The sequence below is a fragment of the Trachypithecus francoisi genome, unplaced genomic scaffold (assembly GCF_009764315.1).
Source record: "Trachypithecus francoisi isolate TF-2019V2 unplaced genomic scaffold, Tfra_2.0 Lachesis_group10, whole genome shotgun sequence".
NCBI lineage: Eukaryota > Metazoa > Chordata > Mammalia > Primates > Cercopithecidae > Trachypithecus > Trachypithecus francoisi.
In genome coordinates this window covers 26,516,156-26,588,244 of record NW_022681455.1, presented here as the reverse complement: position 1 = coordinate 26,588,244, position 72,089 = coordinate 26,516,156, and the positions used below count along the sequence as shown (strand labels likewise).

Here is a 72,089-nt window from a genome sequence, read left to right as displayed (position 1 = left end):
AGACTTCTTAGATATTAGATACTAAGACTGGCCTAACATTTCTTTGGAGGAATGTTTATTCAAGTCTATTGCCCATTTTAAAATTAGTTGTTTTTGCTACTGAGTTGTAGGAATTCTTTATACATTTTGGATATTAATCTCTTATCAGAGATATGATTTGCAAATTTCTTCTACCATTCTGTAGGTTGTCTTTTACTTTCTATGATAGTGTACTGTGATACACAAAAGTTATTAATTTTGATGAAGTCCAATTTATTTATTTGTTACCTGTACTTTTGGTGTCCGTCATATTTATGAAATCATTGTCAAATCCAAAGTCATAAAGATTTCCCCCAACTCTTTTTCTAAAAGTTTTATAGTTTTAGCTCTTGAGTTTAATTTTTGTGTATGATACAAAGTAAGGGTCTAACCTGAATCTTTCACGTTGTGAACAAATGTGAACCTGAAAGAGCCAACCTTTAAGATGGACCTTAAGTGGCTAATTGGGCCTAGATTTAAAATAGAGCCAAGTGGCCTTTTATTGACTAGAGGTCACACCAGTACGCTGAGATTCCTTGAAAACGCTATCTGTTTAACTTAGGAACTTTCAGAGCTCATCTGAGTCAACAATCAGAGCTCACCGGTACCAACCAATCAGGGCTCAGCTATATTGATGAATCAGAACTCAGCTGCATCAACCCATGGGAACTAAAGCAAATTTCAATCTTTAATTTGCATAAAGGGACTAATTGGGAACCTCGGCGGGAACGTCTGCTATAAAACCCTCTCTTTGTCCTCTGGAACACATCTTTGTTTTTGAAGGCTTCTCCCCGTTTGCAAACTTTTCACTGGACAAAAGTCATTTTCCTGTAAATTTCTTTTCAGAGAACTTTTGTTCACAATATGTGGGTCTCTAGCATCATTTTGGAAAAGGCTCTCCTTTCCCCACTGAATTGTCTTGCCACCCTATCAAAAATGAGTCATGTATCTGAGGATTTATTTCTGGACACTATTCTATTCCATGGACCTATTATCTTCATATGCCAGTATTACCCAGTTTTAATTACTGGAGTGGCATACTAAGTTTCAGTCAGGTCAGGAAGTTTGAATCCTCTAATTTTATTCTTATTTTTCAAGCTTGGTTTGGCTATTAATGGCTCCTTGCAATTCCACATGCACTTGAGAATTTGCTTTTCCATTTAGGTGAAAAGGGCTGTTGGATATTTAGTAGAGATTGCATTAAATCTGTAGATCAGTTTGGGTAGTATTAGTAGTGGAATATTAAGTATTCCTATCCATGAATGTGGGATGTCTTTCCATTTATTTAGGTTTTTAATTTTTTTCAGCAACGTTTTGTAGTTTTCAGTATACTTGTCCTTCAGCTTCTTGGTTAGATTTATTCCTAAGCAGTTAATTATTTTAATGTTATTATAAATGGACTTGGTTGTTAATTTCTCCTTTCTGATTATTCACTGCTGTTCTGTATTAACACAACTGATTTGTGTGTGTTGATCTTGAAAACTGAAACTTTGCTAAATTAGTTTAGTAGCTTGAGTAGCCTTTTATGGAGTTTTTGAGATTTTCTTCATAGAGGATTCTGTTATCTGTGAATAGAGATAGTTTTTACCTTTTCCTTCCCAATTTGGATGCCTTTTGTTTCTTCTTCTTATAATTTCTTCTGTTATTAACATATTATATTAGTATAATCATTTGTTACAATCGATGAACTATTACATTATTAGTTATCACATTATTAACTAATATATGTAGCATTCATATTGCCTTATTTACCTAATGTCCTTTTTATGTTCCAGGATCCGATCCAAGGTACCACATTTAGTTGTCATATCTCCTTAGGCTCCTCTTGGCTATGCCAGTTTCTCATACACATATTTTTAGTTTTGATGCCCTGAATCCAGGATCCACTGGGACCTGATCATCTTCATTCCTCAGAACTGTAGGAATGAAGATGATCAGGTCCCAGTGGATCCTGGATTCAAAGTCCAGAGTACTAATCATTACACCAAGAGGTCTGGCAAATTTACCAATTGTTACTTTTATGGATTGTACTTTTGGTGTCAAGTCTAAGAACTCTTAGTTTAGCACTAGATCTCAATGTTTTTCTTCTGTTTTTTTTTTTTTCCACAAGTTTAATAATTTTACTTAAAGAATATTACACTTAATTCAAAACCCCACCAACCAAAGGCCAGCAGGGAGCACACTTACAGTTAAACAAAATTAGGTTTATTTAGCTTCCTGTGGTAAACCAGAATGCACCCCAGAGGAACCTGCAGAAATCAGTAAGGAAGAGATGGGAAGTTCTTTTTTTTTAGAAAAATAGGGTTTGGCCAGTACTGGCTGTCTTCACCTCCAGTTGAAAACATTGATTTAGCTGTTTGCTGCTTTAGCTTCTGGAAGAGGTTCAAATACCAATGAATATGTCAGTTTTGGCTTAGCTTGTTTGATAGTTTCAGCTTTTATTTTCAGGTATGAACCTTGAACAAATAAAATTAAATCAGGGTTACCCAAAGGAGTTTCCAAGAGAACTATAAGGGGAATGGGTAGTTCACAAACATAAGTTAAAATATTGTGTGGGCCTGGAGCAGTGCCTCATGTCTGTAATCCCAGCACTTTGGGAGGCTGAAGCAGGTGGATGGCTTGAGCCTAGGAGTTCGAGACCAGTCTGAGCAACATGGCGAAACCCCATCTCTACAAAAAATTTTAAAAAAAAAAATTGAGCCAGGTGTGGTGGCACATGCCTGTAGGCCCAGCTACTCAGGAGGCTGAGGATCACTTGAACCCTGGAGGCAGAGGCTATGGTGAGCCATATTCGCACCACTGCACTCCAGTCTGGGCAAAAGACAGGGACTTTGTTTAATAAAAAGGAAACGAGGAACGGAAGGAAGGAAGGAAGGAAGGAAGGAAGGAAGGAAGGCAGGCAGGCAAGGAAAGAAGGAAGGAAGGAAGAAAGGAAGGAGGGAGGGAAGGAAGGAAGGAAGGAAAGAAAAGAAGGAAGGAAGGAAGGAAAGAAAAGAAGGGGAAGGGAAGAAGGAAGGAAGGAAGGGGAAATCAGATAAGGGGAAGTGTTACTAGATTAAGGGTATTATAAAGATGAATAGTGGATATGTAAAGATGAAACAGATAGGAAAAGCATAACATCTTCAGAGCCTTTAATTTTTCTCATAGAGTATAATATGAATACCACTTAATGATGAAGGTATTTAAGGCCAGAGACAAAATCTTTTTTGCAATCAATTTGTTGACAGTTATTGTATCATTCTTTATATCTGAAAATCAGTATTTTTAAGGACACAACTGTTTCAGCAACCATTAAAATATTATACTTTGACTTCATTTTTTACATAAAATTTAAAAATGTTAATTAATAGACTTTAATTTTTCCTTTTTTTTTTTTTTTATTTGAGATGGCATTTTGCTCTTGTTGACCAGGCTGGAGTGCAATGGTGTGATCGCAGCTCACCACAACCTCCACCTCCAGGGTTCAAGCGATTCTCCTGCCTCAGCCTCCCCAGTAGCTGGGATCACAGGCATGTGCCACCACGTCCAGCTAATTTTGTATTTTCAGTAGAGACGGGGTTTCTCCATGTTGGTCAGGTTGGTCTCAAACTCCCAACCTCAGGTGATCTGCCCGCCTCAGCCTTCCAAAATGCTGGGATTACAGGAGTGAGCTACCACTCCTTGCCAATAGACTTAATTTCTTTAAAGTACTTTTAGGTTTATAGAAAACTTGTGCAGAAAGTACAGAGAGATTCTATATACCCCCACACCACCCCCACAGTTTCTTCTATTAATATATTACATTCGTGTGATACATTTACTACAACTGATAAGCCAAGATTGATACATTATTATTTAACTGAAGCCCATAGTTCCCATTAGGGTTCAGTCTTTGTGTTGTACATTATAAGGGTTTTAATAAATGTATAATGTAATATATCTACCATTACAGTATCTTAAAGATAGTTTCACTGACCTAAAAATTCCCAGTGCTCTATCTATTGGTCCCTCCCCTAGCTCACCCCCATTCTGGAAAACATTGATCTTTTTACTGTCTTCTAATAGTTTTATCCTTTTCAGAATGTCATATAGTTGAAAGTATATAGTATGTAGCCCCTTAAGATTGGCTTCATTCACTTAGAAGAGTGCTTTTAAGGTTCCTCCATTTTTTTTTGTGAATTGATAGCTCATTCCTTTTTATTGCTGAATAATATTCCATTGTACAGATGTACCACAGTTTGTTTATCCATTTGCCTAGTGAAGGACTTGTTGGTTACTTCCAAGTTTTGACAATTATCAGTAAAGCTGCTATAAACATCTGTGTGTAGGTTATTGTGTGGACATGTTTTTAACTCATTTGGGTAAATATTAAGGAACAGGATGGCTGCATCATATGTTAAGATTATGTTTAGCTTTAGAAGAAACTGCAAAAATGTCTTCCAAAGTGGCTGTATCAGATGGTTTTTTCCCATCAGCAATGAATGAGAATTTCTACTGTTGCATATCTTGGCCAGCATTTGGTGGTGTCAGTGTTTTGGATTTTTGACATTCTAATAGTGTGTAATGCTATTTCATTGTTGGTTTAATTTTCAGTTCCCGAAGGGCATACAATGTTGAGTATCTTTTCATATGGTAATTTGTCATCTGTATATCTTTTTTGCTGAGGTATCTGTTTAGATCTTTTGCCATTTTAAAAATTGGGTTGTTCTCTTAGTGAGTTTTTAAAGCCTTCTTTGTATTTTGAATACAAGTTCTTTATTGATACATGGTTTGCCAGCATTTTCTCTCAGTTGTCTTTTCATTCTTCTAACGTGATCTTTCACAGAGAAGTTTTCAGGGAGTTCAACTTACCAGTTATGTCTTTCATGGATTGTGCTTTTGGTGTTGTATCTAAAAAAATCACCATTGCCCGGGTATGGTGGTTCACACCTCTAATCCCAGCACGTTGGGAGGCTGAGGGAAGTGGATCACCTGAGGTCAGGAGTTTGAGACCAGCCTGACCAACATGGTGAAATCCCATCTCTACTAAAAATACAAAATTAGCCGTGTATGGTGGCACATGCCTGTAATCCCAGTTACTCAGGAGGCTGAGGCAGGAGAACTGCTTGAACCTGGGAGGCAGAGGTTGCAGTGAGTCGAGGTGGCACCATTCCACCAGGTGGAACCGAGGTTCCAGCCTGGGCAACAAGAGCAAAATTCCTTAAAAAAAAATCATCAAATCAAGGGTCCCTAGACTTTCTCCTACATCATGTTGTAGAAGTCTTATAGTTTTGTGTTTTACAGATTAGGCCTATAATCCATTTTGACTTAAATTTTGTGAAAGTTGTACGGTCTGTGTCTAGATTTCATTCCCCTCCAGTAACTCTCCTATCATTATTTTGGATATTTCTTTTGTACTTCTGCAGTATCAAATCTCCTTTTCCCTCTATCTCATATCTTCTTGTGGTTTGCTTTCCTCACTCAATTCAATGGATCATATCACTCAGTATTTTTCTTGGCCAGGCGCAGTGGCTCACTCCTGTAATCCCATCAAATTGGGAGGCCGAGGCGGTTGGATCACCTTAGGTCAGGAGTTCAAGACGAGCCTGGCCAAAATGGTGAAACCCCGTCTCTACTAAAAATACAAAAAATTAGCTGGGCGTGGTGGCACATGCCTGTAATCCCAGCTACTTGGGAGGCTGAGGCACGGGATTCGCTTGAACTCGGGAGGTGGAGGGTGCAGTGAACCCAGATTGTGCCATTGTACTCTAGTTTGGGCCACAAGAGAGAAACTCTGTCAGAAAAAAAAAAAGAAAAAACCATATATATGTGTGTATATATATACATTTTACTGAAATATATATATATATATTTTTTTCTCACTGAGAAAATGTGCATTTGGGATAGATTTTTTGGACCTTAAATGTATTTTTGTCACTCTCACTTTTTTTTTTTTTCTTGAGACAGGATTTCACTCTGTCATCCAGGCTGGAGTACAGTGGCGCCATCTCAGTTCACTGCAACCTCCGCCTCCCGGGTTCAAGGGATTCTCCTGCCTCAGCCTCCCAAGTAGTTGGGATTACAGGTGCGCACCACTACAATCAGCAAGTTTTTGTATTTTTAGTAGAGACAGGATTTCACCATGTTGGCCAGGCTGGTCTCAAACTCCTGATGTCAAGTGATCCGCCCGCCTTGGCCTCCTAAGGTGCTGGAGTTACAGACGTGAGTCACCGTGCCCGGCCTACCCTCACATTAAATTAAAAATATGATGGATTAAGGAATTGTAGGCCACAAAACATTTTACTTCTGTATTTTAAAGGCATAACCATTGCTTTATAGTTTTCAATGTTGCCATAAGAAGAAAATTTTCATTCCTAAGTTTTGGTATATTATCTATATCTTTCTGTGAGGAAGTAAATAAAATCTACTCTTCATCGTAGTGTTCTGAATTTCAAGATGACATGCCTGAATTTGGTCCATTTTATCCATATTTCTGGGATATTAACAGGTCTTTTTCTTTTTTGAGATAGAATCTCACTCTATCACCCAGGCTGGAGTGCATAGCTCACTGCAGCCTTGATCTCCTGGGCTCAGGTAATCTTCTCACCTCAGTCTCCCGAGTAGTTGGGACTACAGGTGTGTGCCACCATGCCCAGCTAACTATTGTATTTTTAATAGAGATGGGATTTCGCCATGTTGCCCAGGCTGGTCTGGAACTCTTGACATCAAGTGATTCACCCGCTTTAGCCTCCCAAAGTGCTAGAATTACAGACGTGAGCTATCGCACCCAGTCTATTGGCAGGTCTTTCCATTTGAAAACCTATATTCTTTAGGGTTAAGATTTCTTTTATCTAATGAACTATTTTCTCTGTTTTCAAATACTTTGGCATTGGAGATTCCTGGGCTGTTCCTCTAACATTCTTTTTTTCTCTTATTATCAAAATTCTTTTCGTCTGAAACCTCATCTTTATTTTCCAAACATTTACTGAATTTTTCATTTTTGCTATATTTTTAATATCAACATCTTTTCCTTGTTTCACTTATGCATAACTTTTATTAATTGTTGTGTGCATACTGATAACTTTCTCCTTGAATATTTTGTCATCCATGGTTCTCTCTCCAATTCATTTATTTCAGATTTTTTTTCAGATGCCTGGTGTTTCTTATCTGATCTATCCATGTTTAAAAATCATAGGCTAAAAACTGGCAGCAGGCCAGGCATGGTGGCTCATGCCTGTCCTGTAATTCTAGCACTTTGGGAGGCCGAGGCGGGTGGATCACTTGAGGTCAAGAGTTCACGACCAGCCTGGCCAATATGGGGAAACCTCGTCTCTACTAAGAATACTAAAATCAGCCAGGCATGATGGCGCATCCCTGAAATCCCAGCTACTCAGGAGGCTGACGCAGGAGAACTGCTTGAGCCCAGTAGGTGGAGGTTGCAGTGAGCAGAGATCATGCCGCTGCACTCCAGCCAGGACGACAGAGCGAGACTCCATCTCAAACAAAACAAAAACTGGCAACATTTAAAATGTAGTGGGGGCTTGTTGACAGTGATCTTCACTAGAGGATAATGTGGCAGGGCTATGTTTTCAGCATTGATGATGTCCGTTTTCTTTACATCTCTCCTCTTCACTTGGTCAGATTTACCAAGTAGAACTCTTTCAATGACATGCCTGGAAGGTAAGGACCGCCTAGCCTGAAATCTGGCAGTAGAGTTGGATAAGACTGCCAAGATTTTGTAGCTAGCATGAATAAATTTGTGTGATAATTCTATTTCAATCTTCCCACTCCATGCTACCCATCACATCATCTGTGCCTTGCGTCCTTCATTCAAGATACTGTTTCATCGTCTTTCTGCCACGGTTGGAAAAACAGAGAGCTTTTTACATTCTTCCTGATTTTAGCCCTTCACCAATTATCCCTCAGATCCAGAAGTACCTATGGTCATAAATTTCTGAATCTTTAGAAAATTCTGTGGTGTAACTTAGGTTGATTTTTAGCTTTCCCCACTGTAAACTTAAAACTCAGTTTTCTCTTTTCAATATAAAATATTTTTTAATATAAAATATTATCTGATTCATTTGTTCTTGTCTTTTATGGCAATACAGGTGACCTTTGAACCACACTGGTTTGAATTACCAAGGTCCATTGTTACGTGACTTTCTCCCTACTAAACGCAAATAGAAAATATAGTATTTGTCGGATGTGAAACCTGCCAAAAGGGAGGGCTGACTTTTAGACTCTGTGGTTCTGCGGGGCTGACTGCTGGACTTGAGTAAGTCCAGATTTCAGTATACCATAGGGTCCTGGAAACAATTTGCTGTGCATACTGAGAGATGGCTGTACTTTTTTTTTTCTTCAAAATCAATTTTTGTGTCCCATTTGTTTAGAAGCTCTATATTCCATATATATATTACTTTTTGCATTTGTCATAAAACTTTAGCATCCATAATTAAACAATCAAAATTAATGAACGTTTATAATTCTCCCAACAATAGAATGACACTAGAACACTTTTATAACTTTCCTCTCAAATTTTGTGATATTATTGTTCAATAGGCTGTTCACTGTGTGTAAATCACTTACCATTATTCTTTCATACATTGTATATTTGTTAATATACACCTACCTAGTGATATCATCTCTCCTCATCATTTTGGCATTTTTCTTTCTTAGAAACATATATATAAGTGCAAACTGAGATTGTGCAACTGTATTTTTACATCTTACCAAATATTACTTAATATTTTTATGTGCATATATATCAAATGTCTGTGGAAGGACACATGACAATGTGATAACACTGTCTTTGGAAAGGAATTAAGTGACTAGATTTAAGTAAGGATGATCAAAAGAGACGTTTTTAAATGTAATGTTTCAAAATTTTTAACTTTTATATGTTGAGATAAATGTGGATTCACATGCAGTTGTAAGAAATCATACAGAGAAATCCCAGTTTCTTCCAGTGGTAACTAGTATTTTGCAAAACTAGTACAATCATACAACCTGGATATTGACAATGATACAGCCAAGCTACAGAACATTTCTATCACATGGGTCCATCATGTACCCTTGGATAATTATACCCACTTCACTCCCCAACCCTTATACACAACAACCACTAAGCTGTTCTCTATTTCTATAATTTATCATTTTAAGAATGTTATAAATGGAATCATACAGTACATAACCTTTAGTACTGGATTTTTTCACTCAGAATAATTATTTTAATTTTCTTACCAGTAGATATTATTTTCCTGCTTGAGGAGTTACAATTCATTTTTCTAAGGACAAGACAATATGGATGATCAGGGTTTTTTTGTTTGTTTGAGATGGAGTTTCGCTCTAGTTGCCCAGGCTGGAGTGCAATGGAGTGATCTCAGCTCACCGCAACCTCTGCCTCCCAAGTTCAAGCGATTCTCCTGACTCAGCCGCCCAAGTAGCTGGGATTACAGGCATGTGCCACCACATCCGCCTACTTTTATATTCTTAGTAGAGACGGGGTTTCTCCATGTTGGTCAGGCTGGCCTCGAATTCCTGACCTCAGGTGATCCGCCCGCCCTGGGGTCTCAAAGTGCTGGGATTACAGGTTTGCACCACTGCATCTGGCCTGGATGCTCACGTTTTATTCTTTATTAGTTGAGATAATTATATTTTTAATTGAATTAATTATGATTATTAGGCTGCATTCTTTTTGGTTGTTGACTTCTCATTTTCTCAAAGCAGATGCCCAAAATCTGTGGAGGTGGTTGTCATTGCGAAGAAGTACCACAGGGCTTAACAAGGCAAAGTTCACCACTATGAACTTCTTAGTATTCAAAAACACAGGTTCAGTTTTTGAAAAATAACCTAGACTGAAGGAAACAATCATATCGAGCCCACAGGAAAAAATGAAGCACAGGGTCAAAATGATGGTCTCTTTAGTTGCTTTTATCCCAGGGCTTTTTTTTCTGGGGGAAGGAGTTTCACTCCTGTTGCCCAGGCTGGAGTGCAATGGTGCGATCTCGGCTCACTGCAATCTCTGCCTCCCGGGTTCAGGTGATTATCCTGCCTCAGCCTCCCGAGTAGCTGGGATACAGGCATGCACCACCACACTCAGCTAATTTTGTATTTTTAGTAGAGATGGGGTTTCTCTATGTTAGTCAGGTTGGTCTCGAACTCCCGACCTCAGGTGATCCGCCTGCCTCAGCCTCCCAAAGTGCTGGGATTACAGGCATGAGCCACTGTGCCCAGCCCCAGGGTTCATTTTGAATTAGGGGCCTGACCTGTGAAGGTGCTGTATTTGCTTGTGATGTGTGTAGAGGGGAAGCATCATACACCCACTCGTCCAGCACATAAAACCCAGGAGGGGAAATGTCATGAATGTGAAATGCCATGAACGTGAGAAAGAACCACCTAATAAAATTATCCGTTAGCAAAACAGAGCAAGATTTCACAATGTATCTGGATAGAGTCTCATTCTTGAGGGCTGTAATTGGGATAAAATTAAGTTAGAAAATATGAGTACATTAAGAATTCAAACAAAGTAAAAGGAGTAAAGGTCACACAATGGTTTTCTGGTTTTGAACACTGATCAATAGAGGTTATAAAGGCCAATGATGATGGCATAAAAAATGCTTAAGTGGCTTATCTAACAGATGGAAAGGTCACATGACACTGTGTAGCTATTTGTCTTAAAAATAACATAATTTATGAGAGTTCTCAAGACCAAAGCTTAAGAATTCCTTAGGGATTCCTATAATACAAGCCACTAACATGTGGACCAAGGAGAAATGGGTTATTAGTAGACATATGGGCCTCTGCTTGAGACTCACAATGAAAATATGAGCACAGCTCACAAAGAGAATGGCATTCCCCATGGCATCAAGTCTAGCTTAAAAAAGAAAAGCGGCCAGGTGCAGTGGCTTAGTACTGCAATCCCAGCACTTTGGAAGGTGGAGATGGGTGGATCACTTCAGCTTGGGCTCAGGAGTTCAAGTCCAGCTGGACAACACAGTGAAAACCCCGTCTCTACAAAAATTAGCTGGGCATGGTGACTCGTCCCTGTAGTCCCAGCTACTCAGGAGGCTGAGGTGGGAGAATGGCTGCAGCCTGGGAGATAAAAGTTGCAGTAAGCAGAGAGAGCACAGTGGTGGAGTACTGCACCACTGTACTCCAGCCTGGGCAACAGAGACACACCTTGTGTCAAAAAAAATAAATAAAATAAGTAAAACAATTCCCAGGATGCCATGTGTTGAAATCATTCCGACACTTTATAAGCTGCATAACTGCAGGATCAACTTCTATAACCTGTTTTTTAAAATTCTGCAATTTAATGGTTATTACCTGTGAGGACTAAACTCCAATTTTTTTATCCTGCCTAAATTCCTATCTAAGGAGTTTGGAGAGTCTTGCCCTGAAAATCATAAATTCTCATCAGATGGGTTTTATTTAACCCTATATATTGTGACTTACTTTCCAAACTGACTCTGCTGTATGGTTAACTTCTAGGTTTTTGTCACTTTGGAGTCTCATGCATTTGAGTTCAGTTGGAACTGAGCTAAGTGTGTATGTTGCAATGGCATCTGTATTATTTAGCAGCATTTGCAGCCCACCTCCATTTCCTAAATCCATTTGTCACACTCTTAGACTGATCTGTGTTCTTGCATCTGGGAGACAGCAGAAAGTAGCAAAATGGGTACTGTTTTTTGTTTTGTTTTGTTTTGAAGCTCTTGAGTTTCAGAAGCAGAACCTATTACAGCAATGAAGGGACCACAGCCAGTACTCTTAAGGGAAAACAATCATACAGCTCAATCTTTATGCCATTCGGCTTGAGGTTGTTTTTTTTTTTTGAGACAGGGTCTGGCTCTGTCAGCCAGGCTGGAGTGCAGCGGCACAATCTCAGCTTTCTGCAGCCTCTACCTCCTGGGCACAAGTGATCCTGCCACCTCAGCCTCCAGAGTAGCTGGGACTACAGGTGGGAACCATCATGCCTGGCTGATTTTTGTAGACAAGGTCTTGCCACGTTACCCAGCCTGGTCTCAAACTCCTGAGCTCAAGCAATCTGCCTGCCTCCACTTCCCAAAGTGCTGGCTTACAGGTGTGAATCACCGTGTTTGGCTTCATTCTGCTTGAGTCTATCTACGTGTTTGCATCAAGTGTCTTAGATACATAAATGTCCCCACTTAAAAATCTTAATTATTTTTTCCTGCTTTTCCTATTAACTGTCCTGTCTAGGGGACTATCTTTTTAATTAGCTTTTTCAAAGAATAATAAGGTGTTGGTTTTATTGATTCTCTGCATTATCTTTTTGTTATTTTCTATTAACTTTCCTGTCTAGGGGACTATCTTTTTTGGTAGCTTTTTCAAAGAATAATGTGTTGGCCAGGATGGTCTCCATCTCTTGACCTCATGATCTGCCCGCCAAGGCCTCCCAAAGTGCTGGGATTACAGGCATGAGCCATCGCACCTGGCCTACCCCAACTTTTTAAGTTTCCTTTGCCAGATGGAAAGATTCCCTCTGCAAGTGTTAACTGCTTTCAGCCTCTCTCACTCATTTAAAATCCAAATCCCTGCCTGGGTAAAGTGATGACACAAGCTGATGTTTCAGGGACAAAGAAGCTTCAATTGCACTATGAGTTTCTTTTCTCAATAAACAACGTAAAGACCATTTCAGGAAACACTTGCGGTATGTGTGCTGGATAGCACTTTTCCCTTTCTACTTCACCAGAGACATATTTCTCTTTCAGTTACTTCTGGGGGTCACGGTTATTATTTTTCCCAGAAATATTTCTCACAGCAGTCCACTTCAATGTTGGGAGTAATACCACTTTAAATTAGAAAAATAAGCATGAAGGCTGCAAGTCTTGTTCTACCTACACAACTCTATATGAATCTCAGGAGGAAAAACCAAACTTAAAGCTATACCTTTTCCCTTCCCTGTTTCATCCACATCATACCTCCTTCTTATCCTCCTCTCACAATGAAAGCCACTTAAAACTCTGAGATCTATTCTGTTGGTAGAGCAGATATAAACTAGGACGAACTTTATAATGGTGGGTAAATTAGAGCAACTATTTTTATACCATCTCCATCCCACTCTAATTCAACAAGCGATAAGACAAAGAAGGAAGAATTGGAACCAAATGTGGATCTCACTGGGAATTATAAATTTAAAATTTTCTCTAATTTTGAGGGTGTTACTCACACAAAAAAACCACAGATGGTTTTGCTGCTAATGAATTTCAGCAGGGCCCCAAACATGGTCAGTTCAAACTATTAGCTCCATTTATGGAATACAGTGCAGAGGTTCCAACAGGATCCAATGTCCACAGCACAGCATAGACAATATTCCTTCCACTCCTCTCTGCCTCAGCATCGAAAATTGCTGGAATTATGAGATGGTCCAATGGTTATCTCTACCTCCAGGTCTAAGTATCACATTATTAACCACTTATTCTAATGCAAGTGTAGAGGAAATGCTGTTTCTCTCAGTACAGTGGAGACAGAAATGGATTTTTTCAGAACAAATGTTTATTTAAGAATTAAGGGCAAACAAAAACATTAAAGCATAGGAATACATCAACTGAATACAAGTTGCCTTGTTTGGTCTGAAATCTTGAAAAAGTTAATCTAACTACTTACCTGAGGTAGATTTAGGTTGGCACTGCTTCAAGGGAACCTCCATCCATCCCAGAAGTTACCATCTAGTTTTGGTTACAGGCTCCCAAGTGGTCCTCTCCAACCTCAGGTTATGCTATATGAATAATACCAAAACCTTTTTTCTCCCATGGTTAAAAGCCCTCAGTCTTGTTTCATACCCCCAAAGTTCTCTGTTTGAGGGATGGTCCATCATTAATTTACTTAAAAACTAGAGACAACTACCAGTAAGATCAGTTGAAAGAGGGTCAAGTCATTGCCCTGTTAATGATACCAACTTTGACCCCTTCTCCATGTTCTCTCTAATGACTAACAAGTAGCCATAAGGACTACTTTTCATCACCACCATGCCTCACACCCAATACTATTTTAAGTATATTACAAATGTCAAACATATACTAGTGATAGGCATGATTTTCACCAAAGAGAAAAAAATACATCTTGTGTGCCTTATCATACTGGGCATTTTTCATGGTACAAGCGCTATTTCTAAAAATTACGAAAACATGTCAGATCAAATAAACTTCCAGGATCTTTTTCTAAAAGAAAGAAAAATACCCTAGAATCCTTATTATCACTATAAGCTATATTCACTGGTCCTAATATTATCATGATCATCAACCAGTCATTAGGATCAAAGCTTAGAGTCATACACAAGGTAGCAGTGTAGCAGTTCGCCAACTCCATGAATCCAAATGGCAATACTCTCTGAAGCTCAGGGATCTGCTAGGACAAATCAAACCAAAATCAGAGGATTTGGACTAGTAACAAAATATCTATTCACTAGTCTACAAAGTCCCAAATACTACAGGAATCTGAAGTACTGGTATTACATATCTTTGAATCTGAGGGAAGAAAAAAAACTGAGATGTGACCATTGATAGATCTCTGGATTAATTATAGTATTTCTAGAGATCATTAAAGACAATCCTAATTATACTTTTAAATTGGAAACAAGTACTTATCCTTAAGCCTCTGATGAATCCGGCAACTACTTTTCCCTTCTAGTATTTAGAATTCTGCATTCCACGCCAAATATATACCTTATAATGTGGTGATTGCAATCCTTTCCCTGGGATTAAAAGGTATTTTCTCTTTCCTTGGCAGAACTGAAATAAATGAAAGATGTATCATTATGGGTCTTGATTTGCTATAAACAGCAGGATAATGGAGTGAAAAGAACACTAGGTTTGGAGTTAGGATACTCAAAATAAAAAAAAAAGTCTTACTCTTATATTAATAATGCATCATTATGTGATTTTTTACTCTATGCCTACTGAGGCTTAAACTTTTCTTTCAGTCTTCCTGTAGCCATTTTACTAGTTGACTGTGGGTATCTATTGCTGAAAGAGATGATAAGTGAAGTCACAAAAATATGGACACTAAAACCATCATAACCATTATATGAAATTTGCACTTTGAGTTAAAAAGAAATTAATTTCTAAACTTGAAATTTCAAATACCAGCAAAAACTTGAAAGATATTTTAGGGGAAAAAACTTTTGAGAGTATGCCTCAACTGACACTAAGTAAAAAGCTGAGTATGCTCTCTCTTTATAAGATTGGTCCTGCAAAGGGAAAACTATTGGGAGAGTTTTGATCTAGGATAGCTACTCCCTAGCTTCTTAGTTCATTTCACTGCCACCAAAAGGCTGCCATGTTACTATCAACACTCTAGTCCCATCCTAGACAAGCATAAAAATATCAACCAAGGCAAAGTCAATATACTCCTTTCCCCCAACAGTAACACATGCCACACCTTCTATCATAAGGTCACAGTCCTTTCCTTTATTGGATTTCCAAAATTTTTAAAAAGTAAAAGTAAAGCAATCATTAAGTGGTTCAGATAAAAGAAAAGCATCTTTACCTGAGTTAACCATCAGGTCTACTCTGACCCGCCCTAGCTTCTCCCAGAACAAGATTCTGGGTATCTAAAAAACTATTTTCATACTGATTTCATGTAAAGTCCTCTCTATCATATGAGTCAACTAACTATGAGAACAGTTCTTCTCATACATATTATATGTACATAGATTCTCACCCACAAGTAAATCTCTCATTGCAGAACAGGTTTTTGGGGGCCCAATAAGACAGGAGCTTCTACCAAAGGTTTTTTCAGACTCAAGGTAAGTATGGGTTTTTTCACTTATGTGAGTTCCCTGATGTACCACAAGAGTTGATCACTAACAAGCACTCTTCATTCAGACACTTGTAGTCTTTCCTCAGATTGGGGTTTTTTTGGGGTTGCAAACCCAAGTAAGGCTCTCCAATGAATGTTTTTGCCATACTTAAGACAAATATACAATTTTTCACCAGTATGGCTTCTCTGATGGGTACGTCAGAGTTCTGTTAGAAGCTTTTCTCACACTTGCTGGGGCTTCTCCCCAGGGTGGGTTTTCTGAGATCCAATGAGATGTTCATACTGTCTGCAGCACGACTGACACTGAAGGCATTTAAAAAGTTGTTCTCCGGTGTGAATTCTCTTATAACGAGAAGGGTTGAGCATTGCTAGAAAGCTCTCTCACACTCAGGGCATTTGTAAGGTTTCCCACTTGTATGAATCCTCTTGTGAGTGATCAAATTTGAGCTCAGACAGAAAGTTTTCAAAAACTCTGGGCATCTGAAGTTTTCTCATTGGAGTGAGGATGAGGTGTTCTGTGAGGGCAGCTCTCTGGGCAAATAATTTCTCCTACTTCCAATTGCAGGCTCTCTGGTCCCCACTGAATTCTGAGCTCTGAGCAAAGTCTGAGATTTGTCTTCATCTTAATGCATTCTCTGATACGTAAATAATTTTTAATATTGGTATTACAGCTTCCTGCCTGGTCAAGACATCTGTGAGGCTTCTGATGCATGGGGAGGGCTAAGCTCAAGACCTTTTTCACTCACATTACAGATAAATGGTTTTTCACCAATGTGTACTGTCTGATGTTGAAGAAGGGCTGAGTTCTGGTGGAAGCTTTTATCACATACAGTGTATTTGTAGTGTAGCTCCTCTGTTTGAGTTCTCATTTTCTGTTGGGCAACAAAGTCCATACCTAGGAGGAAGCCACTCTCACACGTAGACCACTGATGTGGTTTCTCTTCCATGTGAATTCTCTGATGTACAATAAGATCTGAGCTACAATTAAAACTTTTCTCATACTCAAGGCATTTAAAAGTGTGGGTGTGAGTTGCCTGGTGCCTAATTAGGTTGGCACTCCGAGTAAAACTTCTCATACATTCCAGGCATTTATACGGCTTCTCACCTGTGTGGACTCTCTGGTGTACGATAAGGTCTGATTTCTGGCCAAAGCATTTTTCACAGGCACCACACTTATAGGGCTTCTCCCCAGTATGAACTCTTTTATGTACAATGAAGGCTGAACGGTGTCGGTAACTTTTCTCACACTTATTACATTTGTAGGGCCTTTCCCCAGTGTGAGTTCTCTGGTGGCTAATAAGATCTGATTTCCCACTGAAAGCTTTTTCACACTCGAGACACTTAAATGGTTTCTCACCTGTGTGAGTTCTTCGGTGCCTTATGAGGTTTGTACTTCTACTGAAGCATTTGTCACACTCACTACATAGATACGGTTTCTCACCAGTATGGCTTCGCTGGTGGACGAGCAGATCAGAACTCTGACCAAAATTCTTGCCACAAATGTCACATGTATAGAATTTTTTACCTGCGTGTGTTCTCTGATGTCCTGAAAGCGCTAAGTGGTGCCAAAAGCTCTTCTCACATTTGCTACATTTATAAGGTTTCTCGTAATTATGGATCCTCTGGTGTGAAATAAGATCTGAGCTTTGGACAAAGGTTTTCTCGCACATATCACATTTATAAGGTTTCTCCCCAGTATGGGTTCTCTCACACATAATAAGAGCTAAGTTTTCACAGAAGTTTTGCTTGCATTCAAGGCACTGGTATATATGACCATCTATTTGAGTAATCTCATGCACATGAATAAAAATCTTTTTACCCTTCTGAGGGCATACATTATATATTTTCCTTTTTTGAGTTCTCTGATTACATCTCTCTTCTGAAGTGTACATTTTCTATGGCTCTCTCCTAGGGAGTTTTCCACTGGTCTTCTTGACCCATCATTGCCCTCACAGTCATTTTCTTGATAAAAACTTGGAAGATACATCTGTTTCAGGCCTTTCAGTCATGAGCCTCTACAAGTTTCCAGCATCATATATGTTAATTCCTTACTTGGTATTTCCAACCCTGTGAGACAAAGTAGAAATATTATTTATATTCCTACAACTAAGAAAAGAATTCTCAAAATTAAAATCACTGCAGAAAAGACAAACTCTGTATCAGAGGCCCTAAGTCTTCTAGGTTTTATATGGCGTGAAATCAGTTATTTGCTTTTCCTCTTTGCTAATATAAAACTGATCGGCAATACATATGGGAAACTACAAGTAAGAACTCCTTCCTCTATGAATCTGGGTAATTTTAAAACAAGAGCTCTTCATCTTTCTTTGCTTCAGCTGAGAAATCAAGACAAGACTAATAATTATTATGCCTGCTCATGAAGAAAGCAAATCAAAAGGCACCGTCAATGAGTATCTCTGGAGTCCTTTCTGCAGAAAGCTTAGAAGAAAGTAGTTAATGATCATTAGAATTCCCAGTGACCAGAGAGAAAGTAAGGTTTCTATGACTCTATCTTCTTAGTGGTGATATTAGGCAAGTTTCTTAACCACTGTGTGCTTCGTTTCCTCATCTGTAAAGTGGATTAATAATAGAAACTACCTTACATGGTCCCGTGGAACATTAAATCACTACGAATCTCCTGGTAAGCCCTCTGTTTTGGCTCTTACTATCACTATTATTATGACAAAGGGGCTTGGGCTTAAGATTCTGCTTTGATATGATTATATAAGCACATAACTTGCTCAAAAAGAAAAATCCTGACTGATTATAAAGTCTAGGCTTGGAACACAGATTTATAACAGGTGTTTCTTCACATGGTGAAAAGCTGTAAAAGTTGTTTTCCTCCTCATTCTGTAGTTTAGAGGTATGCACACATACAGAAATGCCTAAAGGATCAAGTATCTTAAAAAAAGTTAGGTTGATTCAAGAGAGTTCAGAGGGAGTAATGAGTCAATGCATTTATCAACTACCAAAAATAGACTAAAGAACAGAAACAAAAGGAAAAAAAGAAGCCATTTTCCATATCCTTCACACTTAACTCTCTTCAGTGATCTTTTCATATGTTTGAACCTCTCCCTCATACATTCAGAACCCCCCATCCATCACCTAAAGAGTATGACCTGATAATCTTGCTTCCTATTTTACTAAGAAAATGGAAGCAAGCAAGCAAAACAACACTGCATACACAAAACCAAAATCCTTTCCACATGCTCCCACCACGTCAAACAACCTCTTTTAAGTGTGGTCATATACTGCATCTTTCCTTCCACTACCATAAATGGCAAACTTCCCTTGCTCAACCTAAAGATAGCCTTTCCATCTGTATACCCCCTCCTTTGTTCACAAGGACATCACTCTAGCAATTCCACCCTCCCTTTCCTGCATTATCAATTTATTCCTTCCTATTGGACCATTCCAATATTATTTCTCTTCTCAAAAACAAAAGCACAATCTACAAGAAAAGCCTCTCAACTGCTTCACACTCAGGCTGTTCTCCCATTTCTCTGTTCCTCTCCGCAGTAAAAGTCTTTGAAATAAATAAACCTGTTCATTGTCTCCAATTTTTGTATTCCAAGATTTCTGGAACATACTCCAATTAAACATTCAACCCTCATTACTCCACCAAAACCACTCCTGTTAGAAACCTACAAGCTCTTAAGAAATCTGACTCCTAGTTACTACTCCGATCCATTTCTCTGCTCTTCCTCTACTTACTCATTGCACTCCAGTCACCCTGAGTTTTTGCTGTTGTTCAAATAAGACAGACTCACTCCCATTTCAGGGTCTTTAGCCTTGGTATCTCTTCCTGGCTGAAGGGCTCTTCCTCCAGGAATCTTCAAGGCTCTCTCTCTCTCACCTCATTCAGATCTTTGCTCAACTGGCATATTCTCAGTGAAGTCATTTCCAACCGCCCTGTTCTAAACTGTACCACACCTCCATCCCAGCTGACTCACACAAACAATACTCCTCTCCTTTTTGATTTTGTTTTTCTCCATAGAATGTAAGCCCCTAAAAGACAGGGATTTTTGGCTCACTTCATTCACAGTTGTTTCCCCAGCACTTAGAACAGTGCCTGGCACACAGTAGGTACTCAAACCTAGAAGAGGAGTTCTTACTTGGCATCCACAGACTCCTAGGTAATTTTTGAAACCTTTGAAACTGACTGCAAAATGTTCAGTATATGTGTACTTTTCTGGGGAGAAGGTACACAGTTCCTTAAATTATCAAAAAGGTCCAGTATCCAAGAAACTAGATATTAGATTGGAGCCTATTTGTAAAGGAAATGATATTAAAGCTCACCGAATACAGCAAATTACTAAGCGTAATGGGACCAGAACACAAATAACACTTGCACTCAGAGAAAACAGGAAGTCAAAAGGATCTAAAAGACATGGTAGTAACATGGTTACCTGTGGGTAATGAGGTGATAGATAACATTCTGTTTCATCAATTTGTTAACCATAGTTTTCCAATTTCCATTCAGCAATCTGTATGCTTTCCTTGCGAAAGGCACAGAGGCTGCTACTTTTACTTACTTTTATTGAAGTAAAAGTTATTTATAAATATAAAAAGATATACCAAGATTTCAAATGTCAACTCAGAACTGTTCTAAAATTTAAAGGGATAGGAAAAAGAACTGAATGAGGTGGGAGTAGTGCAGTTTCTTCAGAGTCAAAACACAGATCCACAAGAAATGTAGTATTGTGACCACAGAGGGACATAATGGGAGAAAAATGCACTGCAAGGCTAACAAGAATAGGAAAGTCAAAACTGAAGCAGACAAGCTAAACAAAACAGACATGTTTATGCTAAACACAGTGATTAAAATTCTACATTTCAAATATGTGGCGGAAAGAGAGATCAGACTGTTACTGTGTCTATGTAGAAAAAGGAAGACATCAGAAACTCCACTTTGATCTGTACTAAGAAAAATTATTCTGCCTTGAGATGCTGTTAATCTGTAACTCTAGCCCCAACTCTGCTCGCAGAAACATGTGCTGTATTGACTCAAGGTTTAAGGGATTTAGGGCTGTGCAGGATGTGCCTTGGTAAAAATGTGTTTGCAGGCAGTATGCTTGGTAAAAGTCATCGCTATTCTCCATTCTCGAGTACCCAGGGACACAATGCACTGTGGAAGGCCGCAGGGACCGCTGCCCAAGAAAGCCTGGGTATTGTCCAAGGTTTCTCCCCACTGAGACAGCCTGAGATATGGCCTCGTGGGAAGGAAGAGACCTTACTGTCCCCCAACCCAACACCTGTAAAGGGTCTGTGCTGAGGAGCATTAGTGAAAGAAGAAGGCCTCTTTGCAGTTGAGGTAAGAGTAAGGCATCTGTCTCCTGCTCGTCCCTGGGAATGGAATGTCTCGGTGTAAAACCCAGTTGTACATTCTATTTAGTGAGATAGGAGAAAACCGCCTTATGGCTGGAGGTGAGACATGCTGGCAGCAATACTGTTCTTTACTGCACCGAGATGTCTGTGTAAAGTCAAACACAAATCTGGCCTATGTGCACATCCAGGCACACCAGTTCCTTAAACTTATTTATAACAGAGTCCTCTGCTCACATGTTTTCCTGCTGACCCTCTCCCTATCACTGCCCTATAGTCCTGCCACATCCCCCTCACCAAGATAGTAGAGACAGTGATCAATAAATACTGAGGGAACTCAGATACCAGTGCCTGTGCAGGTCCTCACTTGCTGAGCTCCGGTCCCCTGGGCCCACTTTTCTTCCTCTATACTTTGTCTCTGTGTCTTATCTTTTCTCAGTCTCTCGTCTCTACCTTGTGAGAAATACCCACAGGTGTGGAGGGGCAGGCCCCCTTCACAAATATTTGGGCACATCTCTATGATCTATGAATTGTCCTAGAAATTACTTTTTTTGGTCCAAATTACATCTTTCAGGTGACTTTCACAGTATCACAGAACTCCTTAGACTATAAGACCAGAGTATACTCTGTCACTGTCACAATCTCAATCCTCAAAGCCTAAAGTATCACAAGCATTACTCCTATTTTCTTGTACTAAATTGAGTTTACAGAGCTAAATGGCAAGTATCTGCTTTTGCCTTATAGTCAAAGGAAGTGAGCAAAGGACTTACACTGGGGCTGGATGCCAGATCTACTCCACCTATCGCCTGCTTCATCTCAGTTAATGGCAAATTCATCCTTTATTTCTTCAGGCTAAAACCTTGGAGTCATCCTGCACTCTTCTTTCTCATACCTCACAATCAAGCCATCAACAAATTTGTTGGCTCCATTTCAAAACACATCCAGAGTCTAACCACTTCTCAACAGCTTCTGTTGTTACATTCTGGTCCAAACCACTCTTTATTTCTTACTTTCACAATAGCCCAACAGGTCCACTTGAGCTGCCCTGCTAGCCTGTCACTGCCTCTCTGACACCCTTTTATATTATTCTTCTCTTTGCATGTTCTAATCCAGCTGTAGTGGCTTCCTAGCTGTTCCTCATCCAGACATACTCCCCTTAGGGCCTTTGCGCTTTCTTTCTTCTGCCTACAGCTTTCTTCTTCCAGATGTGTGCATGAATTTCTCTTAATTCCTTCAAAGACTATTTTTTCAGATGTCATTTCTGAGGAAGGCCTTTCCTAATCACTCTGTTTAAAGTTGTGAATAGTCTTCATGCCCCAGCATTCACTATTCCCCTTTTCTGTTTTACTTTTCTTCATGGCACTCAAAACCTTCTAACAGACTACATAATTCTCTTTATTCAGTTTATTGTCTATTGCTAAAATATGACAAGCATATCTGTTTCGTTTGATGATCTTTCTCTACCATATAAAGTAATGCCAGGTACAAAGTTGGTGCTTAACAAGCATCTGCTAAGTGCATGAATGAATTCTCATTGAAATTCTATTTCTCTCCTTGTCTGATAAAAGGATTGAATGTCACAAAGAATGGGAGGTACTCTGATGAGATGGAGACTGGGAAAGAGAAGGGACACTTCAAAATACTGAAGTAACTGTAGCTTACCTAGAATCCAGACGGAAGAAAACATACATTCCTGATCCTGAGAATTCGACTTCTCAGGGAAGATAGCATTCTGTAAAACACAAAGACAAGAAAAGGATAAAAAGCCATAAATGAGAGAATTTAGCACTAGATCATTTACACTCAAAGGACTTAACAATGGGTAAACTACAGTTAAAAAGAACAGATGGTCAAGCCTGTAATCCCAGCACTTTGGGAGGCCGAGACGGGCAGATCACGAGGTCAGGAGATCGAGACCATCCTGGCTAACACAGTGAAACCCCGTCTCTACTAAAAATACAAAAACTAGCCGGGCGAGGTGGTGGGCGCCTGTAGTCAAAGCTACTTGGGAGGCTGAGGCAGGAGAATGGCGTAAACCCGGGAGGCGGAGCTTGCAGTGAGCTGAGATCCGGCCACTGCACTCCAGTCCGGGCGACAGAGCGAGACTCCGCCTCAAAAAAAAAAAAAAAAAAAAAGAACAGATGGGTTTTATCTAATCCCTTAAATTCAATTCTGTAGAGTCTTAAATCATCCTATATGACTCCTTAGTCAGAATCTATAACCCATCTGCACAATCTATAGCTTCCTTTGTAACTATAACAACATTGCAGCAAAGGGCTCCTAACACTAAATCTCGGTGGTATGTTGAAAACACTAAGTGGCCAGGCGCCGTGGCTCAAGCCTGTAATCCCAGCACTTTGGGAGGCCGAGACAGGCGGATCACAAGGTCAGGAGATCGAGACCATCCTGGCTAACCTGGTGAAACCCCGTCTGTACTAAAAAATATAAAAAACTAGCCGGGCGAGGTGGCGGGCGCTTGTAGTCCCAGCTACTCGGGAGGCTGAGGCAGGAGAATGGCGTAAACCCGGGAGGCGGAGCTTGCAGTGAGCTGAGATCCGGCCACTGCACTCCAGCCTGGGCAACAGAGCGAGACTCTGTCTCAAAAAAAAAAAAAAAAAAAAAAAAAAAAAAAAAGAAAACACTAAGCCATTATCTTCCCCACATGAACTCAGGCTGTCCTGATCCAAAGTATGATACAGACTACAAAGTATTTTTGAGATTATAACAAAATTACCACCTTACTACCACTGGAACCCACGTAATTATCACAATTTTGGTTATTCAAAATTTGTAACACCCTAAGTTGCTTTATATTTCAACCACAAACAACCCAGGAGGTGGTCAATTAGGGGCACAAAAAGAAGTTAAAGAGTCCACAATTAGCCATTGATGTCTTTCTCTAGAAGTTTTAACCTGCCTTATCTTTAGGTTAATGGGACTTTCATTTCCCTCAACAACCTTCCTGCTACTGAGGATCAGACGCAAAAATGGAACTACGTGGACCCAGGCAGCATATAGGGCCATACAGCTGAGGGTCTCTATGACACTTAGCTCATAGCTGCTAGTATTAAAATGACATGTTTTATGGCTCTAGTTCCAGGTGAGATGGAGTAAACACATGTCACCAATGTTATCCTACTGAACCCAACTACTAAGTCTGGACAGAATGCATGGTCCAGTTATTTGACAACTCTGAAAAGCACATAGCATGCAAGTCAGGAAAGACCAGAATTTTAAATGCCATTCAACTAGCAGTGATTTTACTTTCTTTTTTTTTTTTCCCCTTTTGGTCCTCTTCAGTATCCTGGGGCCTAAACTCAACATAGCCCTAAATACAGAAGTGAGGGAAGCTGTAAAACATAATTGTCAACTGAGACTTTTCAGAAAACCTATAAGCTTCCACATCATTTATTTATTTATTCTTATTTTAAGTTCCAGGGTACCTATGCGGGATGTGCAGGTTTGCTACATACGTAAACGTGTGCCTATGCAAACGTATGCTGTACCTATCACCCCATCACCTAGCATGCACCTATTAAGCCCAGCATGCATTAGCTATTTTTCCTGATGTTCTCCCTGCCCCCGCACCTTGCTACAGTCCCAGTGTGTGTTGTTCCCCTCCCTGTGTCTATGTTCGGATTGTTCGGCTCCCACTTATAAGTGAGAACATGCAGTGTTTGCACACCAATTATTTAAAATTGGCCATGGAAGTCAATGGACAGAAAACTGACTTAAATATGAAGAAAAAAAAAAAGGAAAATATCTCTAGAAGAAATATAAAGAACGTGGTAATAAAACACAGTCAGAGGGGATAATGGTGGCTACAGAAATCCAAATCTCTCAACACATCCTTTAAAAGCAGTAACAAAAAGATGAACAAATGTACTATACAAAGTCCACACTGTCACCAAATCCCATATAGCTGTCTCTCACATTCTAGCCATAAGCTATCAATGAGAGCAAGGACAATCTGAGAATGTGGGGTAAAGAGAAGAGAGCTGGCAGTGGGCAAGATTGACCTAAAATTTATTGCCAGAAAGAAAAACCCACTCTAAGTACAAAAGACTTTATCACAAATATGTAAAACAAACAAACAAAAAACACCATTTAGGGTTCAATACTATCTGTAGTTTCAGGTATACACCAGGAGTCCTGGAATATATCCCCCACGAATAAGGTGGGATTACTATGTTGTATTAATGGCAGGTGAGAGTTAAAAGATACTATTAAACTAAAAAATCATCTGAAGCTAAAATGGCCTTTTAGAAAAGAAAAATTTTAAAAACCTTAAAAACCAAACAATTAAAGGTTAAATATATAAATTCATTTTTTCAATGGACTAAAGGCATTAAAAAAGATCTAAGTATGGACGAGTGCAGTGGCTCATGCCTGTAATCCCAGCACTTTGGGAGGCCGAGGCAGGCGGATCATCTGAGGTTGGGAGTTCGAGACCAGCCTGACCAACATGGAGAAACTGTTTCTACTAAAAATACAAAATTAGCCAGGCGTGGTGGTGCATGCCTGTAATCCCAGCTACTCGGGAGGCTGAGGCAGCAGAATCATGTGAACCCAGGAGGCAGAGGTTGCGGTGAGCCGAGATCATGCCATTGCACTATAGCCTGGGCAACAGGAGCAAAACTCCACCTCAAAAAAATAAAACAAAATAAAATAAATCTAAGTACGAAAGTAGCTAATGTAACAAAAATCAAACATTCAAAAAAGAAAGTCACGAAAGAGCTATGAAAACCTATCATGTAGAAAAACACGTAATAAAAGACAGTTATAATAAATAATATGACATTGTTAAAACCAAACATCAACTATATCAATAAATATAAGTGAGCTTAACACACCTATTAAAAGAGATTTTCATTTTGGCTCACAAGCAAGACCTAACTGTATGCTAAATACAAGAGACACCTAAACCAAAGTGATTCAGGCAGGCTAAAAGTAAGCAGGTGGGAAAAGAAACACTAGGCAAACAGAAACAATAAAAGTAGAGCTTTTGATCCTGATATCAGGCAAAGCAGAGTTCAAGCCAAAAGCATTAAACATAATAATACTTTCTAAATTACACTAAAGTCATGGTTATCTATGTATCACATTAAAGAGCAGGCACATTTACAAAGGAAAAACAGAGACACAGGTACAAAGAAACAGAGATAAAGTATTAATAATAGGAAAGCTTAATATACCACTCTCAATAAAAGACATACAAACTGGACCAAGAAGAAGTAATGATGCAGAAGGCCTAAATAACCTAATTAATAAGTAAATCTTATTTATATTAAACTGTATGCCATGATAAGTACACATTCTTTTCAACCACACATGAATCATCCACAAAAATCTGTCATATATTATGTAACAAAGAAAGCATCATTAATTCTCATAAACATTCTAAGAAACAATCTGCAGCAAAACTAGAAATTTATTAAAATATCAAATAACAAAAGGTCCTTTCAAATGGGGGGAAAAAAACCATTGAAAAACTCTTCAGTAAAAAGGGCAATGAAAAATTTAACAAAATTTCTAAGTATTCATAATTGAAAATATTATATATTACAATCTATGGGATCAATTTAAAGCAGTTTATGCCTATATTTCTTTAATCAATAAAAACAGAAGAATTAAACTGAACAAGTTAAATTCTTAGATCAAAAGCTAATAAAAAAATAAATTTCAATTGAGCCCAGGAGTTCAAGACCAGTTCAAGGGCAACATAGCAAGATCCTGTCTCTATCATTTTTTTAAATGGGAAAAAAATCAAAATAATGACAAAAATAGATAAAAGGAGAAATTAATGAACTACAGAACACAAAAACAGTAAATCTAATGATAAATCAAAATTATACTTATTTTGTAAAACTTATATAAACCACTAGGTAACTTAAAGAAGAAAAAAAGGGAGAAAGCACACATTTACAAAATTAAGAAATGACAAGGAAGAAAAACCACCAAACAGAAAACACACACATACAGGAAACCACTTTGCAAATCTCTATATAAATAAATATGATTAACTATGAAATAAGTGTTTCTTTATGAAACATAATTTATTAGAGTTGACTCCATTAAAGACATAAAGTTTTAAAACACCAATTTGCAGAGAATAAACAGAAAAAGTTATAAAGGAACCATTCCATAAAAAGCACTAGGCCCACATTGTTTCACAAAAGAATTCTACAAACCTACATAGACCAAATAAATACAATGCTTCATACATATTTTCCAGAGCACTGAAAACAAAGAACAACTTCCTAATTATTTTTGTGAAACAAAAATAGCACTGATAACTAAACTGATGAAGAGAGTATAAAAACTATTAATGTCCAATACTGCCTTTTTTTTTTTTTTTTAAAGAGTTGGGGTCTTGCTCTGATGCCCGGGCTGGAGAAGAGTGGCACAATCATAGCCCACTGTAGCCTCAAACTCCTAGGCTCAAGCAATTCTCCTGGCTCAGCCTCCTGAATAGCTGGGACTATAGACACACACCACCATGCCTGGCTAACATTTTTTATTAATGTGAGAAATACTATAAAAATCGATATCACATTAAGAAAATAATATACCATGACCAAGTGGAATTTTTTGCAAAATTGGTTCAAAATTAGACTATCTTTCAATATGAGGAAATCCACTAAATATAATACCCCATACAGACCTATGGAGAAAAATAATGTAATTATATCCATAGACGGTGAAAGAACTTGCAACAGAAATCAGCATCTATTCTGGATAAAAACACTTAAGAAAGTGGGAATTAACAGATACTTCATTTTAATATCATAAAACATACATTCTTTCATCTAATACCTTAAGTTAGAAAAACTATAAAAATTTTTACTAAGATCAGGAACAAGGCAAGGATCGCCAATACTCCTCTTTTCAGTCACTGACCTGGAAGTATTAATCAATACAATTAGAAAAATCAATTAGAGGTGTGAAAGAAGTAAAACTATCTCTATTGGAAGTGATTTAATAGTATAATTAGAAAACCCTACAAAAGACCAATGCTAAAACTAACTCAAATGATAAAGGAATTCAGTATGGTAGCAGGATATAAAATTCACCACCTAGAAACCACCAGTTTTTAAAATAAACATAAATAATAACTAATTGGAACACACAATGATAGAGAACAACCTTTGTATAACAGCAGCAATATAAGACTACTTAGAAATAAATAAAAAATAGCCATGCCAAATAAACCATAGGAAAACCTTCTCCCTCCTGAGACCCAAAAATAGACTTGAAAAAATGGAAGGACATCCTTTGTTGTTGTATAGAACAATTCAATATTATGAAGATGTTCCCTCCTAAGATTTATAAACAATGCAATCTCAATAAAAATAATAAGCTTATTTATGAAACCAGACTAAGGAGTGGCAAACTACGGCCCACAGGCCAATTCTGGCCTGCCACATGTTTTTTCAAATAAAATTTTACTGAAATAGGGTCATACTTATTCATTCATGTATTGAAAGGCAGAATTGAGTAGTTACAATAGAGACCAGATAGCCACCAAAGCCTAAATAAAATACTTTCTGGCCCTTTACCGAAAAATCTCCAATGCCTAAGCTACACAGTTGCTACTCAAGTTCACTTTGAAAAGACCAACAAGGACAGCCAGGAAGCAATGAAAAGACAGACTATGAAGGGTAACTAAACCCATGAGACATTAAACTCTAAAGCTTCTAATATTAAAACAACAGAGTTTCGAAACACAATTAGATAAAGAGACAAATAGAATAGAAAATCCAGAAATAGACACAAACACATATAGAAATTTAGTATGCAATAAAGATGACATCTCAAATCACCAGGGCAAAAATGGACTTTTCAATAAACGATGGTAAAACATCAAGGTAGCCACATGAAAATAGGTACAATTTGATTTATATCTCATACCACACACCAATATAAACTCCCAATTGGTTAGGGATCTAAATGTATACATGGAAACGATAAGATACTACAAGAAAACTAAAGTAAATTCTACTTTAATCTTAGGGTACCAAAAATTTTCTATCTGTAAGACTAATCATTTGACTAAAAATAAAAACTTTTTAAAAAGTTTTCTTTTTTCTATTTTATTTTATTTTATTTTTTTGAGACTGAGTTTCACTCTTGTTGCCCAGACTGGAGTGCAATGTGTGATCTTGGCTCACTGCACTCTCTGCCTCCTGAGTTCAAGTGATTCTCCCGCCTCAACCTCCTGAGTAGCTGGGAATGCAGGCATGAGCCACCATGCCCAGCTAATTTTGTATTTTTAGTAGAGACGGGGTTTCTCCATGTTGGTCAGGTTGATCTCGAACTTACGACCTCAGGTGATCTGCCCGCCTCAGCCTCCCAAAGTTCTGGGATTACAGAAGCGAGCCACCGTGCCGGCCAAAAACATTTTATACATATAAAAAATAAATAAAGTCAACAATCAATGGGCAAACTGAGATAAAATATTTGTAACAATATTTGAGATACAGGAACAATATACCTAATATATAAAATCTCTTAAAAATTGACGGAAAATAAAAATCTGATACAAAAATAAGCAAAAGACAATTCTCACACACAAAAAATATAAAAATGTCCCTTAAACATATGAGAAGCTGTTCAATCTCATAATTAGAGAAACGCAAATTAAAATATATGACATTATTAGGAATAGAGAGAAACTTCTTCAAGTTGATAACAACATCTACAAGAAAACCACTGCTAACATCATACTTAATGGTGAAAACTTAGAAGCTTTCAGCTAACATCAGAAACAAGGTAAGAATGTTCTCTCTCACCACTGCTTTTCAACATCATACTGGAACAGACAGATAATGCTGTAAGACAAGAAAAATAAATAAAAGGCATACAGATTAGGAAAGAAGAAATAAAACTGTCTTTGTAAGTGACATGATCACATATGTAAAAATCTGAAAAAATCATCAACAAAAATCTCCTGGAACTAAGAAGTGATTACAGTTAAGGTTGCACAATACAGGGTAAATATACAAATCAATTATTTTCCTCTATACCAGCAATAAACAAGTGAAATTTGAAATTAAAAACATAATACCATTTACATTAACACTCTAAAAAATGAAACACCTTAAGTATAAATCTAACCAAATATGTTCATAATTTATGCAAAGAAAATTTAAAAACTCTAATAAAAGAAATAAAAAAGAGAACTAAATAAATGGGGGGATATTCCACATCCATGGATAAGAAGATTCAATATTGTCAAATAGTCAGTTCTTCCCAACTTGTACTATAGATTCAACACAACCCCAGCAAATTATCTTGTAAATATTGACATATTGATACAAAGTTTATATGAAGAGGTAAAAGACCTAGATTAGCTGAATGCTGAAGGGGAAGAACAAAGTTGGAGCGCTGATGTTACCCAACTTCAACGCTTACTATACTACTTGAAGTTACAACACTAAAGATACAGTAATCAAGGAAGTGTGGTAATGGTGAAAGAACAGACAAATAGATAAATGGAACAGAAGAAAGTCCAAAAATATACCCATATATATATATAGAATCAGCTGATCTATGATAAAGGAACAAAGGCAATAGATACAACGCAGAAAAAGATAGTCTTTTCAACAAATGGCGCTGAAGTAATTAGACATTCACACGCAAAAAAAAAAAAAAGAAGAAAATCCTGTCATTTGCATCAACATAAATGAACTTGGAGGACATTAATGAAATAAGACAGACACAGAAACATGAATACCACATAATCTCACTTACATACAGAGTATAAAACAGTCTAACTTATAGAAACAGATGGTAAAATGGTGGCTACCAGAGGCTGAGAGGTAGTGGGGTTGGGAAGATATTGGTCAAAGGATACAAAATTTCAGTTAAACAGGAGTAAGTTCTAGAGTTCTACTCTAGGTAAGTTCTAGAGTTCTACATCACGGTGACTACAGCTAATAAAAATACACTGCATATTTGAAAATTGCTGAAGAGTAGATTTTATGTTCTCACCACAAGAAATGGTATGTGAGGTAATATATGTTAAATAGCTTGACTTAGCTATTCCACAATGTATACATATAAATACATATTTTACTTCTCAATTAAAAAAAATTTACAAACCCCAAATGAATCAGATACCTAAGTATAAAACACAAAACTATAAAACTTCTAGAGGATAACATAGGAGAAAATCTAGATGACCTCGGGTATAGTAATGATTTTATTTTTTGGGGATGGGGTTCTCGCTCTGTGACCCAGGCAGTGGTGCGATCTCAACTTACTGCAACCTCTGCCTCCCAGAATCAAGTGGTCCTAACACCTCAGCCTCCTGAGTAGCTGGGACCACAGGCATATGTCACTATTCCAGACTATATTTTTCTATTTTTGGTAGAGACAAGGGTTTTATTGCGTCACCCAGGTTGGTATTGAACTCCTGAGCCCAAGTGATCTGCCTACCTTGGCCTTCAATAGTGCTAGGATTACAGGCGTGAGCCACCACGCCTGTGCTGGCAATACTTCTTAGATACAACATCAAAGGCATGATCCATGGAGGAAAATTGACAAGCTGGACTTTAAAATTTAAAATGTCTGCTCTATGAAATAAACTGTCTAGAGAATGAGAAGACAAGCCACAGACTGGGAGAAAATATTTGCAGAAGACACATCTGATTAAAGACTGTTATTCCCAACATTTTAAAATCTCCCAAATATACAAAAATATACATATACCCTTAAAACTCAACAAAAAAACAAACCAGTTTAAAAAATTGGCAAGTCAAGCCAGGCGTGGTGGCTCACGCCTGCAATCCCAGCACTTTGGGAGGCTGAGGCGGGTGGATCACCTGAGGTCAGGAGTTCAAGATCAGCCTGGCCAATATAGTGATACTCCGTCTCTACTAAAAATACAAACAATTAGCTGAGCCTGGTGGCAGGAGCCTGTAATCCCAGCTACTAGGGAGGCTGAGGCAAGAGAACTGCTTGAACCTGGGAGGCAGAGGCTGCAGTGAGCAGAGATGGCACCACTGCCCTCCAGCCTGGGCAACAAGAGTGAAACTCTGTCTCAAAAAAAAAAAAAAAAAAAAAAATTATAGATACTCCATAGAATGTACAACATAAAGAGTGAACCCTAATGTAACCTATGGAGTTTGGGTGACAATGATGTATCAACTTAAGTTCATTGATTGTAAGAAATGTATCACTCTGTTGAAGATATTAACAGTGGGGGATGCTGTGTGTGCTGTGTGTGTGGTATGTGCATGTGTCAGGGTAAAGGGAGTGGTAGGGGACATACGGGTACTCTTGGTATTTTTTGCTCAATTTTCCTATGAACCTAACAGTTCTCTAAAAAGTAAAGTCTATAAAAAATGAAATAATTTTTTAAATGTACACAAAATACCAGTTCTCACCAATTAAATCTGCATACATTAAAAGGTATGACAATGCATTTTGTGGTCAATACTGTAAGGAAACAGACACACTCATATGTTGCTGGGGGGAATGCAAATTGGTAAGTCTATATAAAAATGAAATAATTTTTTAAAAGTACATGAAATACCAGTTCTCACCAATTAAATCAGCATACATTAAAAAGTATGACAATGCATTTCGTTGTCAACACTGTAAGGAAACAGACAAACTCTGTTGCTGGAGAGAATGCATATTGGTACAATCTCTTCCACAGGGGAATGTGGCAGTATGTAACAAAACTAGATATACATTTACTTTTGACTCAGCAATCCCATTTCTAGAAATGGACTCTGAAGATTCAACTCCAATAACATGAAAATATAAAGCATAATATTACTCACTGTAGTAATGTTTGTAATGGAAAAATATTTAAAATAACTTAAATATCTGTACATAAAAAATGGTGAATAAACTATGGTACATCCATATATAATGGAGTACTATGCAACTGTAAAAGAGAATGTGGAACATCTTTATCAACTGATGTGATTTCCAAGATAAATTACAAATTTTAAAAAGCAAACTGTAAAAAAGTATGTTGTATTTTATGTAAGAAAGTAGAAATAAAAATATGTATTTCTCCACTTGCCCCAAAAAACAAGAAAGTAATGAGATTGGTTATCATTACAAGGCAGATAAAAATGGAACTGATGGCACAGGAAAACAGAATTGGGTGGAGGAGGAAGAGTCATATTTCTCTAAGAATATGAAGACACAACACACATATTTTTACTTTTAGAATTATATTTTACATATTCAATAAATGAATGAACTAATGAACTAAATAGTCAAGATGGAGGAGAAAAGCATAAAAACAAACGTACCTGTGTTTCTTTTTTTTTTTTTTTTTTGAGACGGAGTCTCGCTCTGCCGCCCAGGCTGGAGTGCAGTGGCCGGATCTCAGCTCACTGCAAGCTCCGCCTCCCGGGTTTACGCCATTCTCCTGCCTCAGCCTCCCGAGTAGCTGGGACTACAGGCGCCTGCCACGTCGCCCGGCTAGTTTTTTGTATTTTTTTTTTTTTAGTAGTGACAGGGTTTCACCATGTTAGCCAGGATGGTCTCGATCTCCTGACCTCGTGATCCGCCCGTCTCGGCCTCCCAAAGTGCTGGGATTACAGGCTTGAGCCACCGCGCCCGGCCCGTACCTGTGTTTCAAATAAATAACAACCATGCAGAAGAGGGGAAAAAAAAAAAAACTGTAACACAGTATTGGGACTATGTATATTCAATCTCAAGATAAAAATAACTCGAATCAGTAGAGGTTTTCTCCCCTGTCGGGATAAGGGTACACTACTTAATGTGTATCCTAGGACTGAATAAATAAGTAAATATACTATGGATAATGTCACCTAGATTCCTCATTGTCAATGAAGAAGGCTAAAAATATAGAAAAGAGAAAGGCTAGAATCAACTCTGTAGTGTTTAACTGGAATTAGAAGTATCAGTATAAGTCAAGATTTTAAGGTTTATATAGAGAATAAAGAAACGTATGTATGTGTGAAATTATGTGTGTGTATTTTTTTTTTTCCTAGTAATGTTTCCTGAGAAGTCATGGAAACAATAAAATCCTAGTAGTAATGAGTATACCAAGCATTCAGATATGGGTTTCTAAATACTATTCTCCATTGAAAAGAATCAAGACTCTTTGGAGAAATGGCTGTTTCCAGGGTTTGGAAAGTGTAAGATGAGCCTGGACTATCCTGATGTGTCAGAAAGTAAGGAAGTGCTCAAAAAGTGGTGCAATATGCCAGAAGGACCCACAATTCAGGATGGAAGGACTGCCACTGTACAAATCTGGAACAAGTAGAACACTGAAATAAGTAATAACAGTAATAAATTAGTCACACAATAAGAATCCATGAATTTGTACTCATTTAAAAAAAAGTGTATAGAAGGGAAAACTTTTTTGCATTAGAAAAGCAAACAATTAAATACAGAAGAAATGATGGAATTAAAAACTTCATGTTCAATCAAGAGTACTGTGCAAAAATCTAGTGGATGAAAAATTTTATGAGAATCAAGATATTTACATAATCTGAAAAATCTCCCCACTAGATATTTAATAATTATAAATACAAAAAGAGTAACTTCATAGTATAGAAACCTGGAAGACGCCACCTTAACCAAGCGGTACTTCAACTAAAGTGAATATGGCCAGTAATGAGATAAAACATCATGTGCCTCCTAATATGATGCAAAGAGAAAAACATAACATCACTTCTGAGGTATCTTGCCAAAAATGTCTAACCTGAATCTGATCACGAGGGAACATCAGAGAAACCCAAACTGAGGGAAACTACCAAATAAATGGCCTAAATAATTCAAAAAATGTCAAAGTTATGAAAGATAAAGTCTGAAAATATGTTCACAATAGAGACAATACTATAATTAAATTAAATGACTGATGCTGAATTAGATCTTGGCCCACAAAAAACATTTTTCTCTTTTTGTCTTAAACAACATGAGTGGAGCAATTGGCTAAGTTCAAACAAGGTCTGGAAATTAGATAATAGTACTTATTCTATGAATGTTAATTTCCTGACTCTGATAATGGTAACGATAATTTCTAGGGAATATCCTTGTTTTTAGGAAATATACAATTGAGTATTTAGGACAGGCTTTCTCAACCAGGGTTCTAGAAAAGAAGTCCCCACAGAAAATGAATCTGAATGACTGTTTTCTCAGTTCTCCTAAGGATGGCATGTAGCTAGTAGTACTGTACATGCATATGGAGATGTTGATTCTGATTGCTTCTGTTGGAGAAGAGGCACGATGTCTACAACTTACTCTCAAATGGTTCAGGAAAAAATCTATATATACGTATATGTGTATTGCTATGCTTTGAATGTGTCCTCCAAAGTTAATGCATTGGAAACCTGATCCCCAATGCAGTGACATTGGGAAATGGGTATTAATAGGAGGTATGTGGGTAACAGGGGCACCACCCTCATAGACTAATGCCATTATTTCAGGAGTCAGTTCCTCATAAAAAGATGAGTTTGGTCCCTTTCTGAGCACTCTTGCTTGCTCTCACCCTCTCTTTGCCCTTTTGCCATGAAATGACACCGCAAGAAGGCTCTCACTAGATGCCAGTCCGTCTTGGACTTTCGAATCTCCAGAATCATAAGCCAATAAATTTCTGTTCATTACAAATTACTCAAGTCTACAGTATTCTGTTACAGCAGCCCAAAACAGACTAAAACGTTTGTTTAATAGAGTCAAAATCCTAAAGCAAACATGGTAAAATGTTAACATTTAGAGCATATGGGTGAAGGGTATATGGGAGTTCTTTGTATCATTTTGCAATTTTTGTATGTCTATACTTATTCAAAATTAAAAGGTATTTTATTTTGGTTTTCAAAAAACATTGTGGCTAAAGGTTGGTTTATTTTGGTGGTTAATACTGACAGTTTAAGCTCTGTATGCAGATTTTGGTTCAAATTCCCACTCTACTCCTTTGTAGCTGTGGTAAGTAACTTAATTTCCTTTAACTTCAACTTTCTCTTTTTTCCTCACAGAGTTGCTATAAGAACCAAGACACTGCCGGTACTAAGCTCAATGTCTAGGTCTCGGTAGATGCTTAATAAATGGTAGATTCTATTATTTTCTTAATTCTACCTTCACATGCACAAAACCACTAACATGTATTAAGCCCATTTTCTATGCCTGATTCTTGTGCAAAGCCTTGTTCAAAACCCACTTAAAATAACTAATAAAACAATTTGGCCAGTTAATGATTAATATGAAGATTATGCAAAAACTAGAAAAAATTTATGGAGCAATATTAGAAGGAAAAGGAAGAATTCCAACTCAGAATCACAATTAAGTAAAGATATGCAGGGATACAGAAAAATAGCTGTAAGATGGGGGTTCATTAAAGGTTTTGTCTTTTAAAATTTGTACTATTGTTAAGCTCAAAAGGAGAATACAGTGAAAATAAAGGGTTCTTAGTTTTGTCACAGCCAGGCAAATCATTTACATTATTCCCTAAAGTTATCAGTCCAAGGTGTCTTATTTGTGCTAAACAACCAATGAAGTGTGGGGCATTAAGAAGAAGAAGAAAAAAACCTGAATAAATAAGGAAATAATTTTCCTATTTATATCCAAGTTTTTTTTTAGATGTCAACACCTAAAAAATTAAGTGTGGGTGCCAAACCTCAAAACAGATCATAAGGCCAGGCGCGGTGGCTCACGCCTGTAATCCCAGCACTTTGGGAGGCCGAGGTGGGTGGATCATGAAGTCAGGAGATCCAGACCATCCTGGCTAACACAGTGAAACCCCGTCTCTACTAAAAAATACCAAAAAATTAGCCAGGCATGGTGGCAGGTACCTGAAGTCCCAGCTACTCGGGAGGCTGAGGCAGGAAAACGGTGTGAACCCAGGAGGCGGAGATTGCAGTGAGCTGAGATCGTGCCACTGCACTCCAGCCTGGGTGACAAAGCGAAGACTCCGTCTCAAAAAAAAAAAAAAAAAAAGATCATGACACTTCCCTAATTTCAAATACTGTTTCCTATCACACTCAGAATAAAATCCAAAGTTTTTACCGCCCTACATAATGTGGCACCTCTGCGTATCTTCAGCCTCACAGGCGACCTCCGAGCTTTTTGCACCTGTTCCTTCTGCCTAGAATGCTCTTTCCCATGCAGCTTACTCCTTTATTGGACTCAAGTCTCTGCTTGAAAATTACTTCCTCAAAAAGCAGCACACCCTGACTACCTTATCGAAAATTTAGCCTGTGTTGCTTTATCCCATTTTATTTCTCTCCATAGCACTTATCACCATTCAACTTTGTGGTACACATTTTATATTTGTTCATTTGTTTGTCTTTTTACTAAAATATAACTTCTACTAGGGTTAGGACTTAGTCTTTTGCTTACTGTAATATCCCTAGTACCTAGAGTACATTTGTTGAATAAACGAAAAGTGTGAACAAATACCAGAACAAAAAGGCAATCATCACCCTTGGACCCCCAGTAGCAATATAACAGACTAGACCAGTAGCCCTGGCTGGTTCCTCTAGCAAGCCCAAATACATCTTTCAAGTCTTAGCTCCAGGGTACCCTCCTGTAGGATGCTTCTCTTGCCCCATCCTAGGAAGAGACTAGTACTCTTTCATGCCTAGGGTCGAAGTGAAAGGAATAAACTGGAACACAACAAAAGTCCAAGCAGACAGGCTAATTCATACAACTTGAGAGTTCATGGTTATCCTTAAACGGTATATGGGACCAAGAGACAAAGTTAGTAAAGCATTATTTAAAAACTAGATGGTGTTTATAGGCCTTAGGCTTGGAAATTTCTCATTTATTTTTCATTGATTACATGGATTATCTCATTTAGTCCTCCCAAGGATCCTATAAAATAGGTATTAATACCAATGTTTGGATCTTACAGATGGAAAACCTGATGCTTACAGCAGTTAGATAATCACCCAACAACTTACAAATAGTAAGTAGCAGAGTCAGGATTTAAATACCTATCTTCTGACTCCAGAGCCTACCTAAGCATTAGGCATACTACCCTCTTTGTGTTACAAATCAATCAAAAAGCAATTACTGCAAGCCTAACGTGTATATGCATGCATGTTGAAAAGGAGTAGAAAATAGCCTTAAGTTGGTAGGATAGGGCCCAGTTTTATCACTCTGCTATCTTAGGAGCTAAGAAAGGGCCATTCTCTTTTTCCATATATCTTCTCCCATACTTTCCTTTCACCCTGCCCCACCTCACGCCCCCATCCACATTTATACAGAAACAGAGCCTGGTATGCCACTTACCATAACAAGAAAGACTCAAGACCATCTTCCTTTTTGTTTCAAAAGGTCTCTAGTCCAGAACTATTCACAACACTCAATTCTTCCCTCTCCTAGAATTAAAATCAATAATGTAGATGATGACCTTGTGAAATTTATAATTCATAATTTTTCTAGAGCTGGCCTAGAAAACTGGTCTGATTTCCTCTCCATTCTAGTGAGCATCGTTCAATCATAGCTTATCTCTTCCCATCTTTGCTTACATTGTTTCTCCTGCAGGAAGTACCTGCCACGGGTAGCCATCAGTTCCGACTAACTCTAGACAAAATGTCAGGAGTCTTTCTGAATAATTACTAACTGCAACTTCGTAACAAAGCTCTAAGCCTCGTTTTTCGTTTGTTTTTTCTCCTTCTGCTAATTGTTTTTGTATGTATTATCTCAACTTCTAAGATCAAAGACCCATTCGTCTACCACTACAAACCCCAAAGTGCACGCGATAAGTGTATATAATATAAAGTTATATATAATTCCGTTTTCCAAAAAGAAATGGTTATAGGAAGATTAAACCAGATTTTTCTGCAGATAGATTCAACTGCAACATAACTAATTCCTGCACTGAAGAGAAAAATCCACTCAACGTCCTTTTTTTCTCGATATATATGAAAGATATATATTGCTTTGAAAAGTGCCTTGCCGTGTTTACTATTATTATCTCTAGGAACTATCGTACTAAGGTTCTCTTCTTTCAACTTTTCATTGACCATCTTTCAGTCCTCCGTCCGCCGTCAGGGGGGACAGGACCATGCTCAGTGTCCAGGAACAGGGGCTGGTCCCACTCGACTGTGGCCCTGGGTCTTGGGTCCCGCCGCGCATCCATCCCACCCCTGGGCCCCGCAGGCCGCGCTTACCCTGCAGCCGCCGGCGCCGCCCCTAGGCCTGGGGACAGCACTTCCGGTTACTCTCCGGACACTCGAATCTGGGCTTCCTGGCAGCCGTAGACTCTGCGGTAGTGGATCTAAGAGCCAGGCATCGGGAAGGAAAGAAAAGCTAACCCGGGACGGACGAAAGCTAGGAGCAACTCCCTTCGTGCGCCTAGACTAAGGGAGTTGAGGCCAGGCCGCCCACAGAGCGCTTTAACAGAGCGCTTTAAGGGCCCACAAGGCCGGTTACGCAAACCCTTTCAAGCTGGCTGGGAAGAGGCCGGCGCAGCCCCACCCCCGCAAGTCACATGATCACCCCGGTCCAGCTATTAGGGCGTTTCAACCCCGGCCCCTGGGCCAATAGGAGCCGAGTCTTCGGAAAGGGGCGGGACCCGGGGCGCCTGCGCTCTGGGAGCCCTCGGCACTTTGGTGGGAGGTGGTTTTGCTGGCGCAGTGGAAGGCCGACTGTGGGGGTAGGCAATCACTGCCACCTTGTCTAAGAAGAAACGGCACCAACAGCGTTGCAGTTTATGTTACAGTTTTCCCAAGGCTGTTAACTGAGGTCTCAAACCAGGAGTAGAGTAACAAAGATTAGATGCCACTGACCCTGAGAAAAGCACCTGGAAAGATCTGGAAGAGATAGAGGATTCTGAAGCACAGTGGCAGCGTTGTCATCCACCAAGATGTGGCCAGCGAGATGGAAGAAATGCTTTTAAAAGTGGTGGACTTGTGTGGGTGGAGAAAACTGCAGCGAGAGAAAGTACTGTGGGAGGTTTCCCAGTCCTTGCTGATTATGTTGCTGATTTGGAATCAGCTAGGAGTAAATCACCTAGTGGTGGGCTGGAGCAGAACTCACAGTTCTTTAGCTTGAACAGTGGGTATTCTCCCAGCTCAGTTGTTCAATTAAAAACAGTTTTTAAATGTCCTCAGCTGTCAAAGGGGAAAGGTGAGTAGTAGGATTATGGTAAACTAAATCCTGGGCAGCCTAGCCAAGGACTTGGATTGTGAGCCAGTTGCTGGGGTTTAGTAATTGAGGAGCGCAGCCTCTGGGGCACGTGTTCAGTATTAACTAATCATGTTCCTACTATTGGAATTCTTCCGCAGAGGGGCTGCAGCTTATTCTACTTTCATGTTTATTTTTTTTTTTTTTTGAGACGGAGTCTCGCTCTGTCGCCCAGGCTGGAGTGCAGTGGCCGGATCTCAGCTCACTGCAAGCTCCGCCTCCCGGGTTTATGCCATTTTCCTGTCTCAGCCTCCCGAGTAGCTGGGACTACAGGCGCCCACCACCTCGCCCGGCTAATTTTTTGTATTTTTTTTAGTAGAGACGAGGTTTCACCGTGTTCGCCAGGATGGTCTCGATCTCCGGACCTCGTGATCCGCCCGTCTCGGCCTCCCAAAGTGCTGGGATTACAGGCTTGAGCCACCGCGCCCGGCCTCATGTTTATTTTTAATGAAACTTCCAATGCCCAAATGTTCCACTCAGGGTGGTCTTAACATTTTAAATAATAACATTTTGAGTGTGTAGCATGTTTCAAACACTGTTCTAATAACTTTACACTATTGTCTCATTCAGTTGTAACAAAAATTGTGTGAGATATGTATTTTTTTCGGAGGAAACTGGTGCACAGAGAGATTAAGTACCTTGCCCAGGATCACATATTACTAACTGATAAAGCTGTAATGTGAACAGCCTGATGCCAGATTCTGTGCTTGCAATCACTATACTTAAGGCTACCTCAGTAGTGGTGAGTGTATTGTGGAAAAGTATTGGAATAAAAATTAAGCAAGTTGGATTCTGATCTCTGCACTGCGTATAACAAGGTCTGAATATGTGTAGAATTGAACTGTTCAACCTTTTCTTTCAGGAGACATTGGCCCAAAGTACTGTTTTTATTCATTGTTTTATTCAGTTAAACATTTATTGAGCACCTCCAATTAACAGGACACTATAGGCCGGGTGCGGTGGCTCACACCTGTAATCCCAGCACTTTGGAAGGCTGAGGTGGGGGGGGGTGGATCACCTGAGGTCAGGAGTTTGAGACCAGCCTGACCATCATGGTGAAACCCTGTCTCTACTAAAAATACAAAATTAGCCGGGCATGGTGGCGCATGCCTGTAATCCCAGCTACTCGGGAGGCTGAGACAGGAGAATCGCTTGAACGTGGGAGGTGAAGATTGCGGTGAGCCAAGATCGCGCTACTGCACTCCAGCCTGGGCAACAAGAGTGAAACTCTGTCTAAAAAAAAAAACCAAAAAAACAGGACACTATGGTGTGTATTAGGAATTTAAAGGCCAGTGAGACTCAGTACCATTCCTTTAATGGCTCACAGTCTGGTATGGAGACGGCAAGGGTTTTAAGTAGTGTGGTAGAGATAGAGGTTGTATAAGGTAATCTGGGGAAATAGAAGTGAATCACTTTGTAAGAACTTTGAGAAAGAGTCAAAAAAGACTCTGTAGGATATGAGACATAAGGTGAGACTCGAAGGAATAGAAGCAGGGAGTTGGCTGAAGATTAACCTGAAAGATGGAAAATAAGTACAGAGACATTTGAATGTGATTTCAGTTAGTGGAATTTATCTTATGTGAAATAGGAAACAATTCTTGGAATTTCAAGCTGTGGAAATAGCGCAATTATCCCCATACTTAAAATCTTTAGAAAGATTATTTTTAGTTTTAAGTATGGAGATAAAGAATAAGAAGGAGCAGCCAGCAAATTATGAGGAAAACAAAAGTGGATTATGACAACCAAGGGAGGAGAGTTTGAGTGAAGAGGTTTTTGACCAGGCATTGTGGCACATTCCTGTAGCCCCAGCTACTTGGTAGGCATAGGTGGGAGAAATCACTTGAGCCCAGGAGTTCAAGACCAAGCTTGGGTAACATACTTGTGGCTCAGAAGAGGATCTGGCTTTGAGGATATAGATGAAGGGTAGGGAAAGACTATTGTGACTAGAGTTGAGCAAGTGGGAAGTTGTGAACTGCAGTCACTGGAAAGGTGCATTTTAGTATCTTGTTTCCTAGAAGCCAGTAGGTCTGAAACTTTTCTGAGATTATCCACTGGAAAGTAGATTGGTCCTATGGAGAGTGTATGTATCTAGAGTTGCCAAATTTAGAAAGAAAAAAGTACAGGAAACCCAGTTACATTTGAATTTTAGATAAACAATAGATTAAAACAAAGTTTTTAGGGAATTTTTTTTTCCCCATGGGACATACACTAAAAAAATGGTTCATTGTTTATCCGAAATTTAAATGTAACTGGGCATCCTGTATTGTATCTGGCAACCACATAAGTAGCCTTTGTATGGAAACAGATATTCTGTGGAAGCAGTTCATTTATAAGGCGTAGAATTTGTGATAAGATGAGGCAGCAAATTGCAGTTTCCTAGGATTTCTCCTTTTGGGAGAATAAAGAGACTTCACTTTAAAGGGTTAGATCATGTGAGTGACTGAACTAATGTGATAAGATCTGATTATGGGAGAGAGAGATTGAGTTATATCTTTAGTTTGGTCAAATATTTGGTAGGAATAAGGACGTGATGATTTGGGAAAGAAGAAATATAAGTTTAGGACTAATGTCAAGTAGAAAGATAAGAGATTGGGCCGGGCGCGGTGGCTCAAGCCTGTAATCCCAGCACTTTGGGAGGCCGAGACGGGCGGATCACGAGGTCAGGAGATCGAGACCATCCTGGCTAACACGGTGAAACCCCGTCTCTACTAAAAAAAAAAAATACAAAAAACTAGCCGGGTGAGGTGGCGGGCGCCTGTAGTCCCAGCTACTTGGGAGGCTGAGGCAGGAGAATGGCGTGAACCCGGGAGGCGGAGCTTGCAGTGAGCTGAGATCCGGCCACTGTACTCCAGCCTGGGCGACAGAGCGAGACTCCGTCTCAAAAAAAAAAAAAAAAGAAAGATAAGAGATTGGAGATCCAGGGAAAAGGAGCAGGATCAGGGGACAGCATAGGTTTAGTGTATGAACCATATTGAGATGGATAGGTAAATTTGAGTAGAAAGTGACATCAAATAGGTTACTTATATGATCAATTAACATTGGTTGGATGAACATGAACATGATGAGGCAAGCAAGTCAGAGGCATGGAGGGTATGAGTTGGGGTTGGATAAAGTATGGGGAGTTGATGAGTTGTAGAGGAAAGTGGTCAATGGATTTGAGACTGAGGAGTTTTTTTTTTTTTTGGAAGGTTAGATACATTGGAATTCCGTTTGAAAGCCTTTGTAATTCTTTTTAGACATCATGCAGTCTTTTTATTTTTCTAAATCATCTTCCAAAGTAATTTACAAACTAAAAAGGAAGACTTTAGACCATGCAATAAAGGACAGACAGATGCCCTGAAGGACAGGACATAATCAAGATTTAAGTGGAAATTCCCAAGATACTTAAGGAAACAACTGGGGCCAGAGGAGGGCTAAAGAATACTATGGCAGGTTTTGGCCATGTTAGAATTTTTCCTGCCCAAATCTAAGCTGAATGTTTCCAGCAAGGATCTCTGAAGAGGAGAAAGGCCTCTTCTGTGTCTCCATGGCAGGCATATTTGCGATTTTTGGGATCCTGATGCATGCACTGTTGCAGATTTACAGGAGTCAGACCCAAAATCAACTGTTAGTGCCTCCGGTTTGTCTTCATATGCTCCAACTTGTTACTGAGAATTCTGGTGATTGTTCCATACCTGTTAATCCAACCAGATTTTAACTTAGTACAGAAAAGGTGTTCAATCCATGTCATCTCCTCTTTTTTTCCTTTTCTTCTTCTTTTTTTTTTTTTTCTTTTTGAGATGGAGTCTCACTCTGTTGCCCAGGCTGGAGTGCAGTGGCATGATCTCAGCTCACTGCAACCTCCACCTCCCACATTCAAGCAGTTCTCCTGCCTCAGCCTCCCAAGTAGCTGGGATTACAGACACATGCCACCAAGCCCAGCTAATTTTTATATTTTAGTAGATTTGGGGTTTCACCATGTTGGCCAGGCTGGTCTCGAACTCTGGACCTCAAGAGATCCACCTGCCTCAGCCTCCCAAAGTGTTGGGATTACAGGCGTGAGCCACCGCGCCTGGACTTCTTTTTTTTTTTTTTTTTTTTTTTTGAGATGGAGTCTTGCTATGTCACCCAGGCTGGAGTGCAGTGGTGCAACCTCAACTCACTGCAACCTCCACCTACTGAGTTTGAGTGATCCTCCTGCCTCAGGCTCCCAAGTAGCTGGGACCACAGGCATGTACCACCACGCCTGGCTAATTTTTGTATTTTTAGTAGACACAGGGTTTCACCATGTTAGTCAAGCTGGTCTTAAACACCCGACCTTAGGTGGTCTGCCCGCCTCGGCCTCTCCAAGTGCTGGGATTACAGGCGTGAGCCACCGCGTCCAGCCCATCTCTTCTTAATTTAGCTTTTCTCTCATACATTGAATCTATCTGGCTATTCACCATTATTCCTTCTCCTGAATAATGCCTGGTCACCTTTTTGTGTTTTCTGTCCAGCTCTCCAGCTTATCTGTTTTACAATGCTGTACTTTGTCTTTCCATCTTGACTGTTACAAGTTCATAAGACAGTATCTCCCTCCTTGAGCTGGGGTAAGAATGAACTGTAGTAATTAATGCAAAGTGACCATGATAGTGACTCAGCTTTTAATAGGTACTCATTAAAATATTAGTTCTAGGTCTGGCATGGTGGCTCACACCTGTAATCCTGGCACTTTGGGAGGCCAAGGCAGTGGATTACTTGAGCTCAGGAGTTTGAGACCAACTCAAGACCAGCTTAGGCAATGTGGTGAAACCCTATCATCACCTAAAATACAAAAATTAGTCAAATGTAGTGGCACACACTTGTGGTCCCAGCAACTCAGGAGGTTGAGGTGGGAGGATCCCTGAAGTCCTCTGGCAAGTTGAGGCTGCAGTGAGCTGAGATTGTGCCACTACATTTCAGCCTGGGCGACAGAGTAAGACCCTGTCTCAAAAAAAGAAAAAAAGTCTTTAAAGCAGGGGTCCTCAGCCCCTGGGCCACATACAAGTTAGTTGCTTATTCAGAACTGGGCTATACAGTAGGAGGTGAGTGACAGGCAAGCGAGTGAAGCTTCCATCTGTATTTACAGCTGCTCCCCATCACCCGCCTTACCTCTTGAGGTCCACCTCCTGTCAGATCAGCAGCAGCATTAGATTCTCATAGGACCGCGAACCTTATCATGAACTGAAGATGAGAGACATCTAGATTACGTGCTCCTCATGGGAATCTAATGTCTGATGATCTGTCACTGTCTCCCATCACCCCCAGATGAGTACTTGAATTACGTCTCTAAGCCTCACTGTGTTGCACCTTTTATACGCATAGACTCTGTATCTAAGTTAATGAGACATTTTATGTAAATCCTGCCCAGTGAATCTAGTCTAGTTGCACAAAGACAAGCTCAGGGCTCTCACTGATCTTACATTATGGTGAGTTCTATAATTATTTAATTAGATATTACAATGTAATAATAATAGAAGTAAAGTGCACAATGAATATAATGTGCTTGAATTATCCCCAAACCATCCCCCTCCACCGTCTGTGGAAAATTCGTCTTCTACAAAACTGGTTCCTGGTGCCAAAAAGGTTGGGAACTGCTGCTCTAAGGGGCACCATGCTCTCTGTTTCTTTCTGGATCCAAAGTTTTCTGAGCCTTTAGATGCCAAATAAGTGCGAAAAAAATTGAGACTTTTTCTTTCTGGGTCTTTTTTTTTGTCTTTGTCTCTGTCTCTTGGTTTTATCATATCTTTATTTTTCATTTACATTCAGATTTCCTTTTTTCTATTTCTGTTTCCCAGGATTCCTTTCATTCAATCCATCCTCAACCAGATACACTTGGAGGACTAGCCTTAAGGGGACTAACATAATCTGAGGAAGGTAAACTATAAGGAAGTTTAGGTGAACCTAAAGCATATTCCCTGAATAGACTGAGTCTAAGATTGCCCACAGTGGTAGTGACAGCACCTTAGTGTTTGAGTTACATCTGTAAGCCTCATTGTGCTGTACCTTTTATACTCATTGGCTCTGTATCTTAGTACGACATACTCTGTAAATCCTGCCCAGTGAGTCATGTAGACTCAGGTTTCGATTTAGACAAGAAGGTTGTTTTTCAAAAGATTCATTGTCAGCTCAGATGAGCAAGTAAAACCTTGTATAGCGCCTTATAGTCCCTCCTCTTCTGCAGCTGAAGAACAATATCTTTCAGTTAACAGAAAGCATATTAATTGTCAGTTTATCAGTCAACAACTGTTTGCTGATGTGTGTAAGATAACGGAAGCCCTCAAAACAAATGGGAGAAACTTTCGCAACTGAAGGAAAAAAGTAGAAAATAAAAATAAAAAGCAGGTAAAACAGTCAAGAAATAACTTCTGGTTCAATGGAATTGTTTTGTAAGACACCGGTGATTCTTTTAGAGAACAATCATATAGTACCTCAACCTCAAGCTAGCCAAAAATCTAGGTACACATTCATGAACACAATTGGGGCAGTTTTAATTTATTCATTTGGTGAGTAGCAGACTCTCATCAAAGGGCTTTGTAGATGTGGGAAATCATGCCCCCAGATTGCTTTGGAAGAGAGAAGCAGCAGTTCTCAAGACAGATATGACTCTGTATACCCTAAAACAGCAGTCCCCAACCTTTTTGGGACCAGGGACTGGTTTCATGTAAGACAACTGTTCCACAGACTGGTGGGGCAAGGTGATTTTGGGATGAAACTGTTCCACCTCAGATCATCAGGCATTAGGTTCTCATAAGGAGCATACCACCTAGATCCCTCGCATGAGCAGTTCATAATAGGGTTCGCGTTCCTATGAGAATCTGATCTGACAGGAGGCGTAGCTCAGGTAGTAATGCTCGGTTACCTGCCACTCATCACCTGCTATGGCAGGCCACACATCGTTACTAGTCTGCACCCTGGGGACCTCTGCCCTAAGAGGAATGTGAGTTTTTTTGTTGTTGCCGAAACAAACTACCACAACTTAGTGTATTAAACAATATATTAATAAATGTATTATCTTAAAGTTCTGTAAGTCAGAAGTTTAACCTGGGTTTCACTGTGTTGGCAGCATGTGTCCCTTTCTGGAGAATCTGTTTCCTTGCTCTTTCCAGCTTCTAGGCTTTCTACATTCCTTGGCTTATAACCCTCTTCTTTTGTCTTCAAAACAAGCAATGAAAGATCAGTTCCTTCTCATGTCACTTTGCTCTAATCCTCTGTCATTCAATTGCTCTCTGAAACAGCAGAGAAAGTTTGTTTACTTTTAAGGATTCATGTGATTAAATTAGGCTCACCTGGATAATCCAGGCTACTCTATCTCAGACTCCTAACTTTAATGACATCTGCAAAGTCATTGTTCCCATGCAAAGTAATATATTCACAGGTTCTGAGGATTAAAATACGAATATCTTGGAGGGGGCATTATTCTGCCTATGCAGAGTTTTAATTACACTTTCCCCATTTTCCTACTTTCTTGACTGATTTTTGTCACGATTTGGAAAATTATAAATTTCCCAAGAAATGCCAGGAAGGAATTTCCGTATGGAAACACTGCAATACAGCCTGGAAAGCACTATGGACAGTTGCATGGACCTCATAGTAAGAAAATCTAACATAGGCTTCAGGCTGGGGAGAGCTTTATAGACAACGGATGTCATAAATAGTTTTTTGAAGAATATGTAATAGTTATCCTTGCAAAAGTTAAGGGAAAAGAGAGAGAGAGGGTTGGAGTCATTAATTCACAGGACTGTGATTAAACTGAGACATACACATTTCATTTTTAGGGATAAGTTAAAAATAGTTTAGTATGAGTTCAAGTGTAGGAGGATAGGGATATAAAATTTGAGAGTTAAGCATGGGACCTGTGTAAGTCTATTCTCATGCTGTTAATAAAGACATACCTGAGACTGGGTAACTTATAAAGAAAAGAGGTTGAATTGACTCACAGTTCAGGATGGCTAGGGAGGCATCAGGAAAGTTAGAATCATGGCAGAAGGGAAAGCAACCATGCCCTTCTTCACATGGTGGCAGCAAGGAGAAGTGTCAAGCAAAAGGAGAAAAAGCCCCTTATAAAACCATCAGATTTAGTGAGAACTCACTATCATGAGAACAGCATGAGGTTAACTGACACCCATGATTAAATTACCTCCCACAGGATCCCTCCTGAGACATGGGGGTGTTATGGGAACTACAGTTCAATATGAGATTTGGGTGGGGACACAGCCAAACCACAACAGACCCAACATTAAAGCCTAACAAGCTTTGACTTTTAAGACAACATTAGGAATGCTTGAAGGGTTGTAAACAGTGGCACCACAGAAAGAAAATTGTGTTTTTAAGATAACTTCAGAGGCTACAATACAGTGTATACATTAAAATACAATCAACAGATTAAAATGAAATAAACAGGGAAATGGTTTGAGAACCTGCATAGTAATCACAACGAGAAACATTACAGTGACTTCAACTAAGTGGAGCAATGAAAACACTAATATACAGCTACTGTGAGTGCAAGTTAATGCAGTAAATTTGGAAAAGAGTGTGGCAGTATCTAGTTGAAGATACTTTTCTTATCAGTAATTCTGTAATCATTCGACAGGTTCTTCTTGTCTGCTGCCCAGAAAAGCCAATGCAGTGAGAACAGCAGGTTTTGCAGCAAAGAAAGAGTTTAATAACTGCAGGGCCAGCCAAGTGGAAGGATGAAAGATAATGCTCAAATCCACCTCCCTGAGAATTTGGAGGCCAGAGTTTTTCAAGGATAGTTTGGTAGACAGGGGGTAGGGACTGGGGAATGCTAATTTGTTGGGTAAGGGATGAAATCATAGGGGGTTGGAGCTGTCTTCTTGCACTGAGTCAGTTCCTGGATCAGGGGTTCATGAGACCCATTGAGCCAATTTTTTTTGTTTTGTTTTGTTTTTGTTTTTGAGACGGGGTCTCGCTCTGTCACCCAGGCTGGAGTGCAATGGCATGATCTCGGCTCTCTGCAACCTCCACCTCCCGGGTTCAAGCGATTCTCCTGCCTCGGCCTCCTGAGTAGCTGGGATTACAGGCACACACCACCATGCCTGGCTAATTTTTATATTTTTAGTAGAGACAGGATATCCCCATGTTGGTCAGGCTGGCAGTTTTTTTGTTTGTTTGCTTGTTTGTTTGTTTTTTAATGGGTTACCTGTCCAGGTGACACCAGCTGGTCCCTCAAAATACAGGGTCTAAAAAATACGCCAAACACCTATCTTAGGCTTTACAGTAGTGATGTTATCTATAGGAGCAGCTGAGGAGGCTACAAATCTTGTGACTTCCAGGTACATTATTCCTGAACCATAATTTTAACCTTATGCCTAATCTGTTAGTTTTACAAAGGTAGTTTCAGTCCCTTAGCAGGGAAGGGTTACTTTTGGGAAGCAGCTGTTATTATCTTTGTTTTAAAATTAAACTATGAATTCCTCCATAGTTAGCTTGGCCTATGCCCAGGAATGAACAAGAACAGTTTGTGAAGTTAGAAGCAAGATAGTCAGCTATGTTAGATTTTTCTCACAGTCATAATTTTTGCAAAGATGGTTTCAATTCCACTCATTTTTGTATAGAAAATGCATGCTTATGTGTACCGGGATACACATTCAGGAATGTTTAGAGTGGCATCATTTGTAATAACTGAAGGATAGATACAATATAATAGCTATCAATGGCAATATGGTTATACAAACTGTGATATGTTCATATATGGAAGTCTGTATTGCAATGAACAATATCAGGCAAGTGGTCATCCAACAACATAGATGGAATTTAAAAACATAATGAAAAGTTGATATAAAAGAAGCCAGACCTAATAATATCCTAAATGATTCCATGTGTATAAATATTGACAACATGCATGTATACATACATACATACAAAAGAGTTTGGAAAAAGAAGGCTTGCTGAGTCTTCTGGCCTTCATCTTTCTCCCATGCTGGATACTCCCTGCCCTCAAACATTGAACTTCAAGTTCTTCAGTTTTTGGACTCTTGGATTTACACCAGTGGTTTGTCAGGGGCTCTTGAGCCTTTGGCCACAGACTAAAGGCTGCACTATCGGCTTCCCTACTTTTGAGGTTTTGGGACTCGGACTGGCTTCCCTGCTCTTCAGCTTGCAGAGGGCCTATTGTGGGACTTCAACTTCCGACTGTATGAGTCAATACTTCTTAATGAACTCCCCTTCATATACACATCTATCCTGTTAGTTCTGTCTTTCTAGGGAACCCTGACTAATACAGATCTAGTTGTACATACACAGATTTTGTGTACATACATACATGCCTACTTGCATACACATATACAGCATACGTACACCCCTACACATGCATGTGTGCACACATACATGTACACTGGCATGCACGAATACACATGTCCATACATGCGTGTGCACATGCACACACATGCCTACACACATGCATGTGCACACACACACAAATATGTGTGCAAATGCATGCATGTACACACATACATAAATAACATGTGTGCATAGATGTACGTACACACAAGCACACACATACCTGCACATGCATACGTCCATACACACATAATGCATATATATATACATACATGTAGGTACACATGAGCACAATGCATACATGTATGCATATGTATATGTGCATACACATGCACACAATCGTACATGTGCATACACACATGCATAAATACACAACTGTATACACACCTGTTTACATGTTTAAACACATACATGCAAACACACATGTGCACATTTATACATACACGAATACCTACACACAAACATGCAAAAATTCTGTGCACACACATACATGGACACACATGCTTGCATGCCTGCAGACATGCATATGCCGACACACGTGTACACACTTGCATACACGCAGATGCATGTGCACATGGGTGCACACGTGTACATACACACATGTTTAGATGCATGTGCACACATGTGCACACACATGTATAACACACAAGTGTTCACGTGTACATGCGAGCATTATGCATGTGTAGCTAAATGACTACAAGCATGATACACGCACGCATACATGTACACACATGTATAGTGCACATATGCATGCATACATACATTTAGACATACATGTAGATGCATATGTACATGCATGTATAGATGCACATCTACATCTACACATGCATGGACCCACACATGCATGTATACCTGCATACTGTGCACATAATACATGTATACAGGTACATGTGTGCATACACGTGTACACACATGCATGCATACACACATGGATTTGTAGATACATGTGTATATGTGTGTACACACAGACATACACATATGCATCCACACATACACATATACACATGAGGTGGTACATTCAGCTTTCAGGAGGACAATCAGGGACTCTGTCACCTTGACAACTTTAGCCTCGCCTTCTTCTAGACATCTTGCCAGAACACCTGTGCCCACGTTTTTCTAACACTCATCAGAGTACTTTTTCCATCAAGGCATCTGGAGGTTGGGAGAGCTTTTTGCACAGAAGGCTAGTTGGCTTCGTTGGAAAACTGATGATACATGAGGACTGGAGTGGTCAATCCCTCACAGGTTTCTTCATATGAAAAATGAGGACTGTGGGATTCTCTGGCTGGATCTCAGCACCTAGAGATGGATGTGGGCAATAGGAACTGCTCAGCAAGTATTAGCTACTGCTTTGGTTGCCTTCTCCCTGTGGAAAACTGGCCTCTCACATTGAATTTGTATCATAGGCACTCATGAGGGGCTTGACTGTATCAATATCCGATGACAGGTTTCAGTGCAGTTCTGTTGTCGTGGCTGATTTGCTCATTTGGTAGATAGCATCCAGCTTCTTGTGAACATTAAAATGAAATAAAATAGATTATGGAGGAATAGAATACAGACACATACTAAGGTATTATTTTCCAGACAAAATGGATTTGGATAAAAGAATCTAATTAAGAATTTGTGCATGATTCTTTTACAATTCCTTTGAGTCCTTTTTTTGGCCTGTTTTTCAAGTCTCTGATTTTTGTCACCCTTCTCCCATCAGGTCAGAGAGATAGCCAATGGTCAGAAGGAATCTTCCAGCAACAACCATAGCACTTTCTCCTGCCTGCAGATACCTGTTTTTATTCAGCCTTTATGGGAAGTAGCAGCACCATCCAGTTCTCAGAGAGCAAGCTCTGGAGTAACTGAGATAACCCCAGTTGCTAATCTAAGCTAATCCCAGTACCCCAGTGGATTTACAGATTGAGGTTAAAACCTAGCAGGGTTCTCTTCCTGGAAAGGACAGCCTTCCCTCTAAGGTTTCACATAGGTACTGCGTGAGGAAAGGGCCCTAAATGGCTTGAAAAATTGAATGCTCTTTGGGTAAAGCAGGAAGCCCTGCTATGGAAGAGCATCATTTGAACATAAATCAGGTTATCAGTACAAAGAGATTGTTCAGGAGGTCAAGATAGTTAAGCAGAGAGCCTGACCAGAATGTCCGTGGTGGAGAGAAACAATCTTGTTGGGAGAAGGATGACAATAATTGGAGACTTAGAATAAAGGCTGAAAATGATTCAAAGAGAATGCAAAAAGAATCAGGCACAAATGCTTTACTATATACTGTTGTGCAAATCTCACCTTACTATGTGTTTGTATTCTATTCCTCCACAATCTTTATTTTATTTTGATGTTCAAAGAGACTTGTGGTGCCAATTAAATGAACAAAACAGTTAGTGACAACAGAAATGCACTAAGAAAAAGTCCCTCATCAGCTCTTGAAAGCAGATTCCTTAAAGGTGGACAATATCCCACATACAAGGACTTTTTCAGCACCACACATGGGAAATGGAACTGAATGTTTATTATTCTTTATATAAGTTGGTTGATACGACTTTTCAGCTTCCCTCAGTAGCATTATCCAAATTTTGTAGATGACACTAAAGCTCAGAGGAGTTAAACCATTTTCCTCAAATCACATAGCTTTAAATAGGAAAACCAGACATGAAAAGGAGAATTTTTTCTAAATAAAAAAAATAAAAATAAAAAACCCATGAACTCTTGCTTTACCTTAGCACATAGTCTCGCCATCTGTTTTCTACACACCAGGTCATTCATATAACATTTACTCACATAATGAACACAAATAAATGAGTGGATTCATTCATCAGATATTAATTCAGAATCTCTTTTGTGTCTACAACACTAGGCTCAAGACTTCCCAGTGTCTCTGTCTCCTCTCCCTCAAATCTCTCCATCCAGTGTCTTGACAAATACTGTAGATCCCTCCTGCACAAAGTCTCCAGAATTTTTTTCTTCCTTTTCACTCACCTCTGTTGTCATCCATGCTACGGTGTTTAAAGAGGATGTATTCTGCACCATGAAGTGTGATGGGCACTGGTGATGCAGAAAGACTCCTGCTGTCCACCTCAGGAGCTGACACAATAAATGTGGGTAAACCTCAATCCTTTAATATCTTTGTGACCTCTTTCCCTTTAAATCCAATTCCTGTTTTCTTAGTTCAAGCTTTGACATTCAAAACTAAACACCTTTCTCTAACATGTTGCTTTAATTATTTAAGCCTTTTGCCTGGGATTTTTTCAATTTATCTTAAGTTTTCATAAAACTCTCCCACTCTCCCAACATATCTCTAAGTGACCAGACTTTTCAATTACCGCTTCCCTCAATGTGTATTTGACACACACACACACACACACACACACACACTCTCTCTCTCTCTCTCTCTCTCTCTCTCTCTCTCCACTTAAGTTGAACAGGTATTTATTCACACAGGAGTTCCTACAAACAGCCCAGTTTTCTCCAACGTATGTCTACTCCATCTCTTCATAGCTCAATTTTAATTCTTACACTCTAATATTTTACATATTCTTACACTCTGATATGATCTTGTCTCTTATTCTTTATGGCTCTGCTCTGTAATTTTGTTGTTGTTGTTCTGACATATAGTTGGACATGTAACTTGTACATGACACACCTTAGCAAGGAGGCAACCCATTTCTCAGATGTAAGTGAAAGAAGCACTCTCCAGGGGTTTCCTAGGGCAGTGGTCAGCACGCTGGCCTCATTCCTGAAAGGGCCTAGTTATGAAAACAACAGGAGCTTTTTGCCTGTCAGAAATCTGTACCATCTCACAACCCCCGACAGTGTCAGCTACAAGGAACAAGTGATAATGCCATCCCACCTTTATAACCACACACACAACACACACACTCATACAAAATCATTTAATCATTTTTATTATTTAATTATTTTTTAAAAATCAGTGACACTTTAGCTGGGCAGGTCTAGGCAGGTCCTCCTTTGCTGGGACACGCCTTTTTCTGTCCTGGAATACCCTAAACTTGATATTGTGGTAGCACGAGTTTTCCCTTTGTGACTTTATCCTTCTTCCCTTTTCTCCTCCTTCTTTGCAGAGAATGAGTAGACACTGCACTGTTGCCCTGGCCCATCAATGAAAAAATCTGCTCTTAGTAGAGCCCTGCTTTTGCGTTGAAGTCCCTGAAATCACCTGTGTTCCAGGCCACCCACTAAGGATAAAAAAAGCTCCCCCAGTGTGGGGAGTTAGCTCAAGTGGTAGAGCGCTTGCTTAGCATGCAAGAGGTAGTGGGATCGATGCCCACATTCTCCAAGCTTTATTATTTAGGTCTCCAAACCCAAGTCAGTGTCTGAGAGCAGGATACTGCTTTGGTTCAAGACACAGGAGCAGCAACAATACAGGACTGGTGACGGCTCCCTCCTGGCATTCAGCACAGTGTAGATCTACCGTGTAATTAATTTTCTGTTTCTTCAAGGAGCTGTGAAACCAAGGGACATATACAATTGCTCTTTTCTCCCTGTTTCTGCCTGCAGGTTGAATGTGAGACAATTGTGAAAAGTGCCACTTGGGTAAATACAGCCCCGGCTTTCTGGTGAGAGGACTGAAACCAGGATGTGTCAGGTAACTAGAATGTGCCTGGGCAGATACTGTAGAAAGCAAACCCATAAAGGTGTTCATGAGCTTGTGGACGCACCTGTCAGCTGTGAATAAGTGGCTCTAATCCCAAACAACTTACCAAAAAAGAGCCTGAGAGCTGAACTGAGCAATGACACATTTCCCAGTCCTCACTGACCATTGGGTCGCACACACTGCAGTGATCTTTGAACAGTAGTGTCAAGGCTTTGTAAATAGAGTTATCTTTGAAATAGCAATACATGGAAGGTTGGTTGGTACTTGGAACTTGAACACAAGGCAATTGTGTGCCTGCAAAAACAAAAATGGCAATATTTTCCTTAAGATTTCAACAAGACACAGTGTCTCATTACATAATCCAAAGAAGTCCAAGTTACAACCCCAAAATATTCAGCATATGAAAAAACAGGGAGAACTTATTTCACATAGCAAAGAGAATCCTTGACAATACTGAGAGGACACAGGTGTTAAATCATCTGACACATACATTAAGCAGCTATTTTAACAATGCTCCTAGAATTAGGGGATAACATTCGTGAAGTGGATGGAAAGTCTCACCAAATATTTGGAATATATAAACACCAATTTTAACTGAAGAATTTAAAAAATGTATTAAACAAAACTATTAGGGGAAATAAAAAGCTTAATTGGATGATCTCAATAACAGAATGCAGAAGACTAAGGAAAAAGTCTGTGAACTTGAAAACAGAACAAGAATACTTACGCAATCTGAACTATAGAGAGAAAGGAGGATTTTATTTGTCCCTGAACAGAGGCTCAGGGAAAAATAAAAAATAATAAATCCAATATTCACATTATTGTAATCTGGAAAGAAGAGGACAAAGAAGTTTTTGTGGGATAAAACTTTGAAGAATTAATGGCTGAAAATGTATCAAATTTGTCAAAAGACATAAGCCAGATTTTTAAAGTTCAGTAAATGTCAAGCACGATAAACCCAAAGAAACCCATAGCAAGACATATCATAAACTGTTGAAAACTAAGAAAATGCAAAACAATTTTGAAAGCAGCCAAAGGGAAATGAAAGAGAAAATACCATATGAATGAGTGCAGATTTCTCATCAGGAACCACAGGGGCCAGAAGAAATGTCATAACATTCAGTAAGTACCAAAAGAAAAAGACATATCAACCCAGAATGCTATGTGGAGAAAAAGTATCTTCCAGGCATAAAGGCAAATAAATGCATTCTCATTGGAAGGTAAATAAATACATTCTCAATCCTCGCAAGACTGCTGGAAAAGAATTAGCAAAGATTCGAGATAAGAAAAGTGATACCACAAGGAAACTTAGAGCATCATCAATGAAGGAAGAAAAGCAGAAATAGAAAATGTCTGGGTAGACCTAACAGACTGTTATTCTTCCCTTGAGATCATTAAGTATGTTTGATGATTGAAAACAAAAATTGTAAATTTCTCTGATGCAGTTGTCATTGTATCTAGATGTACTACATACATAAGATAAAAGGGTAAGTGTAATGGGTCTAACTCTTCATGAAGTTTCTATATTCAATTTGAATGGTGAAAAATTGATTCTAAGTATATTGTAAAAGGTTGTATATGTATATGGTAAACCCTAGACCACTTACTAACAAGATTTAAATAAACCAAAACAAGATAGAAAGAGGAACATAGATGAGTTAAAACAAAGGGAAAAAAGGATAATAAATTATTAAATAATACACCTATCTAAAAACTTATCTGTAGGCCGGGCGCGGTGGCTCAAGCCTGTAATCCCAGCACTTTGGGAGGCCGAGACGGGCGGATCACGAGGTCAGGAGATCGAGACCATCCTGGCGAACACTGTGAAACCCCGCCTCTACTAAAAAATACAAAAAAACTAGCCGGGCGAGGTGGCGGCGCCTGTAGTCCCAGCTACTCGGGAGGCTGAGGCAGGAGAATGGCGTGAACCCGGGAGGCCGAGCTTGCAGTGAGCTGAGATCCGGCCACTGCACTCCAGCCCCGGCGACAGAGCAAGACTCCGTCTCAAAAAAAAAAAAAAAAAAAAACTTATCTGTAATAACATTACATGTAAATAATCTAAATCCATTAATTAAAAACTAGAGATCATCAGAATGTGTTAAAAATAAATATGCTCACTAAGGAAAGCCACCTGCAATACACTTACATATAAGAATCAAAGTCATAATAGCAGATTGAAAGAAAAGAGTGGGAAAAGATACCTCATGCAAGCATTAATCAAAGACTGCTGTGATGTATATATATAAAATCAGACAAAGTAGATTTGAAAGCAGAGAAACGTTTCAGGAATAATGAGGGCTGCTAAATAATTATGATTGTCAGTCTTCCAGAGGAATACTGTCCCCAATGTATATGAGGACACAGATCTTCAAAAGTCATAAACAAAATCCAACCGTAGTTGCAGTCATTAACACTCCTCTATTAGTAATTGGTGGACTTAGTAGAAACAAATCAGCAGAGATATTGGAGAATTGAACCACACCATCCAGTAATGGACCTATCAACTTCATAACGCAAAATAAAAATTTAAGCAGAAAGCAAAGACAAAAATTAAAAGAAAAGTAAGATCATGTTATAAGCAGAAAATTAAGGTAATCCAGCATATAGAAGAGTGCTATTATTGAAAGAGTTATTCAGTTATTTTGAGACATTTTTGAAGCAGTTATTTAGCTGGAAACGACAGCAAGACTGAAAATGGTGAATCTGGAGGTGGATCTTCCCTCGTCCATATTTACCTTGTCTTCTTTTGAGGTCTAGGGTGTCTATACTTCCTCTGAATTACCTGATTCTACTATAGTGTCTGGCACAGAGCATCTCCCCAGTGAAGATGTACTAAATGCGTAGAAAGTAATTGATAGATTCAAAAGAGTTGTGCAAGAATAATGTTAGTTATTTGACAAATCATTGAATGTGGTGTTTGAAGGAAGATAGTTAATCAAAGTTGACTTGAAAGGCAAGCCCAAGGCCAGATGTGGTGGGTCATTTCTATAATCCCAGCACTTTGGGAGTCCGAGATGGGCAGATCCCTTGACACCAGGAGTTTGAGACCAGCCTGGACAACACAGCGAAAACCTGTCTTTACAAAAAATACAAAAATTAGCCAGATGTGGTGGTATACATCTGTATTCCCAGCTACTCAGGAGGCTGAGGTGGGAGGATCATTTGAACCGGGGAGGCAGAGGTTGCCGTGAACAGAGATCCTGCCAGTGCCTGCACAACAAAGTGAGACCCTGTCATAAAATAAAATAAAAAAATAAAACAAAACAAAAAAGTTAAACTCAGGCCGGGAGGGGTGGCTCACGCCTATAATCCTATCACTTTGGGAGGTCAACGTGGGCGAGCGGATCACCTGAGTTCAGGAGTTTGAGACCAGCCTGGCCAGCATGGTGAAAACCCGTCTCTACTAAAAGTACAAAAATTGGCCGGGTGTCGTGGCAGGCACCTGTAGTCCTAGCTACTCAGGAGGCTGAGACAGGAGAATTACTAGAACCCGGGAGGCAGAGGTTGCAGTGAGCCAAGATCTTACCATTGCACTGCAGCCTGGGCGACAGAGTGACACTCTGGGGGAAAAAAAAAAAATGTTAAGCCCAAAAAGTAAGTAAAGAAGAGGTCTGGAATTAGATATTTGGTGTATGAATGAATGAGCTAAAGTGCAAAAGAATGGGCAGAATAACTGAGCTGGTACAGAGGGGGGGAAAAATATCCTTTTTTTTTTTTTTTTTTTTTTTGAGACGGTACCTCCAGTGCCGCCCAGGCTGGAGGTGCACTGGCGCGATCTCGGCTCACTGCAAGCTCCGCCTCCCGGGTTCACACCATCCTCCTGCCTCAGCCTTCCGAGTAGACCACAGGCGCCTGCCACCATGCCTGGCTAAATTTTGGTATTTTTTTTTAGTAGAGACGGGGTTTTATCATGTTAGCTAGGATGGTCTGGATCTCCTGACCTCGTGATCCGCCCGCCTCGGCCTCCCAAAGTGTTGGGATTACAGGCGTGAGCCACTGCGCCCGGTCAGAAAAAAAATCACATTTAAAATATAAAAATATCAGCTTCTCAATTCGGGCTTTCCCGTTTAGCAGCTTTGACACCTTAGAAACAACAGTTAACTTATCTGAGCCTCTATTACTTCTAAAAAGTGAGTAAGTGCAGACTAAGACATGGTTTTTTGGCAAAATTCAGTCAGACTACATCAAGTAAGCTCCCTAAGTCTCCTAGTATAATTAATAGCACAAAACATTGGGGATAAAACAGGGAGGATATGATTGTAAGTTCAGTTTGTGTTTTTTGTGAGTGAATGTCTTCAGTTATATAGATGCAAGTGGAGATACACAGTAAGAGTTGTGTGAATGGGAGACACCTTGGAAGGTTATTTCTTCCTTCACTCATTCAGTTGGTCACTCAGTGAACTATCATGAATTGAGCACTACCTCTGTTTCTTATCAACAAAGGAGACTACGGAAAGGAAGAGTGACTAAGATCTCTGAAGAAGGGAAAAGCTACATCATTGGTCACAAGAGGGAAAAAAGGCAGCAAGAGGTACAATTGTTTCTGATCCACCAGGCCAGAAGGTCCTATCATCATGAGAATACTGGAAACAGGTGGACTCCACCTGTCCTGAGTGGAGAAGTCTTCCAGTGCAGCATTGGTTGATAAGGAGTGATTTCCAAGTAGCATTGATTGTGTTCTTTAAAAGCTAGGAATTGATAAAGCAGCAGTGTGTGGGAAATGAGATATGATAATCTGAATGTCAGCTCTTGGGAACAGTTGCTCTCTTAGAGTAGCAGGCCACCTGTGAGTCTCATATTCTGAAGGTCCTGAGTTTGAACATCAGACAAGGTACAGCTTTTGCCACTATTTCCTTTAAGGGAAACGAAATAGGTGCGATAAATAATGGAATACAAATGCTATGTGATAATGATTTCAAGACAGACCAAATATTAGCTTAAAATTTAAAAGTGAGTTTTCTTTCTTTTCCCTTTCTTTCTTTCTCTCTCTCTCTTTCTTTCTTTCTTTCTTTCTTTCTTTCTTTCTTTCTTTCTTTCTTTCTCTCTCTTTCTCTCTCTTTCTTTCTTTCTTTCTTCTTTCTTTCTTTCCTTTTCTCTTTCTTTTTCTCCTTTTGACTTCTCAGTGGTTTGAGTACAAGGAGTGGTGAAGAGATATAAATTACACAAGAAACTGCAAACTGTGTCATATGTCTACCTCTCTAGCTGACAGGGGAAGCAGGGGAAAGTTCTCTTCCTTCCTTCCTTCTCTTCCTTCTCTGAAGGTCATCCAACCACAATTATGGGGTGGGGTGAGTGAACTCTTTTATTCTTTTAATCATTCAACAAATATTTCTCAAGCACACACCTTGTTAAGAGACTGTTTTGGGTGCATCAATTCACAGTGAATAAAACTCAGGAATTCTCACCTTTGTGATACTACATCATAGTTGGGAGGAGTGGGGAGAAACAGACAGGAAGCAAACAAGAAAATAAATAAGAAGTCATGTGATGATATCTACTGGGAGAGAATCATTAGACGGTAAAAGATTTCTCAGTGTGGAGGTGACACATTCAGTTTTCACGGGAAGAATCACGGAAGTTGTCATTTGAAGCTCTCATTTAGCTTCCGCTTCTTCCAATCTTCTTTCTTTACATGGGAAATAAGGACTGTGGGATTTTTAGGGTGGATCACAGCACCTAGAGATGGATCTGATCAATAAGAACTGCTCAGTAAGCATTAGCTACTGCTTTGGTTGCCTTCCCCCTGTGGAGTGCTGGCTTCTTGGATTGAGCTTGCATCATCGGTGTTCAGAAGGAGCTTGCTTAGTGGATTTATAGGTTGAGGTTAGAACCCACCAGGCTTCTCTTCCTGGAAAGAACAGGCTTCCTTCTAAGGTTTCATATAGACCCTGGGTGAGGAAAGAGCCCTAAATGGCTTGAAAAATTGAATGCTCCCTGGGCAAAGCAAGAAGCCCTCCTATGGAAGGGCATGATTTGGGCATATATCAGGGTCTCAGTACAAAGATGAGTGCTCAGGAGGTCAAGATGGTTAAGCAGAGAATCTGACCAGAATGTTCATGGTGCAAAGAAATAATCTTGTGGGAAGAAGGATTACCACAATTGGGAAATTAGAACAGGGCTAAATGAGATTCAAAAATAATACAACAAGAATCAGGCACAAATCCTTTACTACTATATTCTTTTGTACAAATCCATTTTGCCTAGAAAATCATACCTTGCTATGCATCCCTATTGTGTTTCTCCACCATCTATTTTGCTTTTTAAGCTTTATTTCATTTTTATCATCACAGAAGCTTGTTGCTACAAAATAAATGAGCAAATCAGCCAATGGCAACAAAACCACACTGATATCTCTCCTTAGACCTTGAGAGCCTTTTCCTTAAAAGTGAACAATACTACATGTTCAAGGACTTTTTCAGCACTATGTGCTAGAAATTACACTGACCGTTTATTAATTTTTATGTCAGTTGGTCGACATAGTTTCCCAGCTTCCCCAAGTATTATTACCCCAGTGTCATAGATGACGCTGAAGCTCAGAGGAGTTAAACCATTTTCCTCAGATCACATAACTTTAAAGAGGGAAACCAGATATCAGAAGCAGATTTCTTTCTCAATGAAAATATCACAAGCTCTTGCTTTAATCTAGCACATAGTCTCTTCATCTGTTTTCTTCACACCAGCTCACTCATGTAACATTCACTCATTTACCAAATACAGATAAATGAGTGGATTTATTCTTGCATTCATCAGATACTAATTCAAAATCTCTTCTGGGTCTGCCACACTGGGCTCAAGACTTCCCAGTGCCTTTGTCTCCTCTCCCTCAAATCTCTCCCCTCCATGTCTTGACAAATACTGTAGATACTTCCTGCAAAATCTCTCCAGAATCTTTTTCTTCTGTTCTCCATGCTACAGTGTTTATGGAGGATGTTTTCTTTTTCTTTTCTTTTCTTTTTTTTTTGAGACGGAGTCTTGCTCTGTTGCCCGGGCTAGAGTGCAGTGGCCGGATCTCAGCTCACTGCAAGCTCTGCCTCCCGGGTTTATGCCATTCTCCTGCCTCAGCCTTCGGAGTAGCTGGGACTACAGGCGCCAGCCACCTCGCCTGGCTAGTTTTTTTGTATTTTTAGTAGAGACGGAGTTTCACCGTTTTAGCCAGGATGGTCTTGATCTCCTGACCTCGTGATCCGCCCGTCTCGGCCTCCCAAAGTGCTGGGATTACAGACTTGAGCCACCGCGCCCGGCTGGAGGATGTTTTCTTCACACATAGAGTGTGATGGGGGTTGAAGCTGCAGAAAGACTCATGCTGTTCACCCCAGTAGCTGACACAGTAAATGTGGATAAACCTCAATCCTTTAATATCATTAGGACTTCTTTCCCAGTTACCCCAGTGGATTTACAGATTGAGGTTATAACCCAACAGGATTATCTTTCTGCAAAGAATAGGCTTCCCTCTAAGGTTTCACATGGATACTGGGCGAGGAAAGAGCCCTAAATGGCTTGAAAAATTGAATGCTCTTTGGGCAAAGCAGGAAGCACTGCTATGGAAGAGCATCACTTGAACATAAATCAGGGTCTCAGTACAGAGTGCTCAGGAGGTCAAGATGGTTAACCAGAGAGCCTGACCAGAATATCTGTGGTGGAGAGAAACAATCTTGTTGCGAGAAGGTAATTGGGGACTTACAATGAAGGCTAAAAATGATTCAAAGAGAATGCAAAAAGAATCAGGCACAAATCCTTTACTATATTCTGTGGTGCAAATCTCACTTTATTATGTGTTTGTGTTCTATTCCTCCACAATCTTTATTTTATTTTATTTTATTTTTATGTTCACAGAGACGTATTGGTGGCAACTAAATGAGCACAACAGCCAGTCACAACAGAACTGCACTAAAATAGTCCCTCATTAGCTCTTGAGAGCAGATTCCTTAAAGGTGAATAATATTCCACATACAAGGACTTTTTCAGCACCACGCATTGGAAATGGAAGTGAATGTTTATTATTTTTTATGTAAGTTTGTTGATATGGCTTTTCAGTTTCCCTCAGTATCATTATCCAAATTTTGTAGATGACACTAAATCTGGAGGAGTTAAACGTTCCTCAAATCACGTATCTTTAAAGAAAACCAGTCAAGCAATAACAAACATTCTTGATTTAATAGCATTTCAAACAAAAAACCCTTGATTTCTTGCTTTACCCTAGTACATAGTCTCGCCATCTGTTTTCTCCACACCAGGTCATTCCTGTAACATTCATTCACATATCAAATGCAAATAAATAAGTAGATTCATTCATCAGATATGAATTCAGAATCTCTTTTGTGTCTACAACACTAGGCTCAAGACTTCCCAGTGTCTTGGTCTCCTCTCCCTCAAACCTCTCCACCCAACGTCTTGACAAATACTGTAGATCCTTCCTGTATAACCTCTCCAGAATCTTTTTCTTCCTTTTCACTCACCTCTGTCATCATGCATGCTATACTATTTATTCAGGATGTTTCTGAAGCACGGAGTGTGACGGGCACTGGCGCTGCGGAAAGATTCCTGCTGTCCACCTCAGGAGCTGACACGATAAATGTGGGTAAACCTCAATCCTTTAGTATCTTTATGACTTCTTTCCCTTTCTCCCCAGTCCCTGTTTTCTCATGTTCAAGCTCTGACATTCGAAACTAAACACCTTTCTCTAACATGTTGCTTTAATTAAGCATTTTGCCTGGGATTTTTTCAATTTATCTTAAGTTTTCATAAAACTCTCCCAACATATTTCTAAGGGACCAGGCTTTTCCATCACTGCTTCCCTCCATGTGTATTACACACACACACACACACACACACACTCCACTTAAATTGAACAGGTTCCTTTATTCACACAGGAATTCCTACAAACAGCCCAGTTTTCTCCAACGTATGTCCACTCCTTTTCTGCATAGCTCAATTTTGATTCTTTCACTCTGATATTTTACATATTCTTACACTCTGATATGATCTTGTCTCTTATTCTTTATGGTTCTGCTCTGTAATTTTGTTGTTGTTGTTCTGACATATAGTTGGACATGTAACTTGTACATGACACACGTTAGCAAGGAGGCAACCCATATCTCAGATGTAAGTGAAAGAAGCACTCTTCAGGACTTTCCTAGGGGAGTGGTCAGCACACTGGCCTCATTCATGAAAGGGCCTAATCATGAAAACCGCAGGAGCTTTTTGCCTTCCAGAAATGTGTGCCATCTCACAACCCCCAGACAGTCTCAGCTACAAGATAATGTCATCCAACTTATATACACACACACACACATGCACACACACACACACATGCACATAAAATCATTTAATCATTTTTATTTATTTAATCATTTTTAAAAAATCTGTGACGCTTTAGCTGGGCAGATCTAGACAGGTCCTCCTTTGCTGGGATGTGCCTTTTTCTGTCCCAGAATAACCTAAACTTTACATTTTAGCAGCATGAGTTTTCCCTTTGTGACTTTCTCCTTATTCCCTTTTCTCCTCCTTCTTTGCAGAGAATAGGTAGCCACTGTGCACTTTCCCTGGGCCATCACTGAGAAGATCTGCTCTTAGTGGAGCCCTGCTTTCACACTAAAAGCTGCATTCCAGGCCACCCACTAAGGATAAACAAAGCTCCCCTGATGTGGGGAATTAGCTCAAGTGGTAGAGCACTTGCTTAGCATACAAGAGTTAGTGGGATCAATGCCAACATTCTCCAAGCTTTATTATTTAGACATGGTGTCTCCAAACACTCAGATCCCCAAACCCAAGTTGGTGTCTGAGAGCAGGATGCTGCTTTGGTTCAATACATAAGAGCAGCAATAATAGAGGGCTGGTGATGGCTCCCTCTTGGCATTCAGTATAGTGTAGATCTACCATGTAAATAATTTTCTGTTTCTTAGAGGAGCTATGAAACCAAGGGACATACACAACTGCTCTTTTCTCCCTGTTTCTACCTGAAGCTTCATCCTAAATGTGAGACAATTGTGAAAAGTACAGGGCAGAGCCACCTGGGTAAATACAGCCCTGGTTTTCTGCTCAGGGGACAGAGCTTGAGGCACTGCAGAGGAACCAGCCAAAGTATGAGACCCATATGTTGAGAGTGACAGAGTGTAAAGTTCAAGAAACTCAAAATATTTAAAGATTTATCATGGGTCTTGATGTCATGATGGAATCTCTCTGCTCTCTGGACTTACTATGTGTGGTAATAAATCTACTTTGTTTAAGCCAGTTGAGTGTTTTTAGTGTTGTGGAGCTATTGCTGAGAGTTTCCTGAGTTTTTTCTAGTAATGTAGAGATCTTTGTGCTAAATATTTCATAAACAAATTTGGTGGATATTGTGTTCTAAATCCTAATCACTAGCATTAACTCAAACCAGCCATATAAATGGTATGAAAAATGTCTGTCTGGCGTGCACTTCGTTCACTAAGCTTTTGCTTTCCTGTCAATAAATTAGACATTCTCTTCCCTTAGGAGGCCAACTTCTCAGCCACTGGCTCCAGCCTAGCCCTATGATCTGTCAGTGGCTTTAGATTTAACTGAGACATGCCCAGCCCCAACTCTCTCCTACCTTAAGGATATAAGCGCCACTGATAGCCTCAAAGTTATTATATTCAAGAAACCCAGAAAACCACTTATGTGTATAGCAGTCCACGGTTTTTTCATTTAAACACGTGGGTTGGAATAGCACAGGATCGTACACCTGTGAGCCTATCTGTTTTAAAAGGTAAACCTTTTTCCTGATGCTTGCAAGCATTTTTTTCCTCACTCAACCCTTCATGCATGTGTGCAGAGTTTTAAGGTAAAATTACTTTTTGTAGACACTGAATGTGCTGTCCTCAAGGAATATTACAATGGAGTAGGGAAGACAGTTGAGTTGAGAAAACAGCTGTTTACAATTCTGATAAAAGTCACCATTGAGATGCATACTCTACACACTAGAAGTACAGAAAGGAATACTACTCTCGAGGATGAGTAGCCTGATAGGATTTGCCAGTGTTTCTGTTATTTCATTTGTTTATACCGGTCCCTGACACCTGGTTTCCTTTTCCAACAACAAAATCCTAAAATCTCCATCATCTGCTGCTTTCAGGTTCCTCACCACTGAGGTCAAGGACCTGAGGCTGGCAGGAAATGAACTAATGACGCTTCAAGTAGACCGTGAATCTTTACATTTTTCCAGCTGGAAAGCTGAAAGAGGACAAATGGAGGGAGGCCAAGTGTTATCAACCACATCTAGAAATTTTATTTAATCTGCACATCTTTATTTGGTAGAAAGTTTTACAGATAAAATTTAACACAAAACAATTTTTTTGAAAAACGATGTTGACTTAAGTAGGGCCAATGATGCAATGCATCATGTATCAGAAGATTCCCAATTCAACTGCTAGCTTGAAGTTGCCCCCTCCTTGTGTTCTGGAAAGATGGGGTTTGTGTTTCTCATCCACATATCAAAAAGTAAACAGAAAACAGTATTTCTGAAAACTTTTATGAAGAGGTCTTCATAAAACTTACATTATTACTCTTTTTGGATCATCACACACCTGAGAAAGATTGGGTGGGGAAGGTGAATGAAGGCTGGAAAAGATTTACAACAGAATAAAACAAGAATCTGGTACAAATTGACTAATAGTATCTTCTGCATCAGCCCATTGTGAGTGAAAAGTCCCCTGTTTTAGAACTTTTGGCTCTTTGTTTTAATGCTCCCTCCTAAGAATCAACAAAAATTTTGATTACTCTGGGCACATTACCTGGTTAGCCCTGCTCCGCAAAGAACAGTAATATATATAAAATATATATAACATGTATAATATAATATATAATATATATGTTATATATAGATTTATTTTTTACACACACACACACACACACACTTTTCAGGGAATCCTGCCTAATTTCTTCCGAAGTTCAGCTGTCCCAGTTCACACCAAAACAAGTTACACAATTTCATAACGGATAGAGGACAGACAGAAGCTTAAGGAGGGAGGGCCGAACGCACGGGGATCCCCAGTCAAGTGTAAGAAATCATCACGAGCGAGGCGAAGCAGGTCGTGGGCGACGAGATCTTCACTCAGGAACGGGGACGATGCGAATCGTGTTTCTATCGAGTGGCTGGGGGACCGGGTTGGGATCAGCCGGGAGGAGGTAGCCGCACAAGACTTAGCTGGGTCTCCCGCGCAGACGTCTGCTGGACAGCGACCCAGCGCCGCACAGGCGCTCACGGCCCGACTCCAGGGCTGCGGGTGGCGAGTCCCTGCAGCCGCCCGGCGCTCGCGGTCGGGGAAGGACCGACGCCTCGCGACGGACGCAGATGCACCAGCGGGCCGGTCAGTTCGCAGAAGAGAAGCAGGAGACAAACCCCAGGCAGTGAATGGTCGGGTTTTTCTATCCTGTTCGAAAGAGGGCAACGCTGAAAGCGTGCGGGAGGCGGCTGAAATAATTCCGGCGACAGAAAACAGAAAAGGAGTCGGGGTCATGGAGGGCGACCCGGGTTCTCTGAACAGGGCCTTATCTCCCGCTGTGTCGTGACCTTGTAGGTTAATATAACTCAAGTATTCTTTCTAAACGTTTAAAAGGTGAGATACGCTTCGGGGTCAAAAGACAGACGCCACTATTACCACCGCCCAGGTTGCCCCGTCACTGACAACCACTTTCAGTAGCACTGTGGGTGCGCGCAGGAGAAAAGTATTTATGAATTTGCTTTCGCATTCTCTTCCTGAGATATGTAGTACTTTGATGATCCTCAGAGGCTGACTGAAGATAAAATTTCCTCCTTTTCCCAACCTGTCAGGTTGAGCAAAGTTGCAAAGGTGCAAAGGCAAAGAAACACACATTCAGCCTCTCTGCTCCTGGATTCTCTCCCAATTCCCACTTTTAACTCTACCCATTTTTCCAAAAGGGAAATACTCTGATTCTCCTGAAATTTGCACCAACTTCTGGTTGCAGATCCAACCTGCTTTTATAAAAGGAATTATGGAAGTACAGATGTTCCATAATTTACAGAGAGGTTACATTCCAATGAATGCATCGTAAATTGAAAATGCACTTAATACACCTAGTCAAACATCATAGCTTAGCCTAGCCTACTTTAAGTGTGCCCAGAGCCCTTTAGCCTACATTTGGGCAAGATCATCTGGCAACACATTACACTGCAGCGTATCAGTTTTTTTACCTTTATGATCACGTGGCTGACTGGAAGCTGTGACTTACTGCCGCTGTCCAGCATCAAAAGAGAGGATCATACCACATATCACTAGTCCAAGAAAACATTAAAATGTAAAATTTGATGTAGGGTTTCTACTGTATGCATATCACATTTGCACCATTGTAACATTGAAAAATTGTAAGTTGAACCATCCTAAATCAGGGAGTGTATATGTTTGCTTAACATCTGTGTTGATTGGATTCATATTCTTGTTAATCAGATAAGTGAATTGACATTTTATGCACAGAAAAATGAACTTGCTTTAAACCCCCCCACACCAGGATCTTCAGATTAAGAAAGGAAAGTTCTACCAATTCCCCCAATCAATCAACAGATGAGGTTGTCACATTCAACTTCAAAACTTAGACTTAATTTCTCTTCCTGTGTACCATATACTGTTTTACAGAATGCTATTTCTCCATGTAGAGAAACAGTGGTTCCTTGGAATCTCCGCATATAATTCCACATGAGATTAAATTTTGAAAGAGCCTCATACTGGTGACTCATGGGTCAATGTCACCTAGCAACCGTTCAATGGCTGAATCCTCAGACTGGCACTCAGCATCCCCAGAACCTAGGGGCATGCCGTATGCCCCCACATAAAGATTCGTTGAATGAATGATGGTGTCTCACTCCATTGCCCTGCCCTGTAAAAGATGTATACTTTCTCTGCCTAGACCATTGTGGTAATGCTCTGACCTTCCTCATGATCTTTGCACTCAACTCTCAACTCTGTGCCCTGTTGGAATGATACTGAAATGCAAATTCAGTTACAGTCTGTCCTAAATTCACTTACCAGCAAACTTTGCTTATAGTGCTTAAACATTTTATCCTGACATTCAAAGCGCTTCGTAAAAACCTGGCCTGTCTTCCAGCTTTACTCTTGGAATTCAATCCTATGCACACTCTCAGAAAACAAAATCATTGTTAATTCAGCTTCAAAACCTGTTGTTTCATTCTTCTGAGACTTTGCCAATACCTTTGAGCAAGGCGTCTGGATAGCTCCTCATTTTTAAATGTAACTGTGGATACTGCCTTGAGTGGAGATAGAGAGAAAAGGGAAGCTGAAGGATAATGGATTGTAAAAACCCATGCTTTATCATTCTTGTCTGGTTTGATAACCAGTGCCTAGAAAGGAGTCAAAGAAGGTTTTCTTTCTACATCTTCTAAATAACACAAAACCTAGCTCCGCATTAAAGCCTTAGAATCAGTTTCTGGGATTGAAAAAAAAAACAAAGCAGTAGATTTCAGACTGTCATATTCAGATTCCCACAGATGTGGCAGCCACAATGCAGAATACTAACCACTATATATATGGTCATGGCAGGCCACTGGGAAAAGCTGATGACTTCTATTTATTACAAATTTGTCATGCCAATTGCCTTTTCCTCAAACCAGTAAGAGCTCAAAAGGGCATACTTTATGATTACAAAGTAGAAATAACTTTGCGAAATCTTCATGGGTAGATTGATCTTGCTTCTTTTCACCTGTGGCCAATTATCTTGCTCATTCCAGAAAGGCTCACAGCTTGCCATCTTACCTTGGTTTAAGAATTCTTTTTGAACTTACGCTGTGAAAGAAAACACACAGAAGAAAGCTTTCCCTCTGCATGTCATTGATTTCTGAACAGGAAATTACAAGAAAGTATCATCACAACTGTAGAGACTGGGCATAAACTGGGAAATCTAGATTGTCAGCTTTTCAAGAAGCTTATATTCCAGGGGAGAGATCGAAAATAAAAACAATAATTTAATATGCTTTCCAATTTATTAAAAATTTTATTTAAAAGATGGAGAGAGAGGCAGGACATTGATTCAGCCAGAGAGGTCAAAGAAGACCTCTTAGACTCTCTGAGACAGTGACATTTGAGTTGTGGCCTCAGTGATGAAAATGAGTCCACTGTTCTGGGTCTGGAGCAAGACTGGTAGAGTGCAGAGGCCTACAGCTGGGGTCTGGGCCTCTGTGGGCAGCCAGAAGACGGGCCAATGGAGGACCCCAGTTACCAGACTGACAGCAGAGCCAAATATGAAAATGTTCTTTTTCTCTCAAGCCTCGAGACTGCACACCAAAGTCCCGAGCAATCAAGGTCACTCCATTTCCAGAGGACCCTTGTATCAGAGCTTCATCTCAGTTCCTTGCAGACTTTTCCTGAGGTGAAATGCAGGGACGGTCCCACTGCTCAGCTCAGTGTGGATCATGACCTTCCTGCCCTTCCCCTTTAGTTCACCCTCACCAGATTCTGAGGACTGATGAGGAAGGAATTGCTTTACAGCATTTTCTGCTGAGCATTTACTGCAAGATTAGGTCAATGTCCAGCTCATTGTCCACTTAGAGAAAAAAAAAAAAAATCTACCAGGTTTCACGTGTGACCCTGATAAATGTCCTCATTTGTTCTGTTTGTAATATAGGAGGTTATCCAGAGGAATTTTCCCTGGATGTTATTACATTAAATAGTAGACAGGGTACTGCAATGGTGAGGCCCAAGGCAGATGGAAATAACCACAGTTCACTGCCTGCTGCCACATACACCCTATTCCTGATCTGCCTGTGGGACTTTTTTCTAAGAATTGAGTTTGTGCCAAATCCTTCATTCCCTGACTCTGGCTTTCTGTCTGACAAATTCAAAAGAGATGTGCAAGCATAATTTTCAGTATTTGGCAAATCATTGAATGTGGTGTTTGAAGGAGGACAATGAGTCAAAGATGACTTGGAAGTGTAGGCCCAGGAGGAGGTTGAGAATTTGGTGTATGAATGAATGGACTACTGTGGAGAAAAAACAGGCAGAGAGATAAGGAACAGGAGCAGAGAAAAGACTCCCATTTTGGAATCTAAAATAAATCTACTTCTCAGTTCAGGGTTTGCCACCTAGCATCTGTGGCACCTTAGAAACAATAATTATCTGAGAATCCATTACATCTAGAAATTGCACATTAGGGCACATCCTTTCGTTAGCGAAATTCAATTGGACCACGTAAACGTAATAAATCTCGTAGTATAATTAATAGCACACAGGATAAAACAAAGGGGTAAAAAACAAGGAGGGTACTATTATAAGCGGTTTGTGCTTTTTGTAGCGGCAATGTCTTCAGTCGTGTAGATGCAAGTGGAGATATGAAGGAAGACAGTAGTATGGTCAAGAGACATGTTTGATGACCATTTCTTCATTCACTTATCCAGGTGGTCAGTGAACTATCATGAACTGAGAACCTCGTGTCTTTTTTTCAACAGAGGAGACCGTGGAAAGTGTAAGAGTGACTAAGATCTCTGAGGGAAGGAAAAGCCGTATCACCGGGCTGCAAGAGGGAAAAAGAGCAGCAAAAGACAGGTACAATTGATCCTGGTAACGCAGAACCCAGACGGTCCTATGAAATACTGGAAAGGCGTAGACCCCTCTGGTCTTGGGTGTGGAATCTTCCTAGTGCGGCATGGATTGATACAGAGTAACTTTCAAGGAGAATTGATTGTGGTTTTTAAAAGCTGAAACCGTAAAGCAGGTGGGAAATGAACTTTGATAAATCGGATGTTGTAGAGCTCTCAGCGCGAGCCCTCTTAGCGCAGCCGGCAGCGCGTCAGTCTCATAATCTGAAGGTCCTGAGTTCAAGCCTCAGAGAGGGCATTGCTTTTAATACATTAGCTCCCTACACTAAATATCGGAACATAAATGCTGTACCAGATAAGGATTTGAAGACTGACCCAATATTCGTAGGAAATGGAAAGATTATTCAAGTTTTCTTGTTTCTTCGACTTTCCACTGGTTTGAGTAAAATGAGTGATGAAAAC

The 72,089-nt window shown here is 39.7% G+C and overlaps 1 protein-coding gene, 1 long non-coding RNA gene and 2 other non-coding genes across 8 annotated transcripts in view; 3 read left to right on the top strand and 1 right to left on the bottom strand.

Moving 5' to 3' along the window:
- Positions 1–13,466: 13,466 nt before the first annotated feature.
- Positions 13,467–39,506, bottom strand: ZNF322 (zinc finger protein 322). 5 transcript variants are annotated; one of them, XR_004439130.1, is made up of 5 exons: positions 39,183–39,506; positions 38,299–38,387; positions 22,738–22,807; positions 14,658–17,820; positions 13,467–14,337 (listed from the first exon to the last, which is right to left on the bottom strand). XR_004439130.1 is itself a non-coding variant. In XM_033219513.1 (5 exons), the coding sequence occupies exon 5, from the start codon at positions 17,643–17,645 to the stop codon at positions 16,437–16,439; it is 1,209 nt and encodes a 402-aa protein (XP_033075404.1). In that variant the 5' UTR covers positions 17,646–17,820; positions 22,738–22,807; positions 29,868–29,906; positions 38,299–38,387; positions 39,183–39,506; the 3' UTR covers positions 13,467–16,436. The 5 variants fall into 5 exon arrangements, 4 of the variants coding, with proteins under 4 accessions (XP_033075404.1, XP_033075403.1, XP_033075406.1 ...); XM_033219513.1 differs by adding an exon at positions 29,868–29,906 and having other exon boundaries at positions 13,467–17,820; XM_033219512.1 differs by having other exon boundaries at positions 13,467–17,820.
- A 15,208-nt stretch (positions 39,507–54,714) lies between these two features.
- Positions 54,715–54,787, top strand: TRNAA-AGC. The gene has a single exon. It is a non-coding gene; the product is annotated as a tRNA-Ala (tRNA).
- Positions 54,788–71,557: 16,770 nt separating this feature from the next.
- Positions 71,558–72,089, top strand: part of LOC117088352 — a 10,618-nt gene continuing 10,086 nt past the window's right edge. The window contains exon 1 of the long non-coding RNA XR_004439171.1: positions 71,558–71,634. This is a non-coding gene — a long non-coding RNA (uncharacterized LOC117088352). The remainder of the gene's footprint in view (positions 71,635–72,089) is intronic.
- On the top strand, positions 71,853–71,925 carry TRNAM-CAU. Its single transcript has one exon. It is a non-coding gene; the product is annotated as a tRNA-Met (tRNA).

Coding starts and splice junctions, on each gene's coding strand:
- ZNF322 (XM_033219513.1), bottom strand. CDS start 17,645: ATGTACACTTCAGAAGAGAGATGTAATCAGAGAACTCAAAAAAGGAAA.